This window comes from Peromyscus eremicus, chromosome 7 (genome assembly GCF_949786415.1).
Source record: "Peromyscus eremicus chromosome 7, PerEre_H2_v1, whole genome shotgun sequence".
NCBI classification, from domain to species: domain Eukaryota; kingdom Metazoa; phylum Chordata; class Mammalia; order Rodentia; family Cricetidae; genus Peromyscus; species Peromyscus eremicus.
In genome coordinates this window covers 16401982-16464673 of record NC_081422.1, presented here as the reverse complement: position 1 = coordinate 16464673, position 62692 = coordinate 16401982, and the positions used below count along the sequence as shown (strand labels likewise).

Genomic DNA, 62692 nt, shown 5'->3' with positions numbered 1-62692 from the left:
TTGCTGGGCTGTCGGGGTGTTCTAATGGCTTTTTAACAGTTTGGCTGCTTTTGAGAGGTTAGGTCCCCCAATTTATTCTCTGCTTTGTAATTGCAGGAATCGTTTCTACACCAGCCATACTAGTTAGTAGCAAGATTCAAACTAACTTCAAAGGTGCACAGGGCCAGGTTGGGGCAACCCACTGCACTCCACATGAAAATCCTTTCACCTGTAAGAGGCTGGAACGGTCCTGGGAGATGGTTAGGCTGAAATGCAGGCATCAGGTATTCCTCCTTAGGTAACCTCCTGCACCTAGCAATTATTTCTCATTCTTCCTTAATAAATCTACTCACAGTGCTTAAAAAAACAAACAAAAAGCACACTAACAAAAAAAAAAAAAAAAAAAAAAAGAGGGTGGCAGGACAGGAATAAGATACAGGGGTCCATGTAGCACAGGCTGGCCTTGTGTAGCTAAAAATGACCTTGAGCTTCTGGTCCTCCTGCCTCCACCTCCACCACCACGCCGGGTTTATGTGGTACCGAGGGTGGAGCCCAGGACGTCACTCACGCTAGACACTCTGCCAACAGAGCCACAGCACGATGAAGGCTTTATGTCAGCCAGCTCTGCCTGTGGGATGAGGCCAGAGCAGTGGTTCTCAGCCTGTGGGTCTCAACCCTTGCCAAACCTCTATCTCTAAAATTATTTATGATTCATAACAGTAGCAAAATTAGTTATGAAGTAGCAATGAAAATAATTTTATGGTTGGGGGGTCACCACAACATGAGGAACTGTATTAAAGGGTGGCAGCATTAGGAAGGGTGAAGACCACTGGGCTAGATCAGGCTGGGGCCGAGGTGTCATAAAAAATGAGGGATGAGTCAGTAGCGAGTGATGTGCAGGGCTTCCATCTGGAATGGGGGTAGTGAGTGACACATGCCACCTCCCCATCCCCCTTGTCAGCCCAGTGAACCCAGAGCAGGAACAGCATGTGAAGATTTCCACTGGCCCTGACCCCACCCTGCTGAGGCCACCAGGAGGCTGCTGTCCCCATCTCTAATTAATGGCCTCTGTGATTAAATCATCTCCGGGAACTTGGACTTGGATGCCATATTGGGAAGGAAACCCATGAATAATGAATGGGGCTGCCTAATGCACTCATTTAAAACCAATTTCTAAAGGCATCCTCACAAAGAGCAATTAATTCCCACGTAAGTGAACAAGCTTGACATGGGGGGAGGGGGTGAATAAAGTCCTGGATTAGCATGAGGAGATAGAACTTTATGCCACTAAAAACAGCAAAGGCTTGGCATGGAGGCACCCACTAGTCATCCCAGTTCTTGGGAGGCTGATGTCACCTGGGTTGAGACCTTGTCTCAAAATCCCAAATAAGAAAAAGGAGTTTGGATGCCTCCTGCCTGTGACTTGTACTCAAAATGGTCGTGGTCTCAGATACAGAGAATGAGGCTTCAGAGTTCTAGCCTTTGCAGAGTACGCTTGTGCCTAGAGACATGTCTGTCACACGTGGGCACGGAGTGTTTACTTGGGCCAGAGCATCTGGCAGCATATCTACCCACTGTATCACTCTTACACATGTGCACACTCACTGCATACACACACCTGAATGCACATATATGTACACACACACACACAAACTACTAAAGGATGAGCGAGCAGTCCTACCCTCCTCCCTCATCACTTAACCATCACTGCCAGATTCACTTGTGTCTGTCTTCAGCTATGTGGTGCTGAATTAACCAACTTTCCCTAAATCATAGATGAGCATTTGGCTCTAGTCAGGAAGCTGCCATTCCCTACTGCAGCAAAAACCCAGATTCCCCCGTGTCTGGTCTGAGAAGAACCCATTAAGAATGAGCAGCGGAGTCTGCACAGACAAGTTTCCATCCCCAAGAGGGGGTGGGGGAGGGGAGGGGAGGGGAGGGAGATAGGGAAGGAGGGATGCTAAACTGTTGCCATCCTAAAGGCCCAGGATTTATAGCCAGTTCCCAGTAGCAGGCCTGGGTGGGAACTTGGAGCAGGTGAGGGAAACCACAGGTAGTTAATAATACATGTTGGGGACACTGAGTGGGCTCCTGGGGAACATTTATCTAACAGCAATGTTCAGTCTTGGGTTTTCACTACTGTATAGAGACAAGGGAAGGGGTTGGCTGGGGTCCAAAAGGACAGACCCCACAGAGGGTCGGATCATATAGAACAGTTACCAAGTCACATGGTCATACCCAGGGATGCACAAATTACCACTGTGGTAATATCTGCCTCTTGCAGGCAGTGGTCCAGAAGTGGCAGCAGCCCTGGGGAGATCGTTCCAGAGCTCTTGCTGTTACAAGCCAGGATAGGGGTCCTCTCTTTGCCCCAAAAGACTCTATCATATTTGGAGGGGTTCCACTGCCTCCCAACCCCACACCCAACTGTTGCAAGACAGCGAAGCAGTGACTGCTTGCCTGAGTACCCGCTGGCCCACTGGAGAACATTTTGCTGGAGGTATAGCCAGCTCAGCTCAGCTGAGCTGGGAAGAAACTCATTAAACCTTCCTAATGACAAATGCTCCGGCAGGAAGCTGGCAAAGAGCGATTGCTGTAGCAAGCAGCCAGATGGGAGCAGGCTCAGGTGACTATTCACGAGACTCAGGCCTGGGGGGAGGGAGGGCTCCCTTGGGGTCCAGGCTTAATATTGCTCTGGTCCCCAAGCCTTACTGGTTGCAGCCACCTCGACTACCCAGGCTGGCCCCATCACTTGTGGGTTAGACAGAGACCTGATTGAATTCTGAGCCCTCAGGCCAAGCTAGGCTCAGGGGCAGTCTGAAGAGACATGGGCCCCCTAGCCAAGCTGGGAGAGCCCCTTCCTTTTCCTCCCATCTGCCACTCAAAGCAGCATCCGTTCCCCAGCTCCCTCTACCAAGATCCCTGCTCTTCTGGGAGGTGACAAAGCCCCCTCTCCTCCAGTCGAAGGGGCCTCTGTTGCCATGGAAACAGCATCTGGAGGGTGCTAGGTCTGGTGGCTGAACCCAGGAATAACCAGCCAGAAGTGGGTGGCAGATGCTGAATGCAATATGTTCTCACCAATAAGCAGTCTCTGTATGTGCAGGGGATGGGGTGTGCTAAGTCAGGTGCTGAGCTGGGTTCCCCCAGGATCTCTCCAGACCTACCAGCTGGAATTAGGATGTGTGTGTGGGTGGTGTGTATCCTTGAACAGTCTCCAGGAGGCTTGGCATAACTGGGTCTGGACTGGTGGGTCCCAGAGGTACCTTGCTGCCCAGGGAGTCTAGCTAGTGGGAAAAATTGTTGCCAGTACCCCCAGGCCCTGGAAAAGGTGGCTTCTTGGGGCTGGAGAACAGTTTGGACACCTGGGCTTGGGGCATGGTGGGTGACAGTTCCCTCCCCGAGACAGGGCCCACACCTCACCAGGAAGGTAATGAGATACAGGACTACCAATCAGTGGTTCCAGATTTAATGGAAGATGCATGGGCGCTGCGTCACACCCTGAGGCTGAGTTGCTGCATCACCAGGTGTGGAGCGTCTGCTTTTTGCAACTGAACAGAGAAACGGAGCATATAACTAACAAGAAACAAGGCCCTCCTGCCTGCCTCTGGGATCTGGGGAGTCAGGTCACTTCTGACTCCCTGAGCCTGGGGGCTTCCATACCCCCATTGCCCGTATGAAGTTAATCTCCTCAGAAGGAGCCTGGCTAGGACAGCCCCAACTGGGGTCAAACAGGGAGCAGGAAGCTCAGAGTCCCTATCTCAGAGCCCCTCTCCCAGCCATTTAGGAACAATAAATACTGTGTGACAGTAGCAGGAAGGGCGTCCATGGGCTGCTTGGCAGCCCGAGCAGGCTGGCCAGGTGCCTGCCCTCATTCTGTGCGCAGGATGATATGGATGCCCGAATCTGTGAACACTGGCCCACTCATCTCCCCTGTCCGTAGAGCAAATGATGCATCTTCAAACGGTTTCTGCATCTGACCTGTGTGAAACAGCAGAGGTGGTGGGGTCAGGCGCGGTTGCATGGCAGATGGGCTCCTGCCGCACCTAGTCTCAAGCATATTCATCACAGGTTTTATGGCCCTGTCACTGCAGTGCTGAGATGTGGCCCAGCTGAGGGCCACAGGCCCATTAAGGAGGCTCTGGGAAGCCCAAGGACAGCATGAAGGATGGCAGGCAGAGCTGTGCCGTGTTTTTAGACACACTGTATGATGAACTCTCCTGGTTCCCAGCCGAGCATCATCTATCCTGCAGGGAGCTTGGGCTGACAGCAGAGGGCTTTGCTAGGCTCCCTCTCCCAGGCAGGTGCCCACACCTCGCACTCTCAGCCCATGCCAAGGAGATGAAGGACAGAGGGAGGAGGAGGGGATCCTGATTTCCTCTGCCCTTGGTAGACAAGTCTGAGCTCTGGGTTGCCTATCTGGTCCTGACCTTGCCTCCCGTGCCTGTTTTCCCCACCCGTCAAAGGGGAGAATAGGATTCCGGGTGACAAGCCCTGAAGTTCTCAGGGATCCCATCCTACAGCTCTATCAGGAGATGGCAATGACAGAACAGAGTCACCTTGATGGGCCTGTGAGGGGGGCAATGATCCTGGAGGGAAGAGACCAGTGAGGTTTTATATCCCTTTTGCAGCACAAAAAAACACAGGCCAGGAAGCCTGAGGGCTGTGCTGCCACCTGGTGGACCAGGAAGGCACAGAGTAGGGCTTCCCTCCCTTCTTGGACCCAACCACCCCAACACTAGAGGGAAGGGGCCGGGTGTACCCACTCTTGCCCACCTCTGCTGAAGGCACCCAGGTCTCCTCTGGCTTTGGCAGAGCTGCAATCGCTGAACTGTGAGGCCAGAGATTCAAAGTCTTCTTCTCCTGACTTAATCTTCTGGATGTAGCCTGTAGGGACACAAGAGGAGAGCCCCATGTCAGAGACACAGGGGCCAGCCAGGACACAGGGAGAGCAAGCCACTCCTAGGAGCTGGTGAGGCCTGGCCTGTGCACCTTGTTCCCTATAAAGACATGCTCCTGCCCTCTCACAACACCTCCCACCCCTCATGCCCAAGCAATCACACCTGTGTCCTTATCATGTGCACCCATGAAGACGGTCCTCTCACATGCATGTCCCCAGGGTGCAAACCTGTCAGCCATCCCCATGCTCCTGTGGCCATACTATACCTTAATAGCCGGGCTAGTCACCCACAGATGCACAAGAATATAAGCACCCACACACGCACTCTGTGACTGCTTTTCAGCCCTGGACACAAACAGAGTTGGAACCTCACAGCAGATGGCTGCCCACCCCTAGTCCTGGAGACCGCAGGTGGCTAGCATGCAGCCAAGCTCTGCACAGGAGCTGGTGACATCTTCAGCTGTGGGCGTCAGGAGTCCCCACCTGGGCGACATGGGGGGCACAGCAGAGCGCTCACTAGGACATTTTGAAGAGACTCTGGGGTGAGGCTGTAAGGGCTGTGTGTGAGCACCAGCACAATTGTCCCACACTATATTGGCAGCGCCCAGGAGGCATTAAAACATCTCCCCTGGGCTGTGACTCTCCTTCAGGGTTAGGTCAGGGCTGCTGTGAGGAAGGTATTCGAAGTGACTGAAGCAAGGTTTCAAAATAACAACAAAGTCATGTGTCACAAAGTCTGACTGTGTTCCATCCCTGGAGCCCACAACAGTGGAAGGAGAGAGCCACTCCTGTAAGATGTCCTCTAACCTTCAAACACACTCACCAACCACCAAACCCCAGCAAAACAAACAAACAACAACAAAATGTGCGAGTGCGACCACAGCACCGTGTCTGTATGACTCATGTCTCAGGAGCAGGATGCACATGCATGCGGATATGCGGAGACTTTGTTATACACACAGACACGTGCTGGTGGGGAGTTGCCAGGCACCTGAGTCCAGGCAGTGCCTGAAGTGGGCAAAAAAGCCTGTGACACATAAGACATCTTGTCTCCTACTCCTGCCCAACCTGTAGCCACCACACACACAGACTCCCAGGGCAGCCACCCTGGCCTGTGCAGCCCTCAAAGCTTTCCCAGAGAGCCTGGCAGACTACCCAGGGGACCCTGTCCTTTTATCTGAGATAGAGCCTCCTATGCAGTTTGGGCTATCCTCGAACCCTCAACCTTCCTGCCTCATTAGGCTCCACAATGAGCTCTTTGCAGATGAGGATGGCCTGACACAGCTGCTGCTGGACTTCACCCACCCTTCCCTCCTGATCTTTGAAAGGCTTCTGAACACCTGTGAGCTGTCCAGTGTGCACAGCACTGAAGGTCCCAACTGGTGCTTTTCTGACAAGGGGTATTATTAGCTGCTCTAACCAGTGCCTTGAGACCCAGGAACCCAGGCACTTCCAGGAGCTCTGAGCCTCAGGCTCCCGCAGGGTACCAATGCCTGGCACACAGGGCAGGCAGTATGACTGAGAGCCCAGGAGTCATCCCTATCTGAATGCATTGCATAGTAGCCACCTTGGTGTTTGGTCTACACACTGCCAGGGTACACCTGACTACCAGGGGCTTCCCAACTCCACTCTGTTCTGCCTATACTTGTTGCCTTGGTCAAGAACTGGGTGTCACCACAAAGCACTTTGTAGAGTCTGTCAGAGGCACACAGGCCGTGTGGTTTGACTTCTGGAAGGTATCCCTGGTATTAAGAGTCCCTGTGTACAGAATAAATCGTAACAGTGATCCTGACCTGGTAAACTGCTTCTCCTCTCCCTGGATGCCTGGCTGTGTTCCCAGCCCCACCTTCACAGCACTGAACTCCCCATATTCTTCTGTGGAGATCAAAGGACCTACCCAAGATCTGCCCACCTCCAGCCTATGTCCACCTAGCCATGGCCACAGGGATCTGTAGATGGGATAGCCAGGGTTTCTTTCTTAAAATTCATTTTTATTTTATGTATACTGGTGTTTGCCTCCATATATGTCTGTGTGACAGTGTCACATTTGGAGTTACAGACAGCTGATAGCTACCATGTGGGTGCTGGGAATTGAACCTGGGTCCTCTGGAAGAGCAGTCAGTGCTCTTAATAGCTGAGCCGTCTCTCCAGCCCCCACACCCTCCAGCCATAGTTTCTTACACATTGTCAAGCTATAGCTGTTTAAATAATGAAAGCACTGAGCTGAGTGGTACATGCCTATAGTCCTGTTACTCAGGACACTGAGGCAGTCTAGGCTACATAACGAGATACTGTCTCAAAAAAGAAAGGAAATCTAGCCAGGTGTCCTTGTTTCCCACTGTTTCCCACCCTGTACCTAGACCTGTGCACAAGACAGGAGTCCCTGGAGGCCAAGGAATTCATGAGTAAGTGAAGCAGAAGTTAGCCGGGAGGAAGGAGAGAGGGCTCCATCACTATTCTTCACAGAGACACTGCCATCTCTTGTTTTTTTTGTCACCTGGACCTCTGTATTCAAGAGATGAGGCCAGACTTCCTGGGCTTCCTCCAGGACAAATCCCAGCCTCACTGGGAGGTGGGGAGGAAGCAACTCCTCTGAGGGTACCTGACCAATTTGGCCAACAGCATCCCAGCCAGGACCCTGAGAACTCTGCCTCTTGGAGCAGCCTCTCCAGAGCTGCCACACTGGAACAGAGTCCTCTACTCGCCCTGGGGTTGCAGTGGTTTGAACACAAAAGGCCCCATAGGCTCATATATTTGAATGCTTAGTCACCAAGGAGTGGAACTGTTTGACAGGATTAGAAGGATTAGGAGGTGTGGCCTTGCTGGAGAAAGTGTATTGCCAGGGGTTGGCTTTGAGGTTTCAAAAGCCCACACCAGGCCCAGTGTTACTCCTTCTCTCTCTGCCTGCCTGCCTGCGGATCAGATATCAAGTTCTCAGCTACTTCTCCAGTGCCATTTGTGCCATCATGCTCCCTGCTATGACGATAATGGACAAACTTCTGAAATGGAAAACAATCCCCAATTAAATGGTTTCTTTTGTAAGAGTTGCCTTGGTCATGGTGTCTCTTCATAGCAATAGAACAAAGACAAGGGTGTTCAGGAGCTCCCCAGATAGCAAGCCTAACAGGTGAATGTCCATCTCTGCAGACTTGTGTGGGCTCAGCAGTCCCTAAGTTTCAGAAGGGAGTCAGGCCCAGCTCTAACTCCAGCTGCTGGGATCTGATCCTGTTCTGTGGTTCCTCAGCCTTATGAATATCCAGTGGCTGAGGGAGGAGTGATTCTGCTTCTGGGAGCCTCATGAAATGACTGGCCTATGAATTGGGGCACTGGGGAGCCATGCAGATGGTTCAGTGGGTTAAGGTACTTGTGCCATCCCTGACTACTTGAGCTCCATCTTCAGGATCCCTACAGTGGAGCAGAACCAACCCCTGCTGTACGTTTTCCTCTAACCTCAACATGCCTGCGGTGGCACGCTTGCACACATACAAATAAATGAGTGTAAAAGAAAAAAAGTTAATAGGTTAATGGGAGCTCTCACTTCAGAGGGTGATTCTGAGGGATGAATGAGTGACTGCCATAGTCAAGCCTGATGCAGAGCAGAACGAGTCCTTGACAGACATAAATGCTCATTGCTCTGCTACAGGCTGCATGACAACGTCCCGATATTCACTATGAAGAAGACCTGGCTCCTGGTATGACTATCCTTGGAGATAAGGAGTCTACAAGGGTGGGCCCTGAAATGATAAGGACCTGTTCATGAAAAGAGACACAGCCAGGCTAAGGTTTGAGCTCAGTTGGCAGAGTGCTTGCCTTCCTGCACCAGGCCCCAGGTTCAATCTCCAAACTAGGATGGCAGAGCAAACCTATAATCTCAGCACTCAGGAGCTAGAGGTGGACAGGTCAGAAGTTCAGGGTCACCCTTGGCTACACAGGGAGTTTAAGGTCAGCCTGGGCTGCATAAACTCTATCATTAAAGGGGAGGGGGCATAAAGATAGCCAAGATCACCAAAGACACAACAGAAGCAGCAGCTGTCTGCAAGACAAGAAAAGCAATCTCACCAAGAACCTGATGGGAAAAGGGAGAAAGGCACAGGTCCGTGGTGGCTGGTGAGAGTGAATCTAGGGAAAAGCACAGGCATAGACTTTTCCAGAACCGTGAGAAAAGAAACTTCTGTCACCCAAGCTACCTAGTTACAGCAGACTAAGGGACAGAATGAACCAAGAGTGTTTCTTCACCCTAAAAATGTTTAAGACAATCCCCTTGCCCAGATCACAGGTGGCCCATAGGGGAAGGGTCTGGTCAGGGAAGATGTAACATCATTGGGTGTGTCATCCTAAAAGACCCAAGACCCAGCAGGAGGGGCCCAGAGACCCAGCCATAGGTCATCAGGCTGGATGTTATCACTCCACCAGAGATGGCTGAACCTTGAAGCCTGGAAAGGGTGATGCTTATACTCTTGTTCTGGGCCTCCCAGGATTCTCAGGGTTTGGATAAGTAGGGACAGAGCAAGAGAACAGGGAGCTAGGGCCTGTCCACACAGCTTGGCTGACTCAGACAAGGACATGGTAGTGTCACCAGCTGGGCCTCAGGTTTCTTCTGGCTGTTGCCCAGCAGCTATAGCGGAGCCAGTGCTGAAAAAGGAGCCGCGGCAGGGATGCAGAGGTGCTGCTTCCAAAGCGGGCAGTCTGTTTCCTCAGGGCAGAGGGAACCTGGATTGAAGGGTCAGTGGTTCAATGATGGTTTTTTTGTTCATTTGTTTCTCGTTTTTTGCCTTTGTTGGCTTTATAACTCAACACAGAATTTTCTTTTTGGACCCAGGTTTAGTTCCCAGAACATATATGGCAGATCACAACTGCCTGTTTCTCTAGTTCCAGAGGATCTGATGCCTTCGTCTCGCCTCCACGGGTAGCAGGCATACGTGTGGTGTACGTACATACATGTAGGTATTCACACATACACATAAAGTAATCTTAACAAATCACACAAAGGGCCAGCAAGATGGCTTAGCAGGTGATTGCATTTGCTACCAAGCCAGATGATCTGAATTTAATACCCAGGACTCACATGGTAAGTGGGAGCTCACCCCTGAGAATTGTCCTTTGACTTCCACACTTGAACATGTGCATTCCCATATACATGTACCTGTACACACACACACACACACACACACACACACACACACACGCGCGCGCGCGCGCACTGAAGAGATGTTTTAGAGGTTAAGAGCACTGGCTGCTCTTACAAAATACCTGGGTTCAATTCCCAACACCTATATTGTAGCTCACAAACCTACCTCCAATTTTAGGAAATGCAATGCCTTCTCCTAGCCTTCTCTGTTCCAGGCACACACACGGTACACATACACAGATGCAGGCAAAGGACCCATACATACATTTATCAAAAATAGGTAGTTTTAAAAAATCCCAAAACAAATGAAGAATGAACAAAGTCTGCCAACCTTACGGTAAATTATAAAGAAAGAAACAGAAGGGACCAGCTCTGTGCTTGCCAGACCCACCCACAGATGGCCAGGTTCCTCCCTCCCTAATGACCGAAACTGCCTCTCATCTGGCTACAGGGGTCCTTGGGGTAGTTATAAATTAATGCTCATTTTATAGAAGAGAAAAATGAGTCTTGAGTGAGGCTCTGAGTCTCCCAGATCACAGGGCTTATCAGACACTGCTACTATCTAACCAGAGTATGCTGGCTTCTAGACCTGGTCACTCCACAGAGCAAGGAGAAAGGAAAGAGAGAGAAGCCTGCATGGGCCAAGCTCATCCCAAGTATAAGCACTTCTTTCCAAGGTCTTCGAATAGCCTAGGCTGGCCTCACACTCAGTATGTGGGACCTAGACTTTAAAAAAAAAATAAAAAATTGCAGGGGCTGGAGAGATGGCTGCTTTTCCAGAAGTCCTGAGTTCAATTCTCAGCACCCACATGGTGGCTCACAACCATCTGTAATGAGATCTGGTGCCCTCTTCTGGCCTGCAGGCATACCTGCAGGCAGAACATTGTATACATAATCAACAAATGAATTTTTTTAAAAATTGCATTTATTTGTGCACACGTGACAGTATTTTCACTGAGGTCAGAGGACAACTTGAGGGAGTTGGTTCTCTCCTTCAACTGTGTGAGTCCCAGGAACTGAACTGAGGCCCTTAGGTTTACTGGCAAGTGCCTTTGCATAATGAGACATCTTTCCAGCACCAAGCTTGAATTTCTGATCCTTCTGTCTCTATCTCGATGCTGAGATTACAGATGCCAGGTTCACAGGGTACCAGACACTGAAGCCAGGGCTCACTGCAAGCTAGGTGAGCATGCTAACAAACGAGCTACACCCCACTACAATACAGGCACTTACAAGTGACAGCTGAGCAGCCTGGGTGGAGGGTCTGGTGGGACTTCTACAAGGCCCCCGTGATGGGTAGTGCTTATTGTCAACTTGGCAGAACCTAAAATAACCTGGCAGATAGGCTGCTGGAATCCTGTGGGGATTATCTTGATTATGTTAATCGATGTGGAACGACCGACCCATCTTCCTTGTCGGCAGGACCATCCCCTGGGTAGGGGATTCCAGCCTAAAGAAGACAAGCTGAGCACTAGCACAGGCACATGTTCGTTGTTCCTGACAATATTATATGATGTCATCCACTCTTGCCTCTATGACTTTCCTGCTGTGATCTGTGACCTGGGACTGTGATAGGAGTCCCAACAAATCTTTCTCCCTTAAGGTGCTTATCATTTTTTAAAAAATTTTTATTGGGACAGTGGGGGGAGGGGGCACGGCAGCACACTATCATGGTGGACTGAGGTGAGAGAACAACTCCCAGAAGTGGGCTCTCTCCTTCACCACATGCATCCTGGGAATGGAATTCAGGTCCTCGGGTTTAGCAGCAAGTGCCTTTGCCGGCTGAACCCCCTTGCTGGCCCTTGTCAGAGTATTTTGTCACAGGAACAGGAAAAGGAACTGAGATAGCGCCCCCAGCCTACCGGGGAGAAGACCCCAGCAAGCCCCCATTCCCCCCACTCACCATTGATCAGTTCCAGTGCCTCCTCCTTGCTCCTGGTAATCTTTTCCTGCCGCCAGGATGAGGGCCTCCGAGATTGACTGTGCTTTACCAGCAGGTGCGAGCAGCGCACCCTGGCCGGCTCCCCCTGGCCGTTCTTGCTACTGCCTCCAACACTGCTGCCGCCGCTGGGCCGCTCCCACTGGCTGGCATTGGTGATGTGATTGAAGTAGTATACTCGGCCTGCAGGAGAGCAGCACCTAGTTCAGCTTAGGCTGGGTTGAGGAGGACTCCACCCTGAAAGCCAGGATGAGGACCTGCTTGGGAGGTGCCTTCTTCAACAGACCCATTTCCCGATCTACCCTGTGCTACAGGCTTGGGAGGATGCTGTCCCCACCAGGACCTGTCTCAGACAGGACTGTGCTAATGCTCTAGGTGGAGACAGACACTAAACCAGCAATCAGAAAAAACAGCTTCCAGATCTGCATAAATGGCTCGGCAGGTAAAGGAACTTTAACAAGCTGAGTGTGAGCTCCAGGAACTTGCCTAGTGAAAGGAGAACCCACCCACCCCAATGTCCTCTGACCTCACACATGTACACATGCCACCCTACAAAATAAGATCAAAAGCTCAAAAGCATCCTCAGCTATAGAGTTTGAGAACAGACTTGGCTATATGGGATCCAATTTCAAAAGTACACAACCAAATACTATGGGGCTGGGGATCCAGCTTAATGATACAGTGCTTGCCTGGCATTTGTGAGGTTTTAGGTTCAAGTCCCAGTATCACACATTCATCAAAAAGGTAAGAGTATGACCGTTTCTATCCAATTCACTGCAAACAAAACTCAGGCATCATCTCCTCTATCTCTGCTCACAGCAGCAGCAATTATATCTTGTGTATAAACAGAGGTAGATACCCCAAAGCTCTATTCTTTTTTTGGGGGGGTGGAGGGAAGAGAGAGTTCAAGGGTTTCTCTGTGTAACAGCTCTGGCTGTCCTGGAACTCGTTTTATAGACCAGGTTGCCCTGAAACTCGGACATGTGCCTGCCTCTGCCTCTGGATCTCTATGGACAGGTTGCTCGATCCTCCTGCTTCAGTCCCCCAAGCGCTGGGATTACAGGCATGCACCACTTTGCCCAATTTATTTATTAAGACAAGAATCTTTATTAGTAATATTAGTAGTAGTATATTTAGTGTGTGTGCATGTGGAGATCAGACAATAACTTCTCTCTTTCCACCATGAGATCAAACACATCTTTAGACTTGGCTGCAAGCACATTTACCCGTTAAGCCATTTTCTTTTTTTTTCTTTTTAAATTTTGCTGTGTGTGTGTGTGTGTGTGGAGAGAGAGAGAGAGAGAGAGAGAGAGAGAGAGAGAGAGAGAGCTGCGCGAGTTCAGATTAGTCTTGAATTTGCTGTCGCAGGATGACCTTGAACCTCTGGTCTTCCTCCCTCACCCCTCTGAGTGCTGGGATTACCATCAGACACTAAAATAAAGTCTTGCCGGGCGGTGGTGGCGCACGCCTTTAATCCCAGCACTCGGGAGGCAGAGCCAGGCGGATCTCTGTGAGTTCGAGGCCAGCCTGGGCTACCAAGTGAGTCCCAGGAAAGGCGCAAAGCTACAGAGAAACCCTGTCTTGAAAAAACCAAAAAACAAATAAATTAAAAAAAAAAAAGTCTTGCTGTGTAGCCCAAGCTGGCTTCCAGGTCATGATCCTTCTGCTTCAGCCTCTCAAGCACTGGGACTACACTCATGTATCACTATGCCTAGCTCTGATGTCCTTATTCTCTTGCCCCAGTTTTTCAGATGAGAAAGTTGAGGTTTAGGGAGATGGCCAGTTACTAAGGTTTTAGTTGGATTTAGCCCTAAAGTCCTTGCTCCTATCCAGGCTGCTCCATTCCCAGCTTGAGGTTGTGACCTCAAGCATAAACATGCTTCTAGGTGGGTGTGGCAGCACATAGCTGCATTTTCAGCACCTAAGAAGCAGAAGCGGGAAGGTCTCCAGTTCATAGTTATTCTGGGCTACATAGACTTTTTAAAATTGTATCTGGGTGTTATGCTTGCTCTTCTATCACCATGTGCATGCAGTGCCCACAAGGAGGTCTGAAGAGGGTGCCAGATGCCCTCAGACTGGAATTACAGACAGTAGTGAGTCTCCATGTGGGTACTGGAAATTGAACCCCTGTCCTCTAGAAGAGCAGTTTATGCTCTTAATCTCTGAGCCATCTCTCCAGTCCCCATAGTGAGTCTCCTAAAACAAACAAAAAACCCAACCCTCTGCCTGGCAGTGGACCAATTCTTGCCATTTATTCTGTAGGACTAAGATAGCCTTCTTTTGTGAATACCTAGCCCTTTTTTTCTTGGTTTTTGGAGACAGAGTTTCTCTGTGTAGCTCTAGCTGTCCTGGAATTCACTCTGTAGACCAGGCTGGCCTCGAACTCACAGAGATTCACCTGCCTCTGCTTCCCGAGTGCTCGCTCACCACCACTGCCCCTTTACCCAGCCCTTCTCGGTGCTAGATCAGCTATGTAACGCAGAAAGACTCTAATTCCTTGGAGTGACCCAGAATCTCCTGAGTCCTTCCTTTAAGCTCCTGCCATGACCCTCCCTTCTCCACCTCTTCTCTCTCTCTCTTTTGGCTTTTTTAAGACAGGGTTTCTCTGTGTAGTTTTGGTACCTGTCCTGGATCTCGCTCTGTAGACCAGGCTGGCCTTGAACTCACAGAGATCCGCCTGCCTCTGCCTCCTGAGTGCTGGGATTAAAGGTGTCTGGCCACCACCATCTGTCTAAAAATGTGTAGCCCAGGCTAGCCTCAAACTTGTGATCCTCCTGCCTCCACCTCCTTCAGCAAATTCTACCTGTGTACACCACCACAACCAGCTCTCCTTCACTTTTTTTGAGACAGTCTTGCAAACTTACCCTGACTGGCTTCCAACAGCAGACATCCATTCTCCTGCCTCAGCCTCCCCAGTGCTACAGGTGTGCCTCACCAAGCCAGGCTTTTCCCTCAAGTTTTTGATTTACCATCTCCTTTATGCACCTCACTGTCACTTAGATGTCTCTTAGATGACATCAGCCCCCCAGTAATGCTGCTTCTTTGCTCTCCAATTTAGGCTACCAGGGTAGGGATTAAGAATAAAGCTTTGGAGCCGGGCGGTGGTGGCACACACCTTTAATTCCAGCACTTGGGAGGCAGAGCCAGGCGGATCTCTGTGAGTTCAAGGCCAACCTGGTCTACAGAGTGAGATCCAGGACAGGCACCAAAACAGAGACACCTTGTCTGGGGGGGGGGGGGGGGGGAGGCTCAAGGTCATCCTACAGCAGCAAATTCAAGACTAGTCTGAGTTCGCATGCACTCTCTCTCTACACACATACACACACACACACACACACACACACACACACACACAGCAAATTTTAAAAAGAAAAAGAAAAAAGAAAGAAAATGGCTTAATGGGCAAATGTGCTTGCAGCCAAGTCTTTAGATGTGTTTGATCTCATGGTGGAAAGAGAGAAGTTATTGTCTGATCTCCACATGCACACACTAAATATACTACTACTAATATTACTAATAAAGATTCTTGTCTTAATAAATAAATTGGGCAAAGTGGTGCATGCCTGTAATCCCAGCGCTTGGGGGACTGAAGCAGGAGGTTCGAGCAACCTGTCCATAGAGATCCAGTCTAACACCTTTCCACCTCCACCCCCTCCTAAAAGAGAAAGAGATTAAGAACATTAAACCTGGCCGTGTTAATTCAGAGAGCTAACGTATGCAGTGTCCAGGACCCTGATATTCAATAAGAATTATGAGCGAGCTCTGCAGGCAGTGGCGACCCGAGATGCCCGACCGCTCCACTGGGCGTTGCCACTGACACCGGCAAGGGGATTCTGGGGACGGGAACTCACTGCATTCCAGGGCATTCCCAGTCCCTGAACTGCATCATCTGATGAGTTCTTTCCGTGTCCTGGCCTTAGTTTACCCACTAGGAAAATGAGAGCAATTCCTTCCTTGAAAGATGGGCACGACAGAGAGGGAGGAGAGAGAACGAGCCAAGGAAAAAGGGAAGGAGAGAGGAAAGGAGAAGGAGGAGAGAGCGGGACGGAGATGGAGGGAGGGTGAGGGATAGGGGGAAAAGGAACCACACTGACGTACAGACTTGTGAAAGATTGAATTCTTTTCAAAGCTCTTGGCACCATGCTTGGCCCAGAGGTGAACCGGCCTGGTTATAAGCCATTGCTGTCGCAGGATCCGCGCTGGAGATGACCCGGCACGTGTCACAGATGCTGCCCGAGAACCCAGAGAGGAGCGGCCCACGCCCTCTGCACCAGGTCGGGGTCTCTTCCTCCCAAGGGAACCCCGAGGTGCAGCTTCGTCTCCTAAGGGCGTCCGGGCCCAGCGGTGAACGAGGGTCCGGGCGTGCCCGTACTTGCCCCACCTCTTGCCTCAGTTTCTGACTCTCCGGGCCCGTTACACCGCGGAGGAGCCCAGACCTCCACGCCAGAGGCAGGGCGGTGATGCGGCCCGCCTGTCCCCGTGAGCTCGAGCCCAATTTCTGCAATCTCACGAGGCCCCGGCCCAGCCCCTGGCCGACCTCCAAGAGGTACCTGAGCTGCGACTCATGCGCTTCTCCCAGCCCGGCGGCAGCTTCTCCTCGTCCGCCATCTTCCCTCCTGCCGCAGCGCCAGCTCCGCCTCCGCGGCTTTGACCCCGCGCCAACCTGCGCCACTGTTGATTGGCTCGTCCGGTAGGGACGCCCATTGGACGGTCCCACGGTGTCTCTGGCGCTCTAGCATTTTATTGGACTCACTCGCAATTTCCTGGACACAACTCTCCGCCCCCTCGTCCCGACATCACTGCTGATTGGCTCACCTGGAAGCGACGTCCATTGGACGCTCAGGCTCCCTTGAAGCGTCAAAATGTCTCTGCAAACCTTCTTGGTGGGCTTAGCCCAGAGAGTAGAGCTTATTGATTGGCTCCTGCTGCAGCCAATCCCGCCTTATTGAGCCGCTCTCGGAGGTCGGCCAGCCTCCACGCGGAAGCGGCTCACTAGCAAGGAGGTATTTGGTGCTTTTGCTGTATTTTGCCGTTGCCATAGTAATGCAGTTGCCTTGGCGACGAGAAGCTAAGTGCCCAAAGCCTAAATTTGGCTTTTCAGTTCTCCCTCATCCCACCTGTTTCCTCCAAAGCGAAGCCAGTCCTTTTTGGTTTTTGCAAGGCTAACCATTTCACTGGTCTACTCACCCACTTTCCAAGTCTTTTTTAGAACCTACTTCAACTTATTCCTTCTCCATCTGGCTCCTTCCTAGGTCCTAGGCTGGGTAATGGCATTGCCACTAGGATGAGGAAAGGGAATAGGAGAGGGTGGGCGTCTCCGACGAACAGTTTAAGTCAATTGATAGTCTCTGGAGGAAACAGACATGGTGGTGTATACCCAGCACTCAGGAGGCAGAGGCAAGAGGATCTCTGAGTTCGAGGCCAGCCTGGTCTAAAAGTGAGTTCCAGGACAGAAACTACACATAGAAACCCTGTCTCAAACAAAACAAACAAAATAAAACAACCCCCCCCCCAAAAAAAAGGAAAGGAAAAAAAGTCTGTGGAAGGCTAGAGAGATGGCTGAGTGATTAAGAGCACTGGCTGTTCTTCCAGAGGACCTTTGCAATTCACCAGGTGTGAATATGGTGCACACTCATGTATACATGCCGGTGAAGCATAAAATCTTAAAAATGCTACTTTATGCCAGTTGTGGTAGCACACACCTTTAATCCTAGAACTTGGCAGACAGAGGCAATAGGATCTCTGAACTCGAGGCCAGCCTGGTCTACAGAGGGATTTCCAGGACAGCCAGAGTTACACATAGAAACCCTGTCTCTAAAAACCAAAAAGTTACTTTTAAAAACTATTACACTTATAAGGGAGGCTGCCATGATAACTGTGTATTTAGCAGACAATTTATGGCAATCTGTTCTCTCCTTCCACCATGGGGTTCTGGAGGTCAAACTAAAGTTGTCAGGCTTGGTAGCAAATGCCTTTACTCATCTCGCTGGCCCTGGATACATAATGATTTTCAAAGACACCAATGGGGAAGGTTCAATTCTAGTTCATCAATAGTGTAGACCCTTGTGTGACCTCAAAAAGATGACACTCAGTGGAATGAACTCATGAAAGGCGATTAAAAGCAAGATGTGGTGCTTGGGTTCAAAGCTTTACTCTACCACTTGCTGTGAACTGCTTAACCTCAATGATTCAGCCTCTCCCACTGCAAAGTATAGATAAGTGATACTACCTCTTGGTAAAGTGAAGATCAAATGACTTATCCCTATATAAAGCCCTTAGGACAGGACTAGGGGTAAGTGTTAGCCAGTAAAAACTTGCTGGGTGAAAAAAAAACAAATCACAAGGCTCATAGCAATTACAGTACGAAAGCAAGGGTCAAGGAGTGGGTAAGAGCATTTGCTGCCAAGCCTGATGATTTGACACATGAGAATCTCTGAGTTTGAGGCTAGTTTGGTCAACATAGTGAGTTCCAGGACAGCCACAGTTACACAGAGACACAGAAAAAAATGAAAAAAGAAAAAAAAGAAAAAGAAAAAGAAAAGAAGAAAAGAAATAAAGAAAGTGGGGGAGAATAGCTCAGACTGAGTTCAAACTCTAGTAATGAAGAAATTACATAATTACATGACAGATTTAATAACATTACTTTCTTATTTCAAACCAGGGCAGAAGTATATAGGCCAGATAAAAGGCCTCACTGCATTCTTCCCAGCCAGACCTACTCAATGCATTCACATAAAGTTCCATTAAAAATGCTTATTTTATGCAGGGTGTGGTGTGCATGCCTTTATAATCTCAGAACTCAGGAGGTAGAGGCAGGTGGATATCTAGGTTCTATGCCAGCCGGATCTACACTCAAGTTTCAGATTGTCCAGAGCTACATACCGAGAACCTGTCTCATAAACAAACAAACAACAACAAACCCCATGTCAAAGCCAAATAATGTTTATTACTGACCTGAGTGTATGGCCTGGTACATGTGTGGACGTCAGAAAGTAGCTCTGTTATGGGGTAAAAACCCAGAGACCACTCAGCACGACCAAAGTTTGAATTTGAGAGTCTGTATTAAGATGGCTGGAGACTGCCTGGAGAGAAACAATTCCCACAGAGCAGCCCTGAATGCATAAGAACACAGAAAGACTACATCCTGGTTGGCAAGCAAGCAGTTGAACAAATGCCAAGAACATGCAGTTAGCTGGGGCATTTAGACCCTGAGTTTCTAGAACAGGGTTGGGTGCTTTCCCACTGGACTTTTTAGGGCAGGGGGTAGAAATCAAAGATGGCTTCAGCTGAGACAAGATGGAGAAACCTTTATCCTGTTACAAGCTCTATGTAGTTGGTTCTCTCCCTCCACCTTTCCATAGGTTCCAAGGCTGGAACTTAGTTCATTAGGCTCAAGTAGAAACACCTTTACCAGCCCAGCTATCCTACTGGTCTTTTCTTAAAAAAAAAAAAAAAAAAAAAAAAAAGACTATGCAGGTTAGAGAGATGGCTCTATGGTAAAGTGTTTTGATATACAATTGTGAAGTTCTGAGTCTAAACCTGGAGAATCAACATAAAGCTGGATACAGTAACAGGCAAGCACCAGTAACCAGTAACATTTCTCCATCCAGGAGATAGTGACAGTAGAAGTCCTCAAGGCTCCTGTGGTGGCCAATCTTGGTTGTCAACTTGACTACATGGAATCAACTAAAAAGGAAGCAGCTGGCACACCTGTGTGGGGTTTTCTTGGTTGGTGTGGTAGTTTGAATGTAATTGGCCTCCATAAGCTCATAGGGAATGGCACTATTGGAAGGTTGTGACTTTGGAGTAGGTGTGGCCTTGTTGGAGGAAGTGTGTTACTGTTGAGGCAGGCTTTGAGGTCTCATATATGCTCAAGCCATGCCAGAATATCAGACCACTTTCTGTTGCCTACGGATCAAGATGTAAGAACTCTCAGCTCCTTCTCCAGCAGTATGTCTGCCTGCATGCTGCCTTGCTTCCCCACCATAACAATAATGGACTAAACCTCTGAAACTGTTAACAATTAAATGTTTTCCTTTATAAGAGTAGCCATGGTCATAGTGTCTCTTCACAGCAATAGAAACCCTAACTAAGACAGTTGGATAATTTGAGGTAGGAGACTCATCCTAAATCCAGGTCATTTGAGGGCAGAAATCCACACTTAATCTGGGACACACTTTCTGGTGGCAGCCCACATACAAGGACATGGAAGAAGGAAGCTGTTGCTTTTTGCCTGCTTGCCCTCATTTTCATTGACAAGTCCATCTATCCTGTGGTGGATATTTTCTTTGTAAATAAATAAAATTTGCCTGAAGATCAGAGGACAGAGTCAGCCACTAGATTAAACATAGAGGCCAGGCAGTGATGGCACACATCTTTAATCCTAGCACTCTGGAGGCAGAGATCCATCTGGATCTCTGTGAGTTCAAAGCCACCCTGGACTATATGAGATTAATCTAGCCTAAAAGAGAAATAGAGCCAGGCAGTGGTGACACACACCTTTAATTCTAGCACTTGGGATCTCATGCCTTTGCTCTCAGTATTTAGGAAGTACACATGCAATTAATCCCAGCACTAGGAAGATTGAGACAGGAAATGATATGGCTGGGCAGAGAAAAGCATACAAGGCAGGAGATAGGAACTTTTGGCTGAGGAATCAGACGCATTCAGTCTGAGGATTCGTAGAGACAGGATCTCGCCTCTCTTTCGGCCTGAGGATTCGGCAGTGGTGAGAAGTTTCTCTAGTGGCTTGTTCCTTTGTCTCTCTGATCTTTCAGCATTTATCCCAATATCTGGCTCTGGGTTTTTATTATGAGACCAATTAGGATTCATGCTACACTATCCTGTTCCTAAAGCAATCCTTTGCTGGTGTTAGTGCCCACTTCTTTGGGATTCCAACATAGACTGGAAACTGGCAGCTCTCTAGGACTTCGCTGGGACTCCAGCACCAAATTGGGACTGCTGAGACATCTAGTGAACTGAACAACCTCCAGATCCTTGCCCTTTCCCTCAGGAGATGACCATTGCTGGACTACTCAAATCAAAGCCTGTAAGCCACTCTAATAAATCTCATATATTTTTTCTATCAGTTTTGTTTCTTTAGAGAACTTGATTAATACAGTTCCCAAACCAGCTAGCCTCAAGTACAAGTAATGAACAACAAAGACACCATGTCTCAAACAAGGTAGGCTAGAACTGACAGCCAAGATTGTCCTCTGACCTCCATAAGCAGGCCATGGCACAGGTGCACACATAAACTCAAACATTCACATCAAGATATGACTTGAGTTCCAACCCCAGGACCCACAAAGTAGAAGGGAAGAACTGGTTCCTGCAAGTCTTCCTTTGACTTCCACATGTGCACCAAGGTATATGGATGTTTGCTCACCTCCTCCACATACACACACATGCACAAAAAAACTAATAAAAATTTAAATCCAAATAGTATATATGTAAATATGTACTTATTTATGTTTGTGTGGGTGTAATGGCTATTCTTGGTTGTTAAGTTGACTACATCTGGAATTAACTAAAACCCAAGCAGCTTGACTGAATCATTTGAGGTGGGAAGATCCACCTTTAATCTGGGCTATACCTTCTGGCCAGCAGTCTATATAAAGGATACGGAAGAAGGAAACACTTGCTCTTTGCCTGCTCACTCACACTCTCACTGGCAAGTCCATTCCTTCACTGGCATTCCCTAATTACTTCTTCAGGATTCTGGCATACACCCAGCCTCATGGACTGAACAACTACTGAATTCTTGGACTTTCACTGAGAGACAGCCACTATTGGAATAATTGGACCATAACCTGTAAGCCACCCTAATAAATCCTGTATATATATATTATACATACATACATACATACATATGTATACACAGAGAGAGAGAGAGAGAGAGAGAGAGAGAGAGAGAGAGAGAGAGAGAGAGAGCGCTTTATTCTATCAGTTGTTTCTCTACAGAACCCTAATATAGTGGGTTTTAAAAAATAGGATCTCACTATGTAGCCCATTGTGTTACTTTTCTCACTCCTGTAACAAAATATCTGATAAAAGCAATTTTAGTACTTTACCAACTAGCTACATACCCAGCTGCCTTCCACTTTTTCAGATAGGGTCTCTTGCTTAGATTGGTCCTACCTTGGCTACCCAAGTAGCTTTGTTTTTACAGGTATGCGTGTCTGTGTTTCTGTGTGTGCCTAAGTGTGGAGGGTTGAGGACAACCTGAGTGTCATCTTAGGAACACAACCTACCTCCTTTTAGACAGTCATTGACCTACTAAAGTGCACCAATTAAGCTAGACTGGCTAGCTAGCAAGCCCCAGAGATCTTTCTGTCTCTACCTGTTCGATGCTGAGATTAAAAGTGTATACCTGAGCTGGGCAGTGGTGGTGTAGGCCTTTAATTCCAGCACTTGGGAGGCAGAGCCAGGCGGATCTCTGTGAGTTCAAGGCCAGCCTGGTCTACAGAGTGAGATCCAGGACAGGCACAAAAACTGCACAGAGAAACCCTGTCTCAAAAAAAAAAAAAAAAAAAAAAAAAAGAAAAAAATGTACACCTGCACAGATTAAAAAAGTATACACAGCATTTTTACATGGGTTCTGGAGATCAGACTCAGGTCCTCATGCTTGTAGGGCATGTATTTTACCTGTTTCCCCACTAAAAAAAAACCAAAACCCAAAAACATTCTTCACAAATTACTTAGCCTCAGTATTTAGCTAAAACTACGGGAAACAAAAGACAGCCCTACTTTCCTTTTCCAAACTTTGGCCACACTGTGAAGAGCAGATGAAGACAATGCATGTGTTGGCAGCCACAGCTCCTGACAATTCCTTTAAAGCCAAAGACAAGACCATACTGAAGTGGGCATGGTGGTGCTTGTCCTTCAATCTCAACACTTGGGAGGTGGAGGCAGGAGTTCAAGACCACTGGTGCTACACAGCGAGTTCCGAGGCTAACCTGGTCTACAGGAGGCTCTCCTGACAATTTTTATTTAGCTTAGTTCTACTGTTTATCTACTGTTTCTGCATCAAATGTGTTGAGTTTCTTTGCTAGTGGGGACTCTGCAGAGTCAAGGAGTCAGGTTGAAAAAAAAAAAAAAAAAAGCACTCAGCCATCCAAGCAGCAGAGTTCTTAGGATCTAACCATCTCATGTATTAGTTACTGTTAAGGTACTTGCCCCAAACCCGATGACCTGAGTTTGATCCCTGGAACCCACATAATATGAGAGAACTGACAAGTTGTTCTCTGAACTCATAGCACCCCTGTCCACATACAAATAATACTTTTTAAAAGCAGATTAAGGGAAGCATTTCTTTGGCTTATAGTTTAAGGGAGATAGTTCTTTGTGACAGAGAAGGAATGCAGGCAGGAACCCAAGTAGCTGAACCGATAGGAAGCCGAGTGATTAATGCTGGTGTTCAACTCATTCTTTTTATTCAGTCCTGACCAAAATGGTACTATCCATGAATTCAGGATGGGTCTTCTCTCAGTTAAACTTCTCTGGAAAAGCTCCCGAGTTATGCCCAAAGGTGTGTGTCCTGGGTGATTCAAAATGCTGTTGACAATGAAGGTTAACCATCACATCTATTAAAGGACCCACCTTTTAATACCTCACAATGGAGACTATGTCTTACCCCTAGTTTTGGTGGAGATACTAAAACCAATGTAGAGGATTAGGAGGGTAAAGAAACTTGCCTAGAGCCATTTGCTGTGGGCAGGTGTCCCACCCAGTCTTGTGAAGCCAGACCCTGTTCCAGCTAGTACATCTACCTTCCCTATGCAGGTTAATGGTTTATGAGGGTGACAATACTCATACGATCTCTGCTCATCAGTGACCCAAAGCCAACAGCAGAGCTCTGGGTCCCATTCTCCTAGGCTACTCCTCCCTCATGACTTCAGTAGATTTTTGAGACAAGGTTTCATGTAGCCTAGGATGTCCTGGAACACCCAATCCTTTTGCCTCCATTTCCCAAGTGCTGAGATGTCAGGTATGAAGCACCAGGCCAAGCCTCCAGTCAATCTTGAGCTTCCCTCAAGGAGCAATATACAAAACCATAACCATCAGATATCAGCTCTCCCCTTATGATAAAACTTTCATACAAATATGACAGCAACAAAGCAGCATTGAAGTTTTTATTCATGTGAATCATTAAAAATGGGCATCTATACCAGTGTCAAACGAGGGTGGGAGAGGAAGGCAGGGTAGATAAGGAGAAGGAATTCCCATCTATTGGTAATAAAGCTCCAGGTTCATCCCATCATGGATTTCATCTGAAGACAGGTATTAAGGAATTTTCATTGAGGGCTGACTCTACCCACTCACAGCTGGATCCCTGTGGCTCAACACCCAACGCTGGACCAAGGAAGCAATTTTGGAATGGGCACTTTGATCTAAGAACTCAAGCTATAATGTGCAGTGGCCCTCAAGACCACTGAGAAGCCAAGTTGTTTGCCACCAAAGCCTGGTGCATGAGTCAGATTCTCAAGTACCTCCCCCACTCCATCTCACACACACAATAATAATAATACATTTTCTTAAATGTTCATACTCAGGCTGAAGAGATAGCTCAGCAGTTGAAGAGCACTCATGGCTGCTCCTCCAGAGGAAATGGGTTCAATTCCCAGCACTTGCATGGTGGTTCCAGGGAATCTGAAGCGTTCTTCTGCCCTCTGCCAGCAACAGGCATGTGTGTGGTGCACAGACAAAATTGCAGGCAAAAGACCCAGGACCCCATTAAAAAGAAATCATGAGCTGGGTGGTGGTGGCACACGCCTTTAATCCCAGCACTTGGGAGGCAGAGGCAGGCGGATCTCTGTGAGTTCGAGGCCAGCCTGGTCTACAGAGTGAGTTCCAGGAAAGGCGCAAAGCTACACAGAGAACTCTGTCTCAAAAAAACAAAAACAAAAAAAACAAACAAAAAAAAACAAAAAACAACAAAAAAAAAAAAAGAGAAAAGAAATCATACTGGTTGTCAACTACAGTCACATCTGAGTTACACCCCACCTTCACTTCCTGTCCAACATCCACGTGGTGCTCAGTCATAAATATTTTGAACCTGAATGTCAAAATCCTTCTGAACCAAGTTAAATTATTCCACCACCCTTCTTACCAACAACATAATTCCATAGTTCCCATTTTCTCTAAGTTAAAACATCCCGCTTCCTTAATTCCCCTACAGGTTTCAGTACAGAACCAGAACTCAGATAAGCATGTGGATTCTTTCACTAAAGTCACGAAAAGGATACAATCTCCCAGAGACACGTGGTCCTTAAAAATCGTGTACCTACGGGACAGATAGATACCTTTCAGAGAGAAACTGATTTGGTGGGGTAGGGGTAGGGGTGGGCTTTTGTCTTGAAAGCAAGCTGAGCCCTCATAGGGGTTTCCTGAGGCGCTCCCCCAACCGAAACTTTCTAGTCCAATAAAGACCAACGCGCACTTACCACTTTTTAAGAACGATCTTATTCCAACGGGTGCCAGTTTGGGCCGCTATCAGTTTCTTCAAGTCCCCGATGGTGTCATCGGTGCTGGGCACGAAGGAGTTAAGGTAAATGGAAGGAAGAGGTAGAACGAGGAAGACGATATTAGGCCTCCCCATCTACGTCATTTAACTACAATTTGCCCAGCACCACCAACTGCCCCAGAGACCACTGCAGTCACCCCTCGGTGGATACTTGCACTTGACGCGGACTTTCTTTCCCAGACGGTCGTTGCAAACCACCTCAATCATTGTGGCTGGAGCTACACCGGGTGGAGGGAGAGGATGGAAGGCAGCAGAGTCAGGCCTTTGGGGGTCGCCCAAAGTCCTTTCCCGCGTTGAGTTCTTTGTTCACACTACCCTGAACACCGGACACAAACCCGCAGCAGCCCCAGTCCAGGGTCTCAATGGCGGGGACCCCAGACAGTCGCGTCTCCGCCCCTTAACTCCCGCAGGCCCAGCCCGGAAGCCCCCGGTTTCGCCTCCCGCACCCCCTGGACTCCCGGGTCTCAGCCGCTTCCCGTGATCTCGGGCCTCTAGGCTTATCTCCCTCACCTCTAATCCCCTCGAACTTATCGACGACACAACTTCTAGCTCGAATGCGAGCCCTGGACCGACTTAAGGCTAGAAACAGGAAGCGGAAGTGATATAACGGAAACACCCGCCCTCAGGTGCTTCCAGGTTCCGGGCTAGCAAAGATTTGTGATTCTGTGGCGCAGTTTTGATGAGCCGATCCTAGTGGATTTACAGCGGACGTTGGAAGCGGAGTTGGAGATTCCTTCGTTGTGGAGGAGACCCAAAGGACCCCCAGAGGAGGGGTGACCTGCCATTCCCAAGCCAGACAAACCTCCTGCCGCAGAGTCTCGGCTGCCGAGGCCGGAACTGGAGTCATGCAGGTCCAGGGGCTGTCGGGCTCTCTGCTTTCATTCAAAGCTCAACCTCGGACCCTGTGCGTGCCTTTCGCCTCTGACCGCAGTGACTGTTTCCGAGACCCTAGGGGTACAGACTGCAGTTGATGAAAGCGGGATCCTGGACGGGGAGGCCTTGATGTACACCAGCCCATGGGTCCGTGTCCTGCCTGCCAAGATGTTGGAAACAGCATACTGGAAAAGATCTTTTGCTTTTTTTCCGTTTTTCTTTTTAATCTTCAAGGAACACCTTGTTCCAGATTACAGAATCTCCAGAGCTGATGGGAGTGGAATCCCTCCCTTCCTAAATTCAACCAGTTTCCACCTCTACTGAACGATTCCTTCTTAGCGGACGGGACTCTCAGTAAGGTAAGCATTTATTGACTCATTTTTTAAAATTAGCTTAAATTTTTTTTTGAGATAGGGTATCGGTATATAGACCAAGCTGACCTTGAATGTGTGATACTCCTGTCCAGCCTCGGAAGTTGCTGGTATTATACAGACCTGTGTGTTAGAAGCCATCCTGGTCTATACAGCGAGTTCCAGGACAGAGCTTTCTAGAAAGACTGTTTCAAAAAGGAAACAAAGAAAAATCTACCAAGGCCTTGTGCTTAGCTAATACCACTTATACAAAATTTATCCTTATGCGTAGGCAGCAAAAATCATTATTTTTTCTTTTTGTTGCGGCTTGTGGCCACGCCTCCCTGGCTGGGCAGTCCTGCTGGCCCCTCAGCCTCTGTTACACCTTTCCGTCTGGAATGAAGTCCTGGTTCCTGTCCTTAGTGTTTGGATATGTTCCATCCTCTCCCCAATGCTTCGTTTCTGTTCCGAAAATACTTCCTACCTTTACCGACACCCACACTGGAGATCGAGCCATAGCCTCGCGCATACATACCAGAAAAGTGGAGTTTCTTATTTTTATCTTTCTTTTCTTTCTTTCTGTCCTTCCTTCTTTCCTTTTTTCTTTCTGGTGTTGGAGGTCGAACCTAGGGCCTTCTAGCATGTTAACCAAGTGCTCTCCCACTGACCTGCACACCCAGCTCCTTGCTTGGCTCTTGTTTCTGCCTCCAGGGATGCTTTTAGGGCTCCGTCCCTGGTCTTAACCACGCCTCTAATCTTGACTAAGGCCCCAACCCTCCCTGCGCCGCCCATCCATTCCAAACTTGACTCCATCCCCTGAACTGGACCTTGTTCTGCCTGAGCTAGGCTTTACAAGTTTGGTCGTCGGCCCCAGCTAGGACCCCTGGTTCTTGACACGCCTCTGAGCCCCTTCCCACTCAAGTCATGATTTCCGGGCTTGCTGCTCTGTTAGCTTTCCCCTGCCCGGGTCCTGCCGTCTGGGCAGCCTGGACTCTGCCTTGGCCACCTCCCTAAACCTCTTCCAGCTCAAGAACAGCCTTCCGGACGCGCCCCTTGGCCTCTTCCTACTGAAGCCACGCCTTCCTGTTGTAGCTGACAGCCTTCGATCTGCTCCTCTGCCACTGGCTACACCCCTCCACTCAGTCGGTCTTTTCAAAATGCCGCGCCCCAAACATCTCCCCCGCCCCCCGTCTCCCTTCCTCTCCCCTTCCCCCAAAACCCCGCCTTCGGAGTGTGCTGCTTTCCCTCAGCCCCGCCCCAGGACCACTCCCCTCCCGCCGGAGCCTCGCCTTCTAGGCGTACGGCTTTCCTCGGTCTGACCCGAACCTCGACTGCTTGCCTCGGCTCGCCACGTCTCCCGGCTCTGGCCACGCCCCGAGCCCCTCCTTGCAGGAGCCACGCCTTCTGGGTTGCCCCGGCCCCTCTGGCTTTGCAGCTTTGCAGCTTCTAGTTGGCTCCACCTCCTGGCCACGCCCCCGGGACGACCCCCGCCCGAGCCTTGCCTTCTGGGTTTGCTGTTCGCCTTGCACCCCGGCTGGCCCCTGCCCCGGCCCCGCCTCGTGCCCCCTCCTCACTCACCTCCCTCTAGCCACACCTTCTGGGTTTGCCTACCCTCCGTTCCACCCGGTGGCCGAGCTAGTCAGGCCTAGTCAGTCACCAGTCCCGGCCTCCAGCCGGCGGTGAAGCCGGGCCGGTGCAGTCCCGGGCCTCAGTCCCTTCCCTAGGAAGGGACAGTAGGGCTCCTCGACAGGCCTCCGAAAGTCGCGCCGGTTTGGCCAGTCCGGCCACCTCAGCGCCCTCAGGGGATTGCGGGCCTCACCACCACCGGAAACGGAAGCGCGGGACAGCAGGACCATGGCGACGCTGTTCGACCTCCCAGACTTGGTGCTCTTGGAGATCTTCTCTTACCTCCCGGTCCGGGACCGGATCCGCATCTCCAGGTGCGGCCCCGCTCCTCGGGGGAAGGAGCCGGGCAGGGGCTCGGCAGGAGATGCGAATCCGGTCCCAGCGGGCGGGGTCGTTCTAACGGCCGGTCCACTCCTCCAGGGTCTGTCACCGCTGGAAGAGGCTGGTGGACGATCGGTGGTTGTGGCGACATGTCGACCTGACGCTCTACACGGTATGCAGTACGCGGGACCCGCGGGCGGTGCGCGGAGAGCCAGCCTCCTCCCTGGGACAGAAGTGGGGTCGGCTTTGTTTTGCTTTCTAGTGTTTGTTTGCTTTTGTTTAATTGTTTATTTGGAGCTTATGTTTTACTTATTTTTTCTATATTTTTGTTTGTTCTTTTGGGGGAGGGGAGGTTGTTTTGAGACAGGGTCTCTAGCCCAGACTGGCCTCCAGCTTCCTAGGATGCTGAGGATGACCTTGAACGTCTGATCCACCTTCTAAATACTGGGATTACCAGCGTGGGCTCCCGTGACTGGTTTCTGTGATGCTGGGAATGGAATTTAGGCTTCCTAAATGCTAGGAAAGCACTCTACTGACTCAGCCGTGTACTTGGAATCCACTACCCCTTTCCTCAACCTCCTGAGTGCTAAGGTTACAGGTGTAGGCCATCTTGTCTGGCCCAGGAAGTGTTTGGTTTTTGTTTTTTTTTCCCGGTGAGACAGGGTTGGTTTGTAGCTCTGGCTGTCCTGAAACTTGTCTTATCCTCTTGCCCCTGCCTGTAAAGGCAGAGCGTGTGCCACCGTGCCCAGCTGGCTGCTTTGGTTTTGAAGTGAGTTCATGCTTGGGATTTCCTGCATGTCTGTCCTGGCACTAGCCTTTACCTGCTCCTCAGCAACCCCCAGACTTCAGTTTCTTATCCAAGAAATGGGGATTTAAAAGAGTGCTTGCTTGACCTGGTGAAGCCGGTGAAGCCGGTGAAGCCCAGTGCTCCATCCCTAACACCGAGAAAAAAAAGGACCTGCCTGCCTGGCGTGTTGTAGAAGACTTAGCCAGATGCATAGGGAGCTGGTTTAGACCATTGTCCGGTCTCCAGCGTATGATAAGTGCAAACTTAAAACTACTATTAATTTTCTGGTTTTGTTGTTCTGTTTTGGTTTTTGAGATGGGTCTCATGTATCCCATAGATAGATTCTGGCTGTAACTGTTAACCTCAAAGTGGATAAGAATTTATTCTGGAGCCAAATGTGAGTGATCATGGTTGAAAATACAGTTAGGCTTCCTAAAATACATGTTCAAACATAACAGCTACATGAAATTATTTATTTATTTATTTATTTATTTATTTATTTATTTATTTGAAACAAGGTTCCTCTGTGAGTCCTGGAACTCACTCTCTAGACCAACCAGGCTGGCTTTGAGCTTTAGAGATCTCCTGAGTGCTGGGATTAAAGGTGTTGTTTACTACCACCCAGTGAAATTTTATAGTAACAGAATAGAGAAAGTCATAAAGACACCTTTCAAAAGAATGAGTCATCTCTCCAGCAACTATCAAAATAATTGAAAAAGAAAAACATTTAATTTCTCTCTGAAAAAGTGGTCAACAAAATTTATACCATAAAGCTGAGCCTGGTACAGCCTGTAATCCCAGCTACTACCGAGGCCGAGGGAGGAAGATCATAAATTCAAGGCCAGCTTGGGCAACTTAGCTAGACCCTGTGTTGAAATACAAATTATGAAAAGGCCTGGAACCCTGACTTAGTCCTAGAGTGTTTTCCTGGCCTGTGTAAGGTCCTGAGTTCATTCCCCAGTACCACCACTACAAGTGTATGATCTGAGCTAGGGTATAGCTGAGTTCACAGCATGTCCTAAATATACATACGATCCTGGATTCCATCCCAGTACAACAGTGAATCACTTGTCCTGCGAGGCTTTTTTTCCCTCCCTCTGTGTGTGTGTGTGTGTGTGTTTATTTTGTTTTGAGACAAGGTCTCACTATGTAGCTCGAAACTTGATATGTAGACCAGACTGGCCTGGAATTTAGAGAGATCCCCCTGCCTCTGCACCCACCAGTGCTGAGACTAAAGGTGTGAGCCACAACCCTGGACTCTGCCTTGTTTATTTGTTTGTGTTTGAGACAGGATCTTCCACTGAACTTGGAGCTTACTGGTTGACTAGACAGGCTGGTCAGAACTGTGGATTCTTCTGCCTCAACCTCCCCCATGTGCTGGCTGGGTTTAAGGGCACGAGTCTTGATACCCAGCAAAAGAAACTGCATTGATTTAGGGAAGGAAGTTGGCAGAAGAGCCAAACCCCAGGGGGACACCAGAACCCAGGTCCTAAGCAAGTCTGTCACCAGCTAGGTGAATCTTCTGGGAGCCCGGTACCTCTCACCCAGTCACCCCAATCTCTGGCTCTTACAGATGCGTCCGAAAGTCATGTGGCACCTTCTGCGCCGGTACATGGCGTCCCGGCTCCACTCGCTGCGCTTGGGCGGCTACCTGTTCTCTGGCTCTCAGGCCCCACAGCTGTCCCCTGCCTTGATGCGGGCCCTGGGCCAGAAGTGCCCCAACCTGAAGCGCCTGTGCCTGCACGTGGCTGACCTGAGCATGGTGCCCATCACCAGCCTGCCCAGCACACTGAGGACCCTGGAGCTGCATAGCTGTGAGATCTCGATGATCTGGCTGCAGAAGGAGCAGGACCCCACAGTGCTGCCACTGCTGGAATGCATCGTGCTGGACCGAGTGCCAGCCTTCCGTGACGAGCACCTGCAGGGCCTTACCCGCTTCCGAGCCCTGCGCTCGCTGGTGCTGGGTGGCACCTACCGGGTCACCGAGACCGGGCTGGATGCCAGCCTGCAGGAGCTCAGCTATCTGCAGAGGCTAGAGGTACTGGGCTGTACCCTGTCAGCTGACAGCACCCTCCTGGCCATCAGCCGCCACCTCCGAGGTGTGCGTAAGATTCGGATGACGGTTGGGGGCCTCTCAGCCCAAGGCCTGGTTTTTCTGGAGGGAATGCCTGCCCTGGAGAGTTTGTGCTTCCAGGGTCCCCTCATCACTCCAGAAATGCCCACACCCGCTCAGATTGTGTCCTCCTGCCTCACCATGCCTAAACTCAGAGTGCTTGAGGTGCAAGGGCTGGGCTGGGAGGGGCAGGAGGCAGAGAAGGTTCTGTGCAAGGGCCTGCCCCACTGCATGGTTATTGTCAGGGCCTGTCCCAAAGAATCCATGGATTGGTGGATGTGAAGGTATCACCCATCCATCCCTGGGACTTATCCTAGCTTTTAAAGTTGACCTTCTAAGCAGCAAACTGAAGCATGTAAATTAATCAGGCTTGAGGAAACTGGAGGTCACAAGGAAAAGAAGCCAGGACCTTTGGGCCTGCAAGCTGGGGTTGTCTGTCATCTAGATGACCTCAGCCTTGTCACCCAGCCTCTGGGAGGCCCAGTTCACACGTTTAGGAATAGGCATCATAGCTACCTCATGATTCATTTGCAAATCTTTACACCCCACCCCCTTTTTTCCCAGTACTTGGGGATCAAACCCATGTTCGGCCAGCACTGCTGTGCTCCTGAGCTACACTGGAGCCCTGGAAAGCCTTAGTTTCTAATAGACCCCAGAAGAGGGGTCATTTTCAGGGTGCAGGTAGACAGAGTTCAGGCTCTGAGGTCTGCCTGGCTGTCTGCTTGTATGCTTGGGAGACAAGCTATTGGATTGTCCTAGTATTCTAAAAATTTCTCAATTGTATTTTCTGTATTTTGTATCCTACCTTTTTCAAGTTTTCTACAGCATATAATATTTTACTATTAAAGAAAAATAATGGTTTTTCAAAGTGTATTCGTTTATTTAAGAGGGGTTGCTCCTCCCCAGCACTTACTATTCACAGGCAGTTTTATTTATCTATCTTTTTTATTATAATTACTTACTTTGTGTTTGTGTGTGTGTGCTATAGCACACATGTGGAGGCCAGAGGACACTTGTAGAACTCCTTCTATCCCATGGGTCGTAGGGATCAAACCTAAGTGGTCAGGCTTGTTGAGAAGTGCCTTTACCTTTGAGCCATCTTGCCAGGCTCTTATTTTTAGACAGGAGTGCATATAATGACCCTGAACTCTCTATATAGCTGAAGATGACTTTCAATTCCCGATTCTCCTGCCTTCTCCCAAGTGCTAGGATTTTAAGTATATACCACCACTCCTTACTTATGGGATGGATGCTAAGGATAGAGCCCAGGCTTTGAGTGTGCTAGGCAAGTGCTCTGCCCACTGAGCCACATTACTAGCCCTTTCCAGGCACGTTTCTAGGTGCTGGGCTGCACGGTGAACAATGGGAAGACCCCGCAGCTCCAAGTGTAGATGGCAGGGTCTAAAGAAGTAAACGCATCTGTGAGCCAGACATGGCACACCCCTGTCCAGTGTTCAGGAGGCTAAGGCAGGAGTTCAAGTTTGAGGTCAGCTTGGGCTACAGTAGAATGAGACCCAGTTTTTGTCTCTAAGACAAAAACATCCTCGGAATCATTTCAGAGCCTCTCAGGTGGTGAGCCAGGGTTGTGTCATGGGATACAGACACTTGAGTGGGAGGGAGGGCAGGGTGGACCTCCTCAGAAGTCTGAGGTGAAGAGACACAAGATGTGAGAACAACTAGGGGATGACAGGAAAGGCCAAGACTCTGAGATTGGGTCCCAGGGTGTGGATCAGTGGCAAAGATCTTCCCTAGAATGCATAAGGTTCTGTCCTCAGCATTGAAAAAAATGAGAGACTGGTGAGATGTTTCAGTGGGTAAAGGTGCTTTCTGCCAAGGCTGATCTGAGTTCGATCCCTACGGTGAACAGAACTGACTCCTGCAAATTGTCCTCTGACCTCCACACATGTGCTATGGCCTGAATGGATACCTGCATGTGCGCGCACACACGTGACATCAAAAAGACCCTGAGATAGGAAATGAATTGGGCATTTCCAGAAACAAGAACATTTCTGTAGCATAGTCAACAGGGGAGAAAGATGGAGCCTATGAGGTCAGAGAGATGGGGGCAGGGCCTGTTGGGGGCTCAGTGTGTACTGGTGCCTCTTCCTGTTTTTTGAGTTGGAACAGCTTGATAGTGCAGGTGCCAAAGGCTTGGTGATACTGAGCATATAACTGATCTGATCTGAGTTTGGGGTGCGGGGGGTGGGGTGGGGGTAATGCACATCTGTGATCTCACCCACCTGCCATGGGTGGAGCCCAGAGGCTGCAGAGAGCTGAGCTGGAGGCATTCATTTCTTATTCCAAGCTCACCCATCAGAGGGGAGCTGGTATGTTTCTTGCCTTAGAATACAAAGTCTTCATGTGGCCCTTCAAGGGGATTCACAGCCACTCAGGTGACTGATTCACATGGGATTTGGTATTTTTTATTTCTACCACTTGGAATTTTAGGTTGTCTGTTGACGCTCTAAATTCAGAGATAACTACATTAGAAGATGTGCATGTTGGGAGGGGATTAGGGCAAGTCCCTCATGAATGAGATTTGTGTCCCTATCAAAGATATTTCTGAGGGGGGCTGGGGAGCTATCAAGGTGTGCAAGAGCACTTGCACAAACATGAGTTTCTGAGTTCAAATCCCCCAGCACCCACCCAAATCCTGGTGAGACTATGCTAGCCTAGCTCCTGTTTCAGTGAGAGACCTGGTCAGTCAAAGGGAACAAGGTAGAGAGAGAGAGTGCAGCGAATCTTAGCACGTGCACTTGGGTGCAGCCTCTCCCCCCACATAATTAAAAATGCTCCCTAGACCATCTCCCATTCCACTCTGTGACCTGTGAAGTCCTCAGCAGACACCACACCTACTGCTTCATCTTGGACTTCGAAGCTTCCACAGTTGGAACCAATACATTTCTGGGTTAGGTTGGAAAGGGGTGGGGTGGTATGTGCAGCTGTGTGTATGGCAGTCAGGCCAACTTTCAGAAGTCAGTTCTGTCCTTCCACTCTGGGTTCCTAGGATCCCTGGTTCCTTGACCAGGTGGTCAAGCTTATGGAGCAAGCATCTTTACCACTGAGCCCTCTTAGTTTAATTTTTTGAGACAGGGCCTCCCTATGCAACCCTTGCTGGCATGGAACTCACTATGTAGATGAAGCTGGCCTTGAATTTGTAGTTTTCCTGCCTCTGCTTCACCTGTGCTGGAATTAAAGGTGTGTGCCACCATGCCTGGTTTTTAATTGCCAGTGTGTATGTGCAGACACTTGAAGCTGTCCTAGGGGTCTAGAAGAAGGCATTGGATCCCCTGGAACTGGAGTTAAGATGCTTGTAAGATGACTGATGTGGGTGCTGGGAACTGAACTCAGGTCTTCCGGGACAGCAGTATGTGGTCTTAACTGCAGAGCCATCTCTCCAGGCCAACAAACAAAATGAGTGGATAATATTGCTTCTGGAGCTCTGGATCCTTCAGTGGCTCCCTAGTGCACCAAGGTCCTGAATAGAGCTCAACGTTTTTTCTTTTTAAAAATTCTCCTTGGCTGGGTGGTGGTGGTGTACACCTTTAATCCCAGCACTCCGAAGCAGGATCTCCAAGTTCAAGGCCAGTCCAGGGCTGCACAGAGAAACAACAACAAAAAAAATCAACTCTCCTCCTCTCCCCTCCCCTCCCCCTTCCTTCCCCTCCCCTCTTCTCTTCTCTCCTCTCCTCCAAAACCCTGTCTTGAAAACAACAAAAAACTCAACTCTCCTCTCCTCTTCTGTGTGTGTGTGTGTGTGTGTGTGTGTGTGTGTGTATGTATACACACACATATATATAATATATATATATATATATATAATATATATATAGTGTGTGTGTGTGTGTGTGTGTGTGTGTGTGTGTGTAGGTTCACATGTATCACAAGGACTGTGGAGGTCAGAGGACAACCTCTGTGAGTCTTCGCTCTCCTCCCTCCTGGGATCTAACTCCGGCATTAGTCTTGGTGGCAGGCACCTTTACCCACTGAGCCATCTCCTGGGCCTGATCAACATTTTTAGTTTCCCAGAAAGCTCTGTGCAGTCATGCCTCTCCTCTGACTTCAGACTGAACTACTTTCTATTCTGCTTGACTTGCTCAAACCCAGACACTGATTACTACGGAGACCAACTCATCGCTTGCCTCAGGGCTGTGAAACTTGTATTTCTTCCTTTCTTACTGTAGAAATGCAGACTTCCTCAACCCTTTCAGCATTTTGCTGAGGGTGAAGTGAAGGGGCCAGCAGCTGTGGGGTGGGGCCTGGAGACATAGCTCCAAGTTACTGTCTTAACAGCCCCAGGAGCTCTTTTAAGAGACCTTTACTCCAGGAAAATCAGTGTGATGGCTGCTCTTGGTTGTCAACCAGACTACATCTGGAATGAACTAAAATCCAAAACTAGAGGGCATATCTCTGAGGGATTTCTGGTTAATTTGAAGTAGGAAGATGCACTTCTGATCTTGGTTTTTTTTTGAGGTAGGAAGACACACCTTTAATCCAGATCTTTTGAGCTGGGAAAAGACACAGCTTGCTGAAGACTACATAAGGACATGTAAGAAGGAAGCTGTTGCTCTTTGCCTGCTTGTCCTGGGCTTCCCAGAACACCCATTCCTTCCTTGGCACTAGGGCCTACTTTTTCAGGGTTCCCGCATCTACTGAAGACCAGCTAAAACACCCAGCCTTATGAGGCGGAGCAACTAGATTCTTGGACTTTCTGTTTACAGCCAGCCATTGTTGGATTAACTGGACTGCAGCCTTGTAAGTCATTCTAATAAATCCCCTTTGTATCTGTATATAGATTCATTCTATAAGTTCTGTTACTCTAGATAACCCAGACTAATATAGATTTTGGTACCAGAATTGGTTCTAGAGCAGCAGAATTATAACAGAAGTATAAGGATGAATCTTTTAAGTATCTGGAATAGGCTTTTCAATTTGTCAACACCTATGGTTACCAAAGCCTCTCCAGTCACTGAAGCCTCTCCTGGGAGCTGGGACAGTTCTGAAAGCCCATGGTGGGAACTATATTGCAAACTTAAGGAGACAAATGCATTTGATTATCCTGATTTGCCAATTGTGCACAGCAATGGATTTGGTGATCTTGTATATGAAACTTTGGACAGTTTGAGGAAAAATAAGGAAAATGATGCTGGTCAACTGATTTTAGCATCTCTGGATAAATTAACAAAGGGTAGGCATGAGCTCCATAATATAATTAACCAACTTCCAGCATTTCAGAGTATGGTAAAGGACAGCAATGAATTTAGTGATAAAATTGACCTGCTCCATATTTGCGTAGTCTAAAGGTTTCTTTTTCTTTCTTTTTTTTTGTTTTTTTGTTTTTTTTTGTTTTTTTTTGCGACAGGGTTTCTCTGTGTAGCTTTGCGCCTTTCCTGGAACTCATTTGGTAGCCCAGGCTGGCCTGGAACTCACAGAGATCCGCCTGCCTCAGCCTCCCGAGTGCTGGGATTAAAGGCGTGCGCCACCACCGCCCGGCCTCTTTTTTTATTTAAGAAATTTTTTTATTCATTTTACATACCAACCACAGATCCCCCTTTCATCCCTTCTCTCACCCCCCCAGCCTTCTGCCCCCCCACCCCTACGCCCTCCTCCAAAGGGGTAAGGCCTCCCATGGGGAGTCAGCAAAGTCTAGGACATTCAGTTGAGGCAGGACCAAGCCCCATCCCCCTGCCTCACAGCTAAGCAAGGCGTCCCACCATAGATAATGGGCTCCAGAAAGCCAGCTCATACTCCAGGGATAGATCCTGATCCCACTGCCAGGGGCCCCTTAAACAGACCAAGCTACACAGATATCTCCTGTATGCAGAGGGTCTAGTCCAGTCCCGTGCAGGTTCCACAGCTGTCGGTCTAAAAGTTTGTGAGTTCCTACGAGCTTGGTTCATTTGTCTCTGTAGATTTCCCCATCATGATCTTGACCCCGCCTCTTGCTTATATAATCCTTCTTCCCTCTCTTCGACTGGACTCCTGGAGCTCGGCCTGGTGCTTGGCTGTGGATCTCTGCATCTGCTTCCATCAGTTACTGGATGAAGGCTCTATGATGACAGGGTATTCGCCAATCTGATTACCAGGGTAGGCCAGTTCAGGTACCATCTCCACTATTACTAGTAGTCTAATCTAGGGTCATCCTTGTGGATTCCTGGGAATTTCCCTAGCACCAGGTTTCTCCCTTACCCCATAATGTCTCCCTCTATCAAGATATCTCTTTCATTGCTCTCCCACTCTGTCCCTCCCCCAGCTCAACCATCCCGTGCCCTCATGTTCTCATCCCCCACCCCTCCCCTCTATTGCCCCCCCATCCCCAGTTTACTCATGGAGATCTCATCTGTTTCCTCTTCCCAATACGATCCATGTGTCCCTCTTAGGGTCCTCCTTGTTTACTAGCTTCTCTAGAGCTGTGGATTGTAGTCTGGTTATCCTTTGCTTTACGCCTAGTATCCACTTATGAGTGAGTACATACCATGTTTGTCTTTCTGAGTCTGGGTTACCTCACTCAGGATGATATTTTCTAGTTCCATCATTTGCCTGCAAATTTCATGATGTCATTGTTTTTTTACTGCTGAGTAATCCTCCATTGTGTATATGTACCACATTTTCTTTATCCATTCTTCAGTTGAGGGACATCTAGGTTGTTTCCAGGTTCTGGCTTTTATGAATAATGCTACTATGAACATAGTTGAGCAAGTGTCCTTGTTTGTGGTAAGATTGAGCATTCCTTGGGTATATGCCCAAAAGTGGTATAATTGGGTCTTGAGGTAGACTGATTCCCAATTTTCTGAGAAGTCACCATACTGATTTCCAAAGTGGTTGTACAAGTTTGCACTGTCACCAACAGTGGGTCTAAAGGTTTGTAAGTGTGCCCTGAAAGAGAATCTTCTTTCTAGCAGCCACAGAGTTCAAGTTGTGGAAAATCAAACTGAAGCCTTCATTATAAGGTTGACTGAATTATAGCAAAAATTAAAGTCCCAGCCTAGGAGGGTATCAGCTAGAAAGGGCATTAATTGGTAAAGAATAGGATCCTGTAACTTAGGATGAAGTTGTGTGGAGAACCCTATTGAAGCTGAGAACTTTGAACCCTCAGATTCTCAAGGGTTTATTTCACCCAAAGAAGTAGTCACTCTACCTTCAGTTCCACCCCTTGAAATAGTGCCTTTTCACCTTTGACTGAGAAAATCAATTCTTCATTGTTGGCAGTGACTTCCTCTGAAGGAAATGCCAGGCAAGATAATACTGATGTCCCTCAAGGCCCACCAGTAGTTGCCTCCAGTCCTATAACCAGACTTAAGGCTAAGGAGGCTCCTGGAGGGGAGGTAGGAAGTGTACTCCGAGAGGAGGTGTGCTACACTACTAAAGAGCTTAGTGACTTCACTAATTCATTCAAGCAGAAGTCTGGGAAGTATGTGTAGGAATGAATTTTAAGGGTGTGAAGTAATGGTGGAAGAAACATAAAACTGGATCAGGCTGAGTATATTGATATGGGCTCTCTGAGTGGAGATTCTAGGTATATATATAGTTTGTTTGTTTTGTTTGTTTTTCAAGACAGGATCTCACTATGTAGTCCTTGTTTTTTTCTGGAACTCTCTGTTTAGACCAGGCTGACCATGAACTCGAGATCTGCCTGCTTCTGCTGGGATTAAAGGCATGTGCCACCACCGCCCAGCTAGATTCTAGGTTTAATATGGAAGCTCACTCACAGTTTAAAAAGGTGTCAAAAGTCTGTTTGAATGGTTGGCCGAAGCATTTGTCAAAAGCTGGTCTACTGAAAAGGAGTTGGAGATCCTGATATCCCTTGGCTTGGTGCTGATGAAGGGATGTTCAGGCTCAGGGCAATTGCAATACTAGAGTGGGCACACTGTATAGACCTAACCCTCTACACTGGGAAAGCCCAGAAGACACACCCACCACTAATCCTATTGGACATGAAATGGTGAGAGACCACCAGCATGTTTGAAGAGCTTTGTTGTCGCCCTTCTCCTTGTGCCAGACCTTAGGGATGGAGATGTTGCTGCTGCTGCCCAGTTGGATGAAATCAGTGCAGTGGGTTTAATTAGGCACCAAGTTAGCAGGGGCGAGGTGGCAGCACTGAATTGCCAAAGGTAAGGTGATTGTAGTTAACATAATGATCGGCACAGACAGAGTAATGTTTATAATGGCCTAACCCATAATGCACAGTAAAGAGAATTTTTTTTTTTTTTTTTTTTTTTTGGTTTTTCAAGACAGGGTTTCTCTGTGTAGTTTTGCGCCTTTCCTGGAACTAACTTTGTAGACCAGGCTGGCCTCGAACTCACAGAGATCCACCTGCCTCTGCCTCCCAAGTGCTGGGATTAAAGGTGTGCACCACCACTGCCCAGCAGTAAAGAGAATTTTATGGTGGTATGACTTGTATGGACATTTGGTACTGGCTAATTAATCATGGTGTTTCCAGGCATGAAATGGATAAGAAGCCTACTGAATTTTTGTTTGATCTGTACAAGCAGAAAAATTCTCAAACAAATGAAAGAAAGCTACATTGAATGGTGGCAAAAGGGAATCTTGGCCCGTGAATCAGTTTCCCAACTTGACCTAGTTTGCAGACCCAGAGCTATAGTTGAACTTTCTTTTGGATCACCAGCTCCAGAATATTGACATGGAAACATTATATTCATTATGAAAATTTGGCCTTAGCTTAGGCTTGTTCCCAACTAGCTCTTACAACTTAAATTAATCCATTTATATTAATCTATATTCTACCCTGTGGCTTGTTACCTCTCCTTAGTACCATATATCCAACTTCCTCCATGTCTGGCTGGCGAATCTCCTGCCTTAGATTCTTTTTCAGAGTTCCTGTCTTGCCTCAAAGTCCCGCCTATCCTCTCCTGCCTAGCTATTGGCTGTTCAGCTCTTTATTAAACCAATCAGAAGGTGCCTTAGGCAGGTGAGGTATAACAGAGACATCTTCATACAGTGTACAAAAAGATTATCCTGCTGCAAGCTGCAAAAATATATGAAGTAGGATTTTAGCTGATTATGACAAGCTAATACCCAGAAGGCCAAGGGCCTTCCAGAGGTCAAGCTGAGGCTCAAGGTGTCTTGGTGATATTGGCTTTTGATTATTAGCCATTTCCTAGTATGAATTTCTCGTGTGCTATTGTAACTCCCCCCCCCCCCCAGGGTTTCTCTGTGTAGCTTTGCGCCTTTCCTGGAACTCGCTTTGGAGACCAGGCTGGCCTCGTACTCACAGAGATCCGCCTGCCTCTGCCTCCCAAGTGCTGGGATTAAAGGCGTGCGCCACCACTGCCCGGCGTAACTTTTCCATCATGCATTAGGCACAATTTCCCCACTACTAATGGAATATTTAGATAACCTTCTTTATTTTTTATTTTTTATTTTTTCCGAGACAGGGTTTCTCTGTGTAGCTTTGCGCCTCTCCTAGAACTCACTTGGTAGCCCAGGCTGGCCTCGAACTCACAGAGATTCGCCTGGCTCTGCCTCCCGAGTGCTGGGATTAAAGGCGTGCGCCACCACCGCCCGGCACTAGATAACCTTCTGTGCAGCAACCCAGCCAGGATCCCTAATTTCAGGCCTTTCTGTCATTATCGTCATTAGCAGCATCCGGCCAGGACCATCCCCAGAGGGACAAAAGATTCTTATCAGAGACACCTCTGCACTCTCTAAGAACAGACTTAAGCATCCAGACTATCTGTTTGAGAAGGCCTGGTGGATGTGCTTAATTAAGCTTAACTTTCTTCCTCTCCAAAGTCTTATCTCTAGTTTTAGATCTACCTTTAACTATTAACTCAGAACTAAAGGGTTTCTACTTACAGGTACATCAAGCTGACTCAGGCTGCCCAGCCACCGAGTACGCTCCCTGGCCCTGCCAGAAAGCAGTAGCCAAGATAGCTTGGACAGATAAGGGGCCAAAGGAAAATAAGACAGTTTTATTTTCACTTGTCACTGATGGACTCCTAACACTTTAACTAACCACTTCTAAGAATATAGTTGAACACATAAAATCCACCTTGCTCAGATATTAACCAAATTTAGCCCTCAGTTGATTCTATTCCCCATTAGTCACTTCCTTTTGGGTTGCAGATGATGGCTGGCAATTACTTCTCTTTTGTGTGGATCTTATTGCTCCTCCTTTTGACCCTGAGGGAATTCAAGCCTGGTGACCTTGCTTTAACCAGAGCATTGCTATTACATGGATATATATATATATATCTGTAAACCTCAGAGACTTGAGAGGATGAGACAGAAAAGAGAAAAGAGAATGGAAGAACTAGACAGAAAAGAGAACAGAAGAACTAGATGGGCAAGAACTGGAGGAGAATGAACTGAGATGGGGAAGAACTAGACTGAAGGGCTAGAAGAGAGGAATGAGATGGAAGATGAGGAAGAGCCAGATGGGGAAGAACAAGATGAGGAAGAATGATGAGAAAGAAGGAGATGAGAGAGGAGCTAAGAAGGGAAAGAACTAGATAGATGAGAACCTAGATGAGGCAGAACTAAGGTGAGGGAATTAAGATAGAACTTAGAGGGGACAGCAGATAAATGTAGAGAGAAATCAGGCAAGAAAGGAGCTAGGCATGAGAGCAGAAATGAAGCTGCTGTGTAGATAGAATTTTACCCCAGAGGAATATAGTAGAAGGACAGAAGAGCTTGATGTACTTAGATTCTTTTCCTAAAAATAATTCTTACCATTCATAGCTTCTCTTCTGGGCCCCTGGGGAGAAGATTATTAAGGCTGGACCATAATAATTTTCGAGATTATCCCAATGCAGAACTCCTTGAATGAAAGGATGGCCAGGTTCCCCTGAGGAAGGACCTTGATAAAACACATAAAAGTTTTACTGTTAGCCTTTCTTCAGTCCTTCCCTAGAGAGACCAGTGGCCTTTTACAAAGGTAATAGTACCCGAGGGAAAAGAAAACAATCAGTTTTTCCAGGGTCTATTGGATTAAATGTTCTGAATTAACGGTGATTCCAGGAGACCCTAAGAAACACTGTGACCCTCCATTAAAGTAGGGACTTATGGAGATCAGATGATGAGTAAAGTTTTGGTTAAGTCTCACAGTAGGTCCAGTGGGTCCCCAAACTCATCCTGTGGTATTTCCCCAGTCCCAGAAAGTATAATTGGGATAAGTATACTTAGAAGTTGACTGAGGGAGAGAAGCCCAGGGCCAGGTTTACTGATGGTTCTGCACATCATGCAGGTACCACCCAGCTGCAGCATTACAACCTCTTTCTGGGACAACCCTATAAGACACCAGTGAAGGGAAATCTTCACAGTGGGCAGAACTTCAGGCAGTACACATGGTCATACATTTTGTTTGGAAGGAAGAATGGTCAGATGTGCAATTGTTCACTGATTCTTAAGTTGTAGCCAATGGATTGACTGGATGGTCAGGGACTTGGAAAAACAGGATTGGAAAATCGGTGAGAAAGACATCTGGGGAAGAAGTATGTGGATAGATCTCTCCAAATGGTTGAAGGATATGAAGATACTTGTGTCCCATGTAAATGCTCATCAAAAGGTGACTTCAGCTGAGGAGGCATTCAGTCATCAAGTAGACAGGATGACCCATTCTGTAGATAGTCAGCCTCTTTCCTCAGCCATCCCTGTCATTGCCCAATGGGCCCATGAACAAAGTGGCCATGGTGGCAGAGATGGGAGTTATGCATGGGCTCAATAACATGGACTTCACTCACCAAGGCTGGCCTGACTACAGCTGCTGCTGAATGCCAGATCTGCCAACAGCAGAGACCAGCGCTGAGCCCCAGATACAGCACCATTCCCCAGGGTGACCAAACAGCAACCTGTAGTAGGTTAACTACATTGGACCACTTCCTCCATGGAAAGACAACACTCTGTCCTTACTGGGGTAGAGAGTTACTCTGGTTATTGGTTTGCCTTTCCTGCATGTAACACTTCTGCCAAACTACCATCTGTGGACTTATAGAATGCCATATCCACAGAATACTGTCATGGTATGCCACACAGTATTACTTCTGACCAAGGAACTCACTTTTCAGCCAGAGAAGTGTGACAGTGGGCCCATGATAATGGAAACCAGTGGTCTTCCCATGTTCCCCACCATCCTGGAGCAGCTGGCCTCATAGAAATAGCCTTTTCACCCTTTGGTATTTCAGGACAGGGCTTCTCTGTGTAACAGCCCCAGTTGTCCTGGAACTCACTCTATAGACCAGGCTGGCCTCAAACTCACAGAATCAGCCTACCCCTGCCTCCCGAGTGCTGGGATTAAAGGTGTGCATCATCACACCTGGCTCTAAGCTTTTCTTTAGTTTTTTTCCCCACAAGTGTCTTCAAAAGGCTATTCCAACACTGGGTGGTGATGACACAGTTACAACACCAATTAGATGACTGCAGCCTGGAGGGCTGGGGCAGGGTTCTCCGGGTGGCATGTTTGGAATCAGCATCCAGTTTATGATATGGTGTCTCCCATAGACAGGATCTATGGCTCTAGGTATAAAGGGATGGAAAAGGGACTAGTTCCACTCACTATCATCCCTAGTGATCCACTAGGAAAATTTTTCTTTCTGTTCCCACAACTTTAAGTTCTGCTGCTGGCCTAGAAGTTTTGGTTCCAGAGGGGAAGCACTCCTGCCAGGAGCCACAACAAACAATCCATTAAGCTGGACGCTCAGATTTCTAATGGCCACTTTGTCTTCTGATGCACTTAAGCTAACAGGCTAAGAAAGGAATAACAGTGTTAGAAGGGGTGAGTAATCCAGATTACCATGGAGAAATTGTTTCTCCACCATGGAGGTAAGAAAGGTTATGTCTGGAGTGCAGGAGATCCTTTAGGGCAGTGATTCTCAACCTTCTCAATGCTGCGACCATTTAATACAGTTCCTCATGTTGTGGTGACCCCCAACCATAAAATTATTTTTGCTGATACTTCATAACTAATTTTGCTGCTGTTATGAATTGTAATGTAAATATCTGATATGTGGGTAACTGATATGCAACCCCGTGAAAAGGTCATTTGACCCCCAAAGGGATAATAATCCATAGGTTGAGAACCACTGCTTTAGGGCATCTCTTGGTGTTATCATGTCCTGTGATTAAAGTCAATGGGAAACTGCAATAGCCTTCCAGACAGGGTGACAAAGTACACAGACCTGTCAGGAGTGAAGGTGTGGGTCACTCCTCCAGGAAAAGAGGCAAGGCCTGCTGAGGTGCTTGCTGAGACTGGAGGAAATCCAGAATGGGTAGTAGAGGAAGGTAGTTATAAATACCAGCTAAGACCACATGACCAGTTGCAGAAAGGAGAACTGTAATTGACATGAGTGTTTCTGTTGTATTTTCTTAAGAATGCATTTGTACAGATATTTGTGTTTTCTTTCCTTTCTTTTTATCATGTGATGTAACGTCAATTAAGAGAATATCAATGGGGGCTGGAGAGATGGCTCAGAGGTTAAGAGTACTGACTGCTCTTCCAGAGGTCCTGAGTTCAATTCCCAGCAACCACATGGTGGCTCACAACCATCTGTAACGAGATCTGGTGCCCTCTTCTGGCCTATAGTCATACATGTTGTATTTCTGATGCTTGAACAACTTTTTAAAAAAAAAAGAGAGAGAGAATATCAATGGTTACCATATTTGAGATACTAAAGGAATGTCTCTAAAGGGACTTTGCCACCTATTCTAAATTTATAATGCATTTGCGGTTGTATGAGGGATATGTGTTTAGGCATAATTATGACCTGGTTGTTTGCATTTGGAATTTAATTATTAATTCAGTCAACAGCTTGAATCAATATGGTGGTACACATTTGCAATTCCAGCAGTTATGAGATGGGCAGGAAGATTACAAGTTTGAGGTCAGTCTGGCTTACATAGGAAGACCCTGGTTATGGAAAGAAACAAAACAAAACTGATCTGCTGATTTATGGCATCAGTGTCAGCATTAAAAACAACACATGTGTTAAACAGCAAACTCATACCTGCAAAAGAACTACTCCATAACATATTCTTCACTATAAATTCACAACACACAGGTGCACAGATCTCTTTCACTTGGGGTTTATTGTTGAGCTTGTATTAGATCACTGCTACTTTGGCTAGAATATGAGCCACAGAAAGGGCCATTGGGTGGCACAGCCCTAATGGCCTTACAGGACAAAACCCAAAGTTGTTCAAGCATCAGAAATACACAAATTTGGAACACTGAGACTGAAACCTGCTAGTGCTGATTTTGGTGTCTGCACCCATGGGCCACATCCAGGAATTGTTAGAGATGGTTTGCAACACAGCAGAACATGATGTCAGCCATGTTCATTGGGATTAAATTCCAAAAGAGTTTCTGTTTCCACATTGTATAGTACACAGAAGGACAGATCCCAAAGAAGGCTTATTGTCGGTCTCATTGTTGACTGACTCAGCAATGCAGTCTGATTGTGTTGCCAGTCTGTAGAGTAGATCCAAAGAGAAAAAATAAAATTCAGGGTTCTCACTGCACCTACACTGCATGATGTTACAGGAATATTTCCATTCTCAGTGTAAGATTTCTCTATGATTGTGAATGGGATTTCCCATTACTAGCTATTCACTCATCTTTTCTTCAACTTACCTCTTTTTGTACTCTCACTTTTTATCTACAAAGAATAGCTATGAAAGCATAACTTTGTGTGTGTGTGTGTGGTGCTGTTGATCAAACCTAGGGCCTCATGCATGCCAGGTAAGCATTCTACTACTTAGCTATATCCCTAGCCCTCCAAGAGATTTTTGAACAACATGAAGAACTGGGCATAGCTGAGCATGGTGGTACATATCTTTAATACCAGCACTCAGGAGGCAAAGGCAAGCAGATCTGTATGAGTTGGAGGCCAGTATTGTCTACATAGGGAGTTTTAGGCCAGCCAGGGCAATATGGTGAGACTCTGTCATCACAATGTGTCACTTGGATTGGTTTAATAAAAATATGAATGGCCAATAGCTAGGCAGGATTTTCAGGGCACAGAGGATGCTGGGAAAAAGGGCTGAGTTTCAAGGAGATTCGGAGGAAGCGTGACATGTAGGAGATGAGGTAACAAGCCATGAACCATGTAGCAGCATGTAAATTAATTGAAATGGGCTAATTTAAGTTATAAGAGCTAATTAGAAACAAGCCTAAGATATCAGCCAAGCTTTCAAAATAAATAAGTCTGTGGGGTTATTTGGGAGCTAGCTGGTGGGACAGAGAAATTCTCTCTCTCTCTCTCTCTCTCTCTCTCTCTCTCTCTATATATATATATATATATATATATATATATATATATATATATATATAATTTGAGGGTATGGGCACAATTCCAGGGTAGAACACATATTTAGTATATATGAAGTTCTAGTTCAATCTCCAGACAACAGATTTATTAGTTAATATTCTGGAAGTTCACTTTTTGTGTGGAGCAATCTGGGAGGCAGAGTGATGTTATGGGAATGGTGTTGCTACGTAAGAAAAATAGACAGCACTTCAGGAAAAATTAGGGCAGAATCACAAGTGTTCAAAATAAATATAAAAACTACTAAAAAGGGGCTGAGGATGTAGCTGGTAAAGTGCTTGCCTAGCATGCCCAAAGCTCTGGTTTCATTTGCTAGCACTGAATAAAAAATGGGTGTTGTGGTACATGCTTGTAATCACAACACTCAGGAGGTGGATATAGGAGGATTAAGAGGAGTTCAAGGCCATCCTCTGATACACAAGAGTTTGAGTCCAACTTGGGCTGCTTCAAACAGTAACAAAAATCTGAAGGTCCTATCTCTGCCAGCATATATTTCAAGATGTGGCCATAATTCTCATACTCTTCACTCATTTTCTCTTGGTTATAAAATGCCATGTTTATTAGAGGCTGAAGGACAAAATGTAGAAAACATTGACTGCAACTTCCTTACCTTCATTATCTCCACTGTGAGATCGTAAGTGAATGTAAAGAACTTAGCAGAATGACTTTTCCACATTACCTACAACAGTTTCTCCACTGCAGAATCTTATGTATTTAACAAGTCCCCAGGAAGTAGGGCTTTCATATTTGTGACATTATATGGCTCCAGGGTGAGCTCACATATTAGTGCACTTTGTTAACATTCCAATGGCTCTCAGGTTTCTTCAGTTCTTGGGCATCTTGAGAACAAGGGAGCTTTCATGTTTTTCGAGTAAGCTGGTTTGAAGGCTAACCCACACTTCTTATATTAATAAGGCTTCTCACCATTGTAAATTCCATTATGATGATTAAGACGTGGAGAATTCTTGAAGGACTTTTGACATTCTTTCCATTCAAAGTGTTTCTGTTCAGACATTTATTAAATGTTCAGTTAGTCGATAAAACTTATTGTAGTTTTTTCCACATTCTTGATACTTAGAGGAAACCTCTCTATCATGAATTCCTACATGGTGATAGAGGTTTGAGGATGTTGTGAAGGCTTTCCCACATTCCTTACATTTGTAGGGCTTCTCACCTGTATGAGTCCTTACATGTTCAGCTAGGCTAGAAGAAACAGTGAAATCTTTTCCACAATACTTACATTTATCCCAGTGTGAATTTGAATGTGCTTATTAAGGCAAGAGGAATTTCCAAAGAGTTTTCCATATACTTTACATTCAAAGGACTTTTCCCCAGTGTGAGTTTTTACATGTTCAGTCAGCAGGTAACACCTTTTGTAGGCTTTCCCACATTCCTTACATTTATAGGGTTTCTCTCCAGTGTGAGTCCTCTTATGGACAATCAAACACGAGGATGTAGTGAAGGCTTTTCCACATTCTTTACATTCATAGGACCTCTCTCCAGTGTGTGTTCTTATATGTTCAGTTAGACTTGAAGAAACAGTGAAGTCTTTCCCACAGTACTTACATTTATAAGGTTTCATTCCAGTGTGAAGATGAATGTGCTTATTACGGCATGCAGAACTTCTAAAAGACTTTCCACATACCTTGCAATCAAAGGGTTTCTCCACCATATGAGTTTTTAAGTGTTCATTCAATAGATAACATCTTTTGTAGGATTTTCCACATTCCCTACATTTATAAGGTTTCTCTGCACTGTGAATTCTTACATGTTTTCGTAGGTAGGAGGAAGTGTGGAAGGCTTTCCCACACTTACCACATTTATAGGGTTTCTCTCCAGTATGTGTTTTTATATGTTTATGAAGGTAGGAAGATGCATGGAAGGCTTTCCCACATTCCTTACATTGATAAGGTTTCTCTCCAGTATGGATTCTTAAATGTTCAGTCATGTTTGAAGAAACAGTGAAAGATCTCCCACATAACTTACATAGATAGGGTTTCTGTCCAGCATGTGTTTGTACATGTGTAGAAAGTCCTAAGTGCTTAGTAAAAGCTTTTCCACATTCTTTACACTTATAGGGTTTCTCTCCAGTATGAATTCTGAAATGTTCAGTTAGACTTGAAGAAGTAGTAAAGGATTTCTTACATATTTTACATTCATAAAGTTTTTTCCCAGTGTGGGTTCGCATATGACTATTAAGATTTGAAGAATACCCAAAGACTTTCCCACAAACCTTACATTCATAGGGCTTCTCCCCAGTGTGGGTTCGCATGTGACTGTTAAGATTTGAAGAATAGCCAAAGACTTTCCCACAAATCTTACACTCATAGGCTCTTATGGTATACTTTTGAATAGGCAGATCTCTACTTGGGGAACATGTAAAATCTCCTGCAAATTGAGTCAATTCACAGAATTTTTCCCCATTATAGATTCTTATATGTGCCTTAAAATACGACTGATTAAGGAAGTCAGTGCATTCAACAGGTTTGTCCTGCAAGCCTGTTTTCTGGTGAGTAACATTTGGGGTCAGACTAAAGTCTTCTGAATACTGATTCAACACAGAAAGTTCCTGTCTCATAGATGGTTTCTTATGCAGAATGGGAAAGTGCTTTCCATACTGATTAGAGTCATAGGTGTTCTTTGAATTTTCAGTTTTCATATGTCTTTTAAAATATGAATGCTCTCTGAAGATATCTTTATGTTGCATATAATCACAGAGTTCCCAAGCACTGTGCCTTCCTGCCTGTTGAGGAGAATAAATACAACCAATAGTTGTTCAAGATTAAGAGTTTCGCCGGGCGCTGGTGGCGCACGCCTTTAATCCCAGCACTCGGGAGGCAGAGCCAGGCCGGATCTCTGTGAGTTCGAGGCCAGCCTGGGCTACCAAGTGAGTTCCAGGAAAGGCGCAAAGCTACACAGAGAAACCCTGTCTTGAAAAACAAAACAAACAAACAAACAAACAAACAAACAAAAAGATTAAGAGTTTCAACCCTTATGAAGACAGAATATTATTAAATGCTTAAAATTCTTATTGCATGTATACAATTTCTGCCTTTTATCCAAGTTCAATTCTAATGCAAGAATCATCTATAATCTGTTCTAACTTTGAAATGATTCATGCATGTCTTCATAAAATTCTTTAAAGACTCTCAAAGCAGAGTTACATATGTTGAGGATGCATATTTGTAGAAATTCTGAAGCCCAAACTTTTAAGCATGGATTAGGATACCCCAAATTCACCAAATTCAGAATATCCATCAAAGAGAGAGTTCTCTTACAAAGGAGAATGCCATTTCTATTAAATGTTTCTCATTTGCACTAATTTGCTACAGATGAATTCTCAATTCTTTCATAATCTTGTAAGGAATTTCTGTAAATTAATTTAGAGGTCACCAACACTGTTGCATCTTCTCTGTATGAATGAATGATTAAAGTACATTATTTTAGAAATAGCATGGTGGTGTGCTTATAACCCAGCATTTAGGAGATGAAGATAGGCAGATCAGGACTTGCTCTCCTTAGCAACATAGCAACTCTGAGGATAGGGGCTACATGAGACCCTATCTTTTTTTTTAATGTATTACTTAGAGGATGATTATGATTTTTACCATTTTCATGACATTCTTAATGTTGCTATGTGATTTCTAGTCAAGCTGGAGGAACAATAGTGCTAGAATCAGCTTAAATGTTTTAAAAAAATGTTAAGCATGTTACAAAATTGTTTTAAAGAGCCAGGAAGATGGCTTAGCAAGTAAAGTGCTTGCCATGCAAGCCTGAGAGTGGACAATGGATGCCCCCAAACTAGATACAGTAGCATGCATCTGTAATTCCAGCACTACTGCTTTGACATGGAAGGCAGAAACAGGAGAACTGGTCAGGAACTTATGTAGTAGTAGACACAAGAGAGATGCTGTCTCAACATGGTTGAAGGAGAGAACCAACCTCTGAAGCTCTCCTCTGAATTCCACAAGAGGGCCATGACATAAACTTTCCCTGGTACATGTATGCCAGTGTGCACATGAGTATATGCACACACAAACACACACACACACACACACACACACACACACACACACACAGATAAATAAACTGCTTTAAAAATTCATGGGCAACATAGTAGAGCTGACCCTGTTGGGCACCGTGAGGGGCACGGGTGAGCCAGCCCTGAGGGTGTGAGAATGGGAGAGCTGCCTCTGCCCCTCCTTGTCTGCCATATGGTGCCTGGGTGAGGGAAAGATGCCCTCACCCTTCCCTTGCCACCTGTGGCAGGTGGGAAAGCTGGCCCTGCCCCTCAACAGCTGCAAGCACTCAAGAGAGTGGGCCCTGAACTTCACCTGGGCAAACCAGTAGAGCTGAGCCTGGTGGTGTGGGTGCAGGTGAGCAGGCCCCCAATGGCATGAGAGCAGGAGAACTGGCCCCGCCCCTTGCTGCCTACTGCATTGGGTGAGCTAGCCCTGGTGGTGAGGATGAGGGAGAGCTGGTGGGCTGACCAACCTAGTCCAGAACCACCCAGGCCCAGAACCAGGGCTATGAGTTGGCCCACCCCACTGTGAACTGCTGGAGCATGTGAAGGGGGCAGTCCTACAGAGCCAAAGCTGCAGGATCTCCATGACACAGGGCAACAACAGGATATGTAAAAGTAGTCCCAGTGAGGGACGATGTTTATACACCAGTATCTATAGTGCAGCAGAGGCCAGAGGCCTTGAGCCAGACCAGTGACTCATTGCAATGACCTGCAAGGAAAGAGGTGTGGACCGAAGGGTGTACTGTGTGACTCACTGAGCCATCCTACAGCTTCCACAATGAGATTTTTTTTCTTTTAAATTTTATTTTATTTTGAGGGGAAGGTTGCAAGGATAGATATGAAGAGATGGGAAGATGAATTGGAATACATGATGTGAAATCCACAAAGAATCAATAAAAAGTTAAAAAAAATTTCAATGTCTAGTTACACATGCATGTTGTGCACTCGTGGGAACCTTGCAGGATTTGGTTTCGTGATGGGTTTGACACTGTTATTTTGAGTTTTTCTGGTTTAAAATGCTGCTCCCCTACCCACACCATCCACCACAGTGGAATTTCTAGTCTTTTCAGAGTATAGGAACTAATAAACAATCTTGATTAATCTTACCATTTGCACCATATTGAAAGTTTGTTCTCTCAAGGTGTCTTGCATTTCCCATTCTAAAAAAAAGACATAAAAACAAAATAAAATCAAGATGCAACATATGTTGCAGGAGTAGAAAGTGACAGATCTTGCCCAGTGTGGTGAACAGTGTCAGGAGGTTGAGGCAGAATGACTTGAGTTTAGGGCCAGCCGTGGCTACAGTGTGAGATCCCACCAAAATAAATACATAAAAATACAAAAATAAAGAAACTAAGTTTTGATAATTTGAATAGATTAAAACTTAGCAAGGGTAAAAATGTGAGTCATAGTTTTAGACAGTTTATTATAATCTTCTTCTTTTTTTTTTTTTCCCAAGGGTCTCTCTGTTAGACCTGGCTGACCTGGAACTTGCTTTGTAGACCAGGCTGGCCTCAAACCCAAGATACTCATGTGCCTTTGCCTTCTGAGTGCTGATATTAAAGGTGTGTGCCACCACCCAACTACACATTGCTTTTTAAAAATGAAAACTGGCCGGGCGGTGGTGGCGCACGCCTTTAATCCCAGCACTCGGGAGGCAGAGCCAGGCGGATCTCTGTGAGTTCAAGGCCAGCCTGGACTACCAAGTGAGTTCCAGGAAAGGCACAAAGCTACACAGAGAAACCCTGTCTCGAAAAACCAAAAAAAAAAAAAAAAAAAATGAAAACTGATGGTGGAAAAGAATATTATCAGGGATAACGACGAGGAAAGATCTCAACATAGCACAGGACAAAATTAAAAAGAAAAACATAACAGGCATTTTTGTGGGATCACAGAAAAAATCTGAGCAAAGTGTAAGAAATCCAGAATTGCTTCTGAGATAAAGGGCTGGCACCTTCTGAGATCAGCTGTATCTTTGAAACTTACATTTTAAGACTGGAGATACAGCTCTGTTGTAAGAGTGTTTGCCTAAGCAAGCTCAAGGTTTAATCCCTAATACTGGGGGAAAAAAAGGCTCATTATGGCTGTGTGTGGCAGTGCACACCAACAACCCCAGAACCCAGAAGGTAAAGATGGAAATATTGGAGGGGCTAGCCTGGGCTACACAGTAAGACCCTGAATCAAAGGGAAGAAAACAAACAAACAAAACTTCATCCTATTTTCAAACTTAAGGAACTTTCTGATCACAATTGTTTCCCCATGAATATTCACCCTGGAAACCATCTCTTTGTACTGCCTGTAAATCTTCTTCCTCCAACCAGGAGATCAGACTGGGTTTGATGACCTCACATCCTACACACAGAGGAAAAAAGTATTCTTGGATGTGGCTCGGACTTGACAGAAAAAAAAAAAACCCAGTAAATTTAGGACCTTCTCTACCTTTGTATGTGTATGTGTAGTCTGATTGCACATGTGTACACATATGTGTGTGAGGCAGGGTCTTGTGCTGCACCCAGGGCTCATCAGCTCCAGCCAGTGTCGCTAGCCAACTTTCCAGGGGATCTCCTGTCTCTCTTCTGAGTGCTGGGGACCACAGGCAGCCACTGTGCCTGCCTACTTTTCACATGGGTTTGGAGTGCAGACTATGGTCCTCATGATGGTACAGCCAAGCACTTTATCCTTGAGCCATCTCCCTAGCCCTGTAGCTTGTTTTCTAAGATGACGTCTCTCACTAGGACTTGGGGTTCACTGATTAAAACTAGGCTGACTAACCAGTGAACCCTCCAGATCCTCCTCTACCCAAGGACCGGGATTACAACTGCATGCCAGCATATCCAGTTCTTTGTTTTTGTTTTTAAATTTGAGACAGGGTCTCACTATGTATCCCTGGCTGGCCTAGACTCACTATGTAGATCAGGCTGGCCTCAGATTCACAGAGATCCTGCCTCTGCTTCCCAAGTGCTGGGATTAAAGGCATGAATCACTACACCTTCCTGGCTACATAATTTTTGAAACACACTCACACTGTACCTGGAGCTCACTAATTCAGCTAGACTGTCTGAGGAGGCCCCCAGGGACCCTCCAATTTCCCCCTCCCCACTGTAGGAACTACAGGTGCAGCCATTACACTTGGTAATGGCTTTTAGCCATTTAGTACTGCTTTTTAAATGGTACTGAGGATCTGAACTCAGACACTCATGCTTCCCTGTGAAGCATTTTTTCCAGGTGAGGCATCACCCCCCCACACACATTTTTTCTTCTTTCTAATTTCTTTATTAGATTTATTTATTTTATTTTATGTGTGAGTGTTCTGCCTGTATGTATGTATGTATGTATGTATGTAAATATGTATGTATGTGTACCATGTGTGTACTTGGGGTCAGAGGAGTTCAGAAGAGGGCACAGGATGCCCCTGAAATGAAGTTACAGATGGTTGTGAACCACCATGTGGGTGCTGGGAATTGAACCCAGGTCCTCTGCAAGAGCAACAAGTGCTCTTAACCTCTAAGCCAGCTCTCCAGCTAATAATAATAATAATAATAATACAGTATTATATTTTATTTACTTTATTATATACTATTGTTTATTATTACTATTTTATGCATATGGTGTTTTGCTTGCATACTCTGTCTGTTCACCATATGTGTGTAGTGTCCTTGGAGACCAGAAAAGGGCATTGGATCCCCTGGAACTGGAGCTACAGACAGTTGTGAGGCACCATGTGTGTGCTGGGAATTGAACTCAGGACCTCTGGAAGAGCCAGTGCTCTTAACTTCTGAGCCATCTCTTCAGCCTTCCTCTCTGTTTTTTTAAGATTTATTTATTTTTTATTACTTATTTGTGTGCATGTGTCTGTGTTTATGTGTGTACCTATGTGAAAGTGCCCTTAGAGGCCAGAAGAGGGCATCAGATCCCTAGAAGCTAGAGTTACAGGTGGTTGTGAGCTGCCCAGTGTGGGTGCTGGGAACTGAAAGAGCAGCAAGTGTTCTTAAGCACTGAGTCATTACTCTAGCTTCTGTTTTTTCTTGTTGTTTGAGATAGAATCTCACATTATGTAGCTCAGGCCAACCAGCCCTCCTGTGTGAGCTTTCCAAATGCTAGGAGGAAAGATGTGTGCCACTGTTCCCAGCCCTGAAGAGCTCTGTTTCTAAAGAATGCACGGGAAGTGTTTCAAAAGGCTAAGCATGTAGATCACCTTTTTCTGAACTAAAACCCAAGTTAAAGCTCATACATATATTAACAAAACACTAACACTCAGCCAAACAGAAAACAGAGTGAAACAAAAATATTTGTTCTTCTAGGGTAAAAGTTACCCCAGTATCTCACAGATTACAATGTATCAGATTTATCACAGTAGCTTGTTAAAATTTAGATGCTAGGAGCTGGGTGTGGTGATGCAAGCCTTTAATCCCAGCACTGGGGAGGCAGAGGCAAGTGGATCTAAGTTTGAGGCCAGCCTGTTCTACATAGTTTCAGGATAGCCAGAGCTACATAGTGAGGTCCTGTTTTTTTGTTTGTTTGTTTGTTTTTTGTTTTTTTTAAATAGTAAAGCTTAGATGTAGGAGTTAGGTGTGTAGTGCAGTGGTAAAGCACTTGCCTAGCATGCTCAAGGCCTAGGTGTATTCCCCAGATCTGTAAAAGCAAATACCCCTCTACAAACAAAAAATATGTGACAGGGATATACTCAGATTTCCTTTCATTCCTAATAGGATGATGGCATTGATACTGGACCACATTTTGACAACCATGATATTATATTAAAACTTACAGGGAGACTGGTGAGGTGACTTAGTGGGTAAAAACATTTGCTGTGTAAGCCTGATGACTTGAGTTCAGTCTCTGGAATTCACGGCTGCAGAAGAGAATGGACTCCTGACAGTTTCTTTTGACCACACAATCACCATGGCATATGTGTGTCCAAGCTCTCTTTCACACACACCATGCACAAATATAATTCTAAAAAGTAAGAAAATATCTTATAGGGGATGGGGAGAAAGCTCGATGGATAAAGCTCTGCTACACAAGCATGAAGACCTGAATTCAAATCCCCAGAACCCATGTAGAAGCCAGACACAGGAACACAGCGTCTATAATCCTAGTACTCATGAAGAGAGAGGAGGCAGAAATAGGAGAACTCCAGGAGCTTACAGGCCAGCTAGCCTGGTATATGAGCAGAAATACAACAAAGAAACCCTGTCTAAGATGAAAGCTGAGGACTGACACCAGAGTTTGTCCTCTTACCTCCCTCTACACATGCCCTGTGCACACATGCCTGCATTCACACACACATTATAGAAGTTGCCTCATACCCCCAATATTAGTTTCTATGGGTTAAGTAATTCACCATCAACTGGAAACAAAAAATTATATTATACAGAAAATTCCAGAAATAATTTCTAAGTTTTCGACTGCACAATTCTATAAGTAGCTGAAGAAAGCTCACAGCTTCCTACTCTAACCAGCCTGGGGTGAAGTCACCCCTTTGCCCATCAGATCCACACTGTGTGTACCTTCACTCATCAGATCACCTGTCACTCAACAGCAACACTTTTTACTTAATAACTGCCCCCAACAGTGTAGTAGTGATGCTGCCAATCTGGTTATGCCAAAGAGAAGACATAGAGTACTTCATTTAAATAAAAAAGTTCAAAGTTTTCAAGTCAGGTATTGTTGTAGAATATTATTTTAAGATGTATTACATTTGTTTGTAATGTGGAACATTTGTTTAATGATGCAAAGATATGCTGCATTTGTTTAATACTGTGAAGCTGTGTTATTGTGCCTGTCTCAAAACACCTGATGGTCTAATAAAGAGCTGAATGGCCAATATTGAGGCAGGAGAAAGGATAGGTGGGGCTGACAGGCAGAGAGAATAAATAGAAGGAGAAATCTGGGAGGAAAAGAAGAAAGAAGAAGAGATCAAGGAGAGGAGAATGCTAGGAGCCAGACACCCAGACACCCAGCCAGCCACTAAGTAAGATATACAGAAGTATGAGAAAGGTAAAAACCCAGAGACAAAAGGTAGACAGGGATAATTTAAGTTAGGAAAAGCTGGCTAGCAACAAGCCAAGCTAAGGCCGGACATTCAGAAAAAATAATAAGCCTCCATGTGTGATTTATTTGGGAGCTGGGTGGTGGGTCACCAAAAGACCAAAGAGCAAAAGAGAAAAAATAACCAACAAGGTACAGCACATACACCTTAATTACAGTATTTGGAAGGAGGCAGGAAGACAGTGAGTGAGTTCAAAGCCAGTTTGAGGCCAGCATGAATTTGGAGGCAGACCCTATTCTCATGAAAGGAAAGGAAATAAAACAAAAAGTTCTCAACTTAATAAAGAAAAAAATCTTATGCTGAAGTAGTGTCCTTTTTTTTTTTTTTGAGACAAGGTTTCTCTGTATAACAGTCCTGGCTGTTCTGGAACTCACTCTGTAGACCAGGCTAGCCTCAAACTCAGAAATCCACCTGCCTCTGCCTCCCAAGTGCTGGGATTGAAGGCGTGTGCCACCATGCCTGGCTAGCTAGTGTCTTAATATCTACAGTAAGAATGATTCTTGAACCAGGTGTGATAGTACACACCTTTACTCCCAGCACTTGGGAGGGAGGCAGGCTCTCTCTGAGAGTTCAAGGCCAGCTTGGTTTATACAGCAAGTTCTAGGCCAGCCAGGGCTCCTAAAGAAAAAAAGGGGATGGGGAGGGGTGCTGGAGAGATGGCTTAGCACTTAGGAGCATCTGCTGTTCTTGAGGCAGCTCACAGCTGTTCCAGGGGATCCAATGCCCTCCTCTGACCTCCTTGGGCAATGCATGCCTGTGCTGTATTTTTCATAAAAATAAAAACAAATCTTAAAAAAGATGTTTGTTTTTCCCCTCTTTGATTTCTATTTATTTATTTTGAGATAGGGTTTTGTTATATAGCTCACACTGGCCTTGAACCCATGTAGCCTAGATGGGCCTCAAACTCTAGGTGATACTTCTGCTTCAACCTCTCAAGTGCTGAGGTTACAGAAGGATCCCACCATACCTGACTTTTGTGTGAGGTTTTTTTGGGAGGGAGGTGAAATATAAAAATTCATGTAGCGACCAGGCGGTGGTGGTGTACACTTTTAATCTCAGCACCCGGGAGGCAGAGACAGGCAGAGATCTCTGGAATTTCAAGTCTACAAAGTGAGTTCCATGACAGCTAGAGCTGTTACACAGAGAAACCCTGTCTGGAAAAACCAAACCAAAAAAATCCCCCCAAAACGAATTCATGTAACTCAGCCTGGCTATGCAGTTGAGCTTCCTGCCTTCACCCTCTGAGTAATGGGACTACAGATATGTGTTACCATATCTAGTTTTTTTGTGGTAAGGGGTTAAACCCAGGGCTTCATGCATGCCAGACAGACATTCTCGCAGCTGAGCCACATCCCCAACCCCCATACTCAGTTTTTAGGAAGAATCTTCAATCTGTGAAATTGAGAAGAAAAAAGAAATTCATACTAGTTTTGCTGTTGAAACTCAAAACACTATTGAGAGGCTGGAGAGCTTGCTCAGCAGTTAGCAGCATGGGCTGCTCCTACAGGGGACCTGATTCCCAGCACCGAACCCAGAAATGGCTCACATCATTTGTAGCTCCAGTTTAAGGGGATCCACTACCCTCCTGTGAATTCTGAACATACATACATGCATAATACACTTATACAGGAAAACACTCATACACATAAAATTAAATGAAAAAAATCTAAAACAAAACAAGACAAATCATGATTAAAATTGAGGCAGGCAGTGGCAGCACATGCCTTTAATCTGTGAGTTTGAGGCCAGCCTGGTCTACAGAGCTCCAGGACAGCCAGGGCCACACAGAGAGACCCTGTCTGGAAACCACCGTCCCATGTGTGTCCTTATTTCCTAGTGTGTTCAGATCAAGACTGCTGATCCCTCGGTGTGCCCAGAACATTATCCTCCCTAAGGGGCAGGAGGGCAATGGCATCTTACCTGCTGAGGACAAGTTCTGGTAGTTCTCCAGCATCACCTCTCTGTAGAGGTCTCTCTGAGTTTTATCCATTATAACCCACTTCTCTTGGGTGAAGTCCACAGCCACATCATCAAAGGTCACCGAGTCCTAAATCATAGACATGACAGTCTGAGTAACATGTCACCAACATTCATGATAGATGAGGACATGAGACCCAGCTCTTGTCTGAGGACTTCCACTGTCTGCTTCAGGGATTGGTGGTCTATGAGACCTCCCTGTCCACAGTCACAGCCCATTTCCAATGGACATGACTTTAGTGGCCCTTCTCACAACTAAACACACAGTTCTATTTGTTCCCCTACAATGTATCCTTAGCATACCACATACACTAGGTAAACAGGGTTCAACGCACAGTCTTGGGTTGGGAGATACAAATTAGTGGTAGAGTGCTTATCTAGCATATTCAAGGCCCTAGGTTCAATTCCAAGCACAGGCAGAAGAAAAGAAAAAAAACATACTTTTTTGTGTGTAATACGTATCCATGTGTGTATAGGTATTCAAATGTATGGGTACATGTGTATTAGAGGCCAAAAGTCAACCCTGGGTATCTTCCTCAATGGCTGTCAAACTAACATTGAGGCAGGGTCTTTTACTTGAAGCCAGTGCTCGTTTATTCAGCGACTCTAACTAGCATCCTCCAGAGGATGGAAATTACAAATTACTGAAATGCTACCACACTCATCTGGTATTTACATGGGTTCTAGGGATTTGAACTCTGGTCCTCACACTTGCATAGCAAGAGCTTTACCCACTGAGTCATCTCTCTAGTTTCAGGAATTTTTAAAAAAGAGAACTTGTTTTAGCAGGCAGATCTCTGTGAGTTCAAGGCCAGCCTGGTCTACAGAGTGAGCTCCAGGACAGGCACCAAAACTACACAGAGAAACCCTGTCTTGAAAAACCAAAAACCAACCAAACAAACAAAAAAAACAAAAAAGCCAAACCTGAGAGATGGGGGGAGGACTTGTTTCTTGGGGCTGGAGATGGCTCAGTGGTTAAGAGCACTTGTTCTTGCAGAGAATCTGGATTCTGTTCTCATCCCAGCATCAACATATGTCTCACAGCCATCTGTAACTCCAGTTCCAGGAGTTCTGATGCCCTCCTCTGACCTCTGTAGGTACCAGACATGCACATGGTATACATACTGGTAAACACACACATAATTTAAAACAAACAAACAAAAAAGAACTTATTTCATTGAGCAGGGCAGGGCCCACCCGCCACAGCACACAAGTGGAGGTCAGAGGACAATTTGCAGACTTTAGTTCGTTCCTACCATGTGAGTTCATGGGAACCTAAGTCTCAGGCTTGGCAGCAAATGCCTTTACTTGCTGAGCCATCTCACCAGCCCCAGTGTTTTCTAACTTGTTGTGTAGCTGAAGGTGAACTTGAACTCCTGATCCTCCCCTCTACCTAAGAGGATGATTTTCAATTTCTTTTTTCTTAATTTTACTTTTATTTATATGTATGTTGTTTGTGTGTGCACATGTGTGCAGGTGTCCATGGAGGCTGAAGAGTGCATTGGATCTCCTGGAGCTAGAGTTAGAGGCAGTTATGCTGAGCTACATGCCCCCCCAACAAAAGATATGCTCTTTCACCTTAAGATTCTGTCAGAATACTTGGCAAAATAACAAACGTATCTGTGTCACCATGAGTATCAACATTAATCATTAGTTACTGAGCTCCTGATGGAGTTTTAGATGACATTATACCAGTAAGTGTGTTGTAAGTAAGTGCATTTCCCTGGGGAAATTCAACGGGGGTTTCAGTCTTGATTCTTGGCTCTGTGAAGGTACAGTGTCACATCTACCTAGATGGAAACATTTCTACCTGGTGCAGGCACACTTGGCATTTTGTGACAGTTTCTGCATACCTGATAAAAACCTCTCAGGCAGTGGGCCACCATGTTCTCTACCTTTTCCTTATCCTCAAGGCAGACTGGGTAAATAGAAAGAAGACTACCTGGAAGAAACAGAAGGTGTAAGAACCTGAAAATTCCCATCTATCTTGTCCACGTTCTTCAGTTCATCAACCCTAGTGTCAAGTACACAGAATCCTAGATACTTGAGAAAAATTAGATACACACATTATTTTTTTTCTTTTTTTTTTTTCTTGGTTTTTCGAGACAGGGTTTCTCTGTGTAGCTTTGCGCCTTTCCTGGAACTCACTTGGTAGCCCAGGCTGGCCTCGAACTCACAGAGATCCACCTGGCTCTGCCTCCCGAGTGCTGGGATTAAAGGCGTGCACCACCACCGCCCGGCGCACATTATTTTTAAAAATAGTTTTAGAGCTGGAGAGATGGCTCATTGGTTAAGAACACTTGTTGTTCTTGCAGAGGACCCAGGTTCAATTCCCAGCACACACATGGTGGTTCACAACCATCCATAACTCCAGTTCCAGGATGCACATGACACAAACATACATGTAAGCAAAACATTCACACACATAAAATAAAATAAATAGATCTAAAAATAATTTCAAAAAGAAAAAATATTTTTATATTTACTTATTGTATAAGTGTAGAAATGTTATAACACACACATGAAAAGGATAACTTGGGGGAATCTATTTTCTCCTTCCACCATGTTGTAGGTTCTGTTGTTTTTCACTATGCTTGATCATCCTAGCAATTACTAAGTGCCCCACCTTCAGCAATAATCAACAGATCAAGAAGTGGCTGAGTTTCCTGTATCTGAGCTTCAAGATTCTCAAAATTATTTCATTTTTCTTTTCTACACCAATGACCTGAGCCTAGGTAACTACAATCATATTTGAAAACTTAATTATTATGAGCTTTTGCCCTAACACCATACCTTCATCTATACTTAGCACCCCCACTCCCAGGTGTGTGTGTGTGTGTGTGTGTGTGTAGGCTTGCATGCTCAAATGCTTGAGGAGGCCAGAGAACAAGCTAAGGTGTTGTTCCTCATGAGCTGTTCACCTTGTTTAATCAGACAAGATCTCTCAATGGCATGGAACTTGCCAAGTAGGCCAGGGATCCACCTGTCTCTGCTTCCCCAGTCCTGGTTTTTCAAAAGCAGTCACCATACCAGGCTCTTCTGGTGTGGGTGCTAGAGACTGAATTCACGTCCTTATATTTGCATGACAAGTGCTTTCCTGCCTGACCTCTCTCTTCAACCCTACCCTGAAACTATGCCATTTCTCTGGCCCTAGCCCACCCTCCTAACCCAGCTACCACCATCCTCTCTTCTGTGTGACTTTTTCCTCTGGGAAAGGAACACGCCTGCCTCTCAATTACTCTTGAGTTTTGTTCATAAAGTTTCCTGTTCCTGAATAGTCTCTCCTCATCCTTGCTTAAAGACCTGGCAGCTAAATCTTTTCTGAGTTTCATTATAACTATCAGTCTTTCTTTTTGTTTTGTTTTGAGACAACACCTCACACTGTAGCTTAGGCTGGCCCCAAACTCCTCCTGCCTCAACCTCCCAAGAGCTACGATTACAAATTTGAGCCACTAGCTGGGCATGGAGGCGCATGCTTTTAATCCCAGTACATGGGAGGCAGAGGCAGGTGGATCTCTGTGAGTCTGAGGCCATCCTAATCTACAAAGCGAGTTCCAGGACAGCCAGGGCTGTTATACAGAGAAACCTTGTCTCAAAACAAACAAACAAAAAATGTGAGCCACCAAGCCCATTCCTGCATTCCATTGCTGCTATTATATTATTATTATTATATTATTATCATCATTATTAATTACCATCAGTAATGGTGGTGGTGACAGAACCCAGGCTATCACACATGACAGGCCAAGTACTCTTATCACTCAGCTCTATCTCCAATTCTTTTACTTTGAGACAGCGTGTCACAAGGTTACTCAAGTTG

At 46.4% G+C, this 62692-nt stretch overlaps 4 protein-coding genes across 9 annotated transcripts; 1 reads left to right on the top strand and 3 right to left on the bottom strand.

Annotated features, from left to right (window-relative positions):
- Positions 1–3830: 3830 nt before the first annotated feature.
- Positions 3831–16639, bottom strand: Pin1 (peptidylprolyl cis/trans isomerase, NIMA-interacting 1). The gene is made up of 4 exons (XM_059267402.1): positions 16494–16639; positions 11908–12126; positions 4753–4863; positions 3831–3957 (listed from the first exon to the last, which is right to left on the bottom strand). The coding sequence occupies exons 1-4, from the start codon at positions 16549–16551 to the stop codon at positions 3848–3850; spliced, it is 498 nt and encodes a 165-aa protein (XP_059123385.1). The 5' UTR covers positions 16552–16639; the 3' UTR covers positions 3831–3847.
- A 7424-nt stretch (positions 16640–24063) lies between these two features.
- Ubl5 (ubiquitin like 5) lies at positions 24064–28730 on the bottom strand. Of its 5 annotated transcripts, none has more exons than XM_059267396.1 (7): positions 28600–28728; positions 26271–26416; positions 25979–26158; positions 25620–25686; positions 25389–25472; positions 25191–25228; positions 24064–24215 (listed from the first exon to the last, which is right to left on the bottom strand). In XM_059267396.1, the coding sequence occupies exons 4-7, from the start codon at positions 25673–25675 to the stop codon at positions 24172–24174; spliced, it is 222 nt and encodes a 73-aa protein (XP_059123379.1). In that variant the 5' UTR covers positions 25676–25686; positions 25979–26158; positions 26271–26416; positions 28600–28728; the 3' UTR covers positions 24064–24171. The 5 variants fall into 5 exon arrangements, with proteins under 5 accessions (XP_059123379.1, XP_059123382.1, XP_059123381.1 ...); XM_059267399.1 differs by having other exon boundaries at positions 25979–26047; XM_059267398.1 differs by lacking the exon at positions 28600–28728 and adding an exon at positions 28270–28554.
- Positions 26404–32406, top strand: Fbxl12 (F-box and leucine rich repeat protein 12). Of its 2 annotated transcripts, none has more exons than XM_059267395.1 (3): positions 26404–26700; positions 28738–28810; positions 30999–32406. In XM_059267395.1, the coding sequence occupies exon 3, from the start codon at positions 30999–31001 to the stop codon at positions 31818–31820; it is 822 nt and encodes a 273-aa protein (XP_059123378.1). In that variant the 5' UTR covers positions 26404–26700; positions 28738–28810; the 3' UTR covers positions 31821–32406. The 2 variants fall into 2 exon arrangements, with proteins under 2 accessions (XP_059123378.1, XP_059123377.1); XM_059267394.1 differs by lacking the exon at positions 26404–26700 and adding an exon at positions 27600–28631.
- Positions 32407–47826: 15420 nt separating this feature from the next.
- Positions 47827–60758, bottom strand: LOC131914634 (zinc finger protein 420-like). Its single transcript, XM_059267236.1, is given in 7 exon segments — positions 47827–48065; positions 48068–48380; positions 48465–48959; positions 49041–49185; positions 49438–49558; positions 58816–58942; positions 60726–60758. Coding segments are annotated over 7 exon segments (1473 nt in total).
- Positions 60759–62692: the final 1934 nt, after the last annotated feature.

What these genes read in the sequence shown, in the direction of transcription:
- Fbxl12 (XM_059267394.1), top strand. Translation starts at nt 28,546, where the DNA reads ATGGCGACGCTGTTCGACCTCCCAGACTTGGTGCTCTTGGAGATCTTC. An exon ending in GACCGGATCCGCATCTCCAG is followed by an intron (nt 28,632 to 28,737) that starts GTGCGGCCCCGC and finishes CCACTCCTCCAG; the next exon opens with GGTCTGTCACCGCTGGAAGA. An exon ending in TCGACCTGACGCTCTACACG is followed by an intron (nt 28,811 to 30,998) that starts GTATGCAGTACG and finishes TGGCTCTTACAG; the next exon opens with ATGCGTCCGAAAGTCATGTG.
- Ubl5 (XM_059267401.1), bottom strand. Translation starts at nt 25,675, where the DNA reads ATGATTGAGGTGGTTTGCAACGACCGTCTGGGAAAGAAAGTCCGCGTC. An exon ending in AAAGTCCGCGTCAAGTGCAA is followed by an intron (nt 25,473 to 25,619) that starts GTATCCACCGAG and finishes CTTCGTGCCCAG; the next exon opens with CACCGATGACACCATCGGGG. An exon ending in CCACGTGTCTCTGGGAGATT is followed by an intron (nt 24,216 to 25,190) that starts GTATCCTTTTCG and finishes ACCTGTCTTCAG; the next exon opens with ATGAAATCCATGATGGGATG.
- Pin1 (XM_059267402.1), bottom strand. Translation starts at nt 16,551, where the DNA reads ATGGCGGACGAGGAGAAGCTGCCGCCGGGCTGGGAGAAGCGCATGAGT. An exon ending in GGCACTGGAACTGATCAATG is followed by an intron (nt 4,864 to 11,907) that starts GTGAGTGGGGGG and finishes GTGTCCCTACAG; the next exon opens with GCTACATCCAGAAGATTAAG. An exon ending in CCTGGGTGCCTTCAGCAGAG is followed by an intron (nt 3,958 to 4,752) that starts GTGGGCAAGAGT and finishes TGTTTCACACAG; the next exon opens with GTCAGATGCAGAAACCGTTT.